The sequence below is a fragment of the Lycium ferocissimum genome, chromosome 5 (assembly GCF_029784015.1).
Source record: "Lycium ferocissimum isolate CSIRO_LF1 chromosome 5, AGI_CSIRO_Lferr_CH_V1, whole genome shotgun sequence".
In the NCBI taxonomy this organism is placed as follows: domain Eukaryota; kingdom Viridiplantae; phylum Streptophyta; class Magnoliopsida; order Solanales; family Solanaceae; genus Lycium; species Lycium ferocissimum.
In genome coordinates, this window is record NC_081346.1 from 29,510,946 (window position 1) to 29,583,034 (window position 72,089).

At 35.9% G+C, this 72,089-nt stretch overlaps 3 protein-coding genes across 3 annotated transcripts; 2 read left to right on the forward strand and 1 right to left on the reverse strand.

Annotated features, from left to right (window-relative positions):
- The first annotated feature begins 4,680 nt into the window (after positions 1-4,680).
- On the forward strand, positions 4,681-7,443 carry LOC132056663 (small ribosomal subunit protein uS15). Its single transcript, XM_059448949.1, has 5 exons — positions 4,681-4,836; positions 4,914-4,986; positions 5,072-5,210; positions 5,426-5,612; positions 7,202-7,443. The coding sequence occupies exons 1-5, from the start codon at positions 4,814-4,816 to the stop codon at positions 7,233-7,235; spliced, it is 456 nt and encodes a 151-aa protein (XP_059304932.1). The 5' UTR covers positions 4,681-4,813; the 3' UTR covers positions 7,236-7,443.
- An 8,271-nt stretch (positions 7,444-15,714) lies between these two features.
- LOC132056665 (chloride conductance regulatory protein ICln) lies at positions 15,715-23,424 on the forward strand. The gene is made up of 7 exons (XM_059448952.1): positions 15,715-16,016; positions 16,105-16,228; positions 21,125-21,239; positions 21,336-21,395; positions 21,496-21,555; positions 21,640-21,734; positions 22,978-23,424. Exons 1-7 carry the CDS (start codon positions 15,853-15,855, stop codon positions 23,047-23,049), a joined length of 690 nt encoding a protein of 229 aa, XP_059304935.1. The 5' UTR covers positions 15,715-15,852; the 3' UTR covers positions 23,050-23,424.
- Positions 23,425-24,032: 608 nt separating this feature from the next.
- On the reverse strand, positions 24,033-26,051 carry LOC132056664 (UDP-glucuronate 4-epimerase 2-like). The gene has a single exon (XM_059448950.1). The coding sequence runs from the start codon at positions 25,550-25,552 to the stop codon at positions 24,305-24,307; it is 1,248 nt and encodes a 415-aa protein (XP_059304933.1). The 5' UTR covers positions 25,553-26,051; the 3' UTR covers positions 24,033-24,304.
- Between the last annotated feature and the right edge of the window lie 46,038 nt (positions 26,052-72,089).

A 72,089-nucleotide genomic window follows, 5' to 3' on the forward strand; every position in this document is an offset into this window, starting at 1 on the left:
TCATGAATGACTGATCCCGCATATATATCATATGTTGATATGATATCATAGAGGACTGATTCATTCCTTTAAAAAAGAACTCAGTCATCAATAATACCCACTTGGTATATATTATATCGATACGGTATCATAGAGATTAGTTCATTCTTAAAGTTTCTTATGATACCCACATAATATATATCATATATTGACAAGGTATCATAAAAAGGACTGATCATTCCTTAAAAAAATAAAAATCTCAGTCCTTTATGATGGTTTATGTCATATACCGACAAGGTATCTTAAAGGACAAAGTTCATTCATTCAAAATTATAAAATAAAAGAAAAAAAAATCAACAAAAAGAGTTTAAGCTTAATTTTAATAATTTAGTTTTTAATCATTTTTAGCAAGTTGTTTTTGTAAAATAAATTATAAAAATTTAGATATAAGTTTTATTTTTATTTACAAAAGAACAATTTATAAGAATACATTTTCTATTAATTTATATTTTAATAAATAAGTAGTGACTTTAGTATTTTTTTAAATTATTTCTTGTTATAGTCTACGTGCTTATTGATCTAAAAATGGTTAGCTAATACTTGGATCTTTGTATTTTATTTATCTCTGACAAGCAAAAAAAAAAGAGAAAAGACAAAAAGATAGCAGGAAAAAAACAAAAACCAAGCAGTACAAAGTAGTGGGAATCACGAAAGGTGCAATTTTTAGAAGTGACATACGGTTAATTATTTATACGTGTGTGGATAGTTTAGTTATCAAATTTTACGGGGACAGGATAGCATAAATATTTTGTCTTTTATGGGTATTTTGTGTTGTTTTTTCAAAATTAAAGACCAGCCTGTTTGCGGGAAAAGTGCACTTTTTTTAGATTTCTACGTTATAGGTCACTAATTAATAATTATTTCATTAAATAACATTACTTTTGATTTGTTTCAAAAATAACAAAATTATTAACAATTATAGCACAATATTGTGCGCGTGTAGTAATGAGCAAAGAGGTTTAGAAACTAAATAATGTCTTAGTTTAAGAGATCAATGATAATGACGCTAATTTAAGGGATCACTTTTAATCCTTCCTTATTCTGTACTCTCTCTCCTAATTATACTATCTCAATCTTTCTTAATCAACTATAAAATAGAATTATTTTCCTTAATAAGTTAATATACCTAATTTATCCCTAATATTTTATGTTTATACCTGATTTATATATAATGTATAATCATCACATATATTCGTAATTTATTTCTAAGAAAATATAATAGATAGATGGAATACAAATTAAATATACATATAAGTTTTATACTAAAAATATTTCACAAATATACTGGATAAATGCATAATTTTTTTCCATATATATGGTATGTTTCTAGTATAAATAATTTATATCTTCAGCATACTATGAATATACCTAGGTTTTTGTAATATTTTGTATATTAAATGATCACAATCATGCAAACTCTAATTTTTTATTTATATTATATTTATAACATTAAAAAATAAATCATAATATGCTCTTTGTGGTTTCTTTAGGGAGGAGAGAGGAGAAGAAAAATATCATAGCATTTACTTCGTAATTTACTTTGAGAAGAGAGAGCACAGAGGGTTGAGTTATTAGGACCCGTTTGACCATGATAATTTTTCACTTTTTTCCGGAAACTTTTTCACTTTATTTGAAAATCAGTGTTTGAAATTTGAAAAACATCAAAAACCTTGTTTTCACTTTTTTCACTTTCAATACATTTAAACAACTAAATATTTTTTGCAAAAACTATAAATAAACACAACTCCATCTTCAATTCCAACTTCAAAATTCCAAATAAAGTGAATAATTTTTTGTTTTGATGGCCAAACGCCTACTTAATATGCTAGAATTGATATTCTATTTTTTATGCTAAAAACATGAAAGATAAAATTAATGTAGCACACTTACATCTCAATTTTTTTTGCAAATTTTACATAAATGACTAACATTTAGGGGTTTTAAATTGGGCATAGCTATATTTTAGCTAATTACATTTCGTAGCTACAGTCGCGCGCTACAGTAGATTGTATTCAAAAATCGGATTGTATTCAAAATTTCATTGAGTCAGATTTCGCTATATTCAATTCAGATTTCGCTGTATTCAAGTCAGATGTATTCAACTAAGTTGTATTCAAGTCAAATATATTCAACTCAACTGTATGCATTTGTAGCTACTTTTTCACTATATTCACTTTATTATATTTCAAATCGGTTGTATACAAAAAAATATCCTTCTAAATACAAGAAATAAAATACACCCTAAACACAATTTTGCACTAAAATTTAACGGATACACTCAAATACTAAATATAATAAAATACACCCCAAACACTGGATTGTATGGTAAAAAATTAATGAATACACTAGATTGTATGCTAAAAAATTATTGAATGCACTCATAAAGAAACACTATTTTCTAGATCCAGCACCGGAAAATGTTTCCAGATCCGGCAAAAATTAAAGAATTTACCGCTACATGTAAGTTCTGAAGCCCTAAAGTTAAAGACCAACCTATTTGAACGGAAATTATTAAAGACCAAATCATTTTGAGGGCAAATCATGCAATTTCTTCAAAACTTGCTTTTTTCCGGTCATATCTGTAGCAAAACGGAGAAGAAGACTGACACCGGTCAGATCTAGACGGAGAAGACGACAAATACTCAGAGACGCCGGAGAAAATGGCTGGACAGTGGCGGTGGTGTGGAGTTGTACGATTCGCCGAGAAGAATAGGCACTCCGGTTCACACCGGAGGAAGCTCGCAGCGAGCAGTGGGGGAAAAGGGGAGAGAGAGAGATGGGAGGGTTGGGTTGGAAGTGAATAATGTGGTGATGGGTATTCTATCTTAAATATACAGGGAAAAGGACGTACAATGACCAACAAGCCAAACTAATCCCACATTTGGCCCATATTTGGGCCTAATATAGTGAGCTGGCCGGCGGGCCCAAATTATTCCCAAGCGCTGGCCAGCCCAGCAGCCCAAATGCCTTTTAAAAAAAAAAGTCGCCACTACAGATCAACTTTTTTTTGTGGTAATTCAAAAAGTCTCTACTAAAGGTTAAAATTCATATTGAACCTTCAACAAATGTTTCAAAACATGTATAATATGTGTATACTTATACAGTGATTGAACTTTTAAAAAATATTCCAAAACATGTATAATATGTGTATATTTATACGTTGATTGAGCCTTCAAGAAATATCTCAAAACACTTTTGTGGTGACTTTTAAAGTCGCCACTAAAGATTCGCTGCAAACTTCCGTTTATTTTTCTATCTTCTAATAAGGATTAAAAAAGAAGAACTAAATAAATAAACTAAAGTAACCATCATCGAAAACTTAACAAACTAAAATATATCAACTACAAACTAATAAAATTAGTAAGTATGCATTAATTATACATTTATTAAACATAAATTACACGTTAATTATATATTTATTTTACATAAATTATACGTTAATTATACATTTATTATACAATAATGATACAGTTTCTATACGTATGATACATTTTCTATACATATACAGTAGTGATACATATTCTATACAACAATGATACCATTTCTATACATATATGTATGATACATTTTCTATACGTATGAAACATTTTCTATACAAGAATGATACAGCTTATATACATATGTTGGAATTATATATACACTTTCTATACAAGAATGATACAGTTTATATATTGTACATGTATGATACATTGTCTAGACGTATGATACACTTTCTATACAAGAATGATACAGTTTATACATAAATTATACAACAATGATATATTTTCTATACTTATGTATGGAATATGTATAATATGTGAATCATTAGTGTATAATCAATGTATAACTAATGTATAATATATGTATGATTAGTGAGTATACGTAGATGATACATTTATTATACACAAATTACACAATAATGATACAAACCTATATTTATAGTTATACATTTTCGATATATATGTGAATCATTAGTGTATAATCAATGTATAATGTACATACTAAAGTATATAAATGTATGATTAGTGAGTATACGTTGATGATACATATTACGTATGGAATATGTGTAATATGTGAATCATTAGTGTACCATCAATGTATAATGTACATACTAATGTATAATATATGTATGATTAGTGAGTATACATTGATAATATATTTATTATGCACAAATTACACAATAATTATAAAAACCTATGATATATTTTCTATACATATATGGTAGGGATACATATTCTATATAATAATGATACATTTTCTATAGATAGTTGATCTTCAGTGGCTTTTATCAAAAAAAAAAAAAAAAAAAAGATCTTTAGTGGCGGCTTTAGTCCTTTTTTTGCAGCGGATTTTTAGTCGCCACTAAAGGTCGCGCTGGCTACACTTTGGGTTTGGAGAAAATGGGCCATCCGGTGGGAATAGTTTGGGCCGGACGGCCCTTTATGTCCTTTTCCCAAATATATATATAGCTATTAATTGTATTTAACATATTACTTTTAACTATAAAATGTAATTAATTTAAACTATAGCTACTAAATCTAAATATGTACCACCATGTAGTTATCCCATTTTTTCGGATTAAACTAAACAGAAACCTAGGCCCACTTTTATTGCAAACTATGCTAACTGAGCCCAGTAAAATGGAAAAACTGGGCTTCCGAAGCCCAAAGTAGCAGCAGTGTAACACTAAACCCTACTTTTGGCATACATTAAAGAAGAGAAGAGAAAACATCCTTGACAACCAAAATTAAGCCTCCATTGCAGACCACCAGTAGCTAACCGTGACTCCGCCATCATGGGTCGCATGCACAGTCGTGGGTTCGTCTTTTCTTCTTCTTTAACCTCGCACTCACTTCATCTCCTTTTTTCTTACATCTTCTTGTTTGTGGTTTCAGTAAGGGTATTTCAGCTTCTGCTCTTCCTTACAAGAGGACTCCTCCCAGTTGGCTCAAGATCTCCGCTCCTGATGTAAATCCACCCACCTTTTCATCACTTAATAAGTTTGTTATGTTTAGAAATTATAAATAAGTGTGGTTGTTTATGTGCTATTCAGGTTGAGGATAACATTTGCAAGTTTGCAAAGAAAGGGTTGACCCCTTCACAGATTGGTGTCATTCTTCGTGACTCACACGGTATTGCGCAAGTCAAGAGTGTCACTGGTAGCAAGATCTTGCGTATCCTCAAAGCTCACGGTATTCTTATATCTCCTTTTTTCTATGAGAACAATTAGTTAAATGAGTATAATTATTTAGTCTGATAAATGATTTTTGGGGAATAGTTATTTAAATGAATGGTTTGATATCCCAGACACTACTTAAAGTAGGATGCCCTTCTTGAATGCGGTTTGATATATGAGTGTTTTGGTTACATAAGTGAATGTGGTTTAATAAATGAGTATTTTGGATAGGGCTTGCACCTGAGATTCCAGAGGATCTGTACCACCTGATTAAGAAGGCTGTTGCAATTAGGAAGCATTTGGAGAGGAACAGGAAGGACAAGGATTCTAAATTCCGCTTGATTTTGGTGGAGAGCAGGATCCATCGCCTTGCTCGCTATTACAAGAAAACTAAAAAGCTCCCACCTGTCTGGAAATAGTAAGCTTCCTTGCCTCTCCCTGACTTGTTTACATTGTTGAATATGTTAGTATGGTATTTAATTGCATTTGGTGCTCTGCAAATAGTACTCGTTATTTGATTCCATCAATATTGCTGGATAGATTGGTTATATGTTAGTACTACTTTTAGTCTTTGTATGTTTACAAATTCTCTTTACTGAACTATTCTGAAATCTAGGCTTTCTGTCTAACTATTCTTTCAACAAGGTAGAGACCTTTAGTCCCGTTAACTTTATTCTTTTGGTGCTATAGTTATCAGTAGGCATTGGTGAGAGTTTCAAATTAGGGTAAAAACTGTACTGTACTGTACTCGCTCTTTACATGGGTTTGACATGTTGTGTGAAGTGGTTCTTTTATTTGACCCAATTGAACTGATGACCCCAAAAGATGCACTGTAGTTAGTAGCTGTTAATGTTAAGAGTGAGCCACATTGGTTGAGAAAGTGAGTAGTTGCCTACGGATATGGTCTTATGCAATCATTACCTCATGATTTAGGCCTAAGCTCCATTTTCTTTACATCGTATCAAAGTCAGACTTGCCCTATTCTTCATTTACCAAGTGTTTAGCCTCCATGTTATATTCTCCACGCTACATAACAGGCCTAAGTGCGTGCTGCTTAAGGGGGTATTGAGTTGTTGGCTCCATCATGAGTTTGCCTATGGAATTAAGCTGAGTCTAAGATTCATTTTCCGTATAATAAAAAGTTAGCTGAAAACTTTCTAATTATTATGACTGTTGGCTGCGATAGCTTTTAAACTGTTTTTCTTTTTGATGCCTACCCACATTGAGCAAAATGGATTGTGAGGATTCATGTGCTAACCCAACCAGCTTGGAATTGAGACATGGTTATTGTTGTTTGCTTCTAGACTCTTCTTGGTTATATACTCCATTCTAAATTGATATGTCCTGTTCTTGTATAGCAAGCTTTAAAGTTGTTATAAAACCAACTGTTCCTTAACACCTTCTTTTATTCCTTTCTAGTTTAAATTTAGTATCATTTTTTTCCCAATCTAAATTGTTTTAGTGTTTGTTATTAAAAAAAATGCACCAGGATAACTACTATGATGTTTAAGGAAAATTTAAATTATGAACTAGTTTTCTGTCTTCAGAGTTGATATAGTTTTTCCTTAAATACAGCAAAGTTTTACTTCTTACTGTAATACTCTTGTTTACTCAGTGGAATACTTGTGCACAGAGAGTATACAATCCTTTGACATTGATTCTTCAATTCTTATTTGCTTCTCTAAAAGTTCTTGGTGATTTCCTTACATGGTTCTGTCCCTGGGGTTTTTGTCTAGTGGTTAAAGTTCGTAATGTGTGAATTTAGCCACACGTCACGAGCTCTAACCTAGCCATAGACAAAAGCCTAATATTTAAGTGGAGAAAGATAAGAGTGACGGGCCCATTATTAATTGAGTTTCAAACATTGCGCCCCCAGGGATTTCTTGGTTATAAAAATATTCTTACCTGGTTCTAAGACCAACATATGGTGTATTGTTCTTTTTTGGTTGTCTTTACGACTTTCTTGGTTTAATGGCGCTGATTGTTTTTATTTCCACTTATGTGCAGCGAATCTACCACTGCCAGCACACTTGTGGCTTAGAGACGTAAAGCTGGAGTAGCTTTGGCTGATGGCAATATGTAGTTTTCTCGTGTCATGAATTACTTGCTAAATCCAATTTTGTTTGATTTAATCATGCTACTTAATGGAAGATAGTTTTCTGGATAATATTTGCTCCAATCTTTACCAAGTGTTAAGGTTAGATGCTTTATTTAGAAATTCAAATGAATGACTTGTTTTTCAAGTTCAACTGGTGTGGCTGCCTGTAATTTGGCTTCAAAGTTATGGTTATATGCATGGCAGTGATGACCCTTTTTAAACCTAAAAACCTGTGATTCTGGAACAAAGAGTAACAGAATAATGATGTAGAAATTCACTTAAGTTGGGTGGTCTCGTACTCAGTTATGGAAATTTTGTATAATTGAATTGCAGTCAATAAACTATTTACTACCATTATATCTCCAAAAAGAGAATGTTGGAGCATTGATCGGAGTTCAAGAAATCCAATAAAGCTTCTTCTTTCCTGGTTCATTCTCCCTTCGTTTGTTGTATTTCTTCTTCCTTTTAAAGTCCAAAACCATATATGCAGGGGGATATTATTTTTTCCTCCTGAGAAAACGTGAAATCAAAATAGAGGTAATAACTAATTTAAGTCCTCAGAAAATGTCACCGGCAACGCCATTCTTATAGGGACAAGGGCTTTGCTGAACCTCTCGAGGCTTATTTAGCCATTAAGGAGTGTTTCGGTTGGTGGGATAAGGATAATAATTCCGGGATATTTCATGGGATTATTTATCCGGCGTTTGATAATGGGTATTATTTAGTCTCAAAATTATTTTACTCCACTATTTAATTTTAAGTATAAGTGGTGGGATGAGTTATCCCACGTAGAAAGTGGAATATCCCAACCTAAGTATTTGTTCTAGTTGGGATTAGAAAAAAAAAAAAAAAAAAAAAAGAAGAAGAAGAGCGGAAGTGGTGGAGTTTGAATCTGAAGGGGTGGCTCTTCAATGAGTGAAAAAGAGATGGTTCATCTATGTGTTCAACATTGTTCGTGCGGGTTAGAAATATAATGTGGCAATATAGTTAGAGTGGACCGCTCTATAATTGTTATTCCTTATAACAACATTTTATTACAACGGCTTGATATTTCGAGAATTGATTTTTAGCGTTATATTTCTTTTTATAGCAAAGATTTTTACCTATAATTTCTACTCGACATTAATTATAACGATACACTCTTTATAAAATTGTCTATCTACAACAGTCATACTTAAATATTGAATCCGGAGCCTAGAGGGCAAGATTTGGCAGCCATTAAACCAATGGAGAAGGGCCAAATATACCCCTGTACTATTGGAAAAGGGCCAAATATACCCTTCGTTATACTTTGGGATCAAATTTACCCTTGCCGTTATATTTTGGGTCTAAATATATAGTTATACTTTGACACATATATACCCCTCATTTTAACGGAGGGACACGTGTCATCATCCTATTGGCCTATATTTAAGTTTCCCTTAATTAATTAAAATCCAACTCATGATTAGGTATCCAATTAAAAGAACCATATTCAAGTTCAAAAGCATCAAACACCTTCAATTTCCCGAATGCCTGATCTCCACTGGCACTTGCTGGTGACGCCGTAAGCTGGTTATGGCTAAAACTCAACTACTTGACAGACGCAGATATGCCTGGTAGAAATTTCTGTTGTTGAGAAGTGGAACTGGCGAGTAAATTTCCACTTAAGTCAACATAAGTTGCTGTAGTAAGCAGTAAAAACTTTGGATCCAAAGTACCATCAAGCATATTTCGATGCAGGTCAAGAACTTCAAGGTTAGCCATTAGCTCAAAACTTTTTGGGATTTTCTTTGTAAATCCATTGAGAGAAAGATTGAGGCAAACAAGCTGGAAAGATTGTAAAGCAAATCGGACACGGCAAGTCCAATTAGGAGACTTAGAAGAACAATGAAAGCAATTCATATAAAGATCCATTTAGCATAAACTCAACAACAATCAATTTATTCTGATTAGAGTGGTCCACTGCATAACCCAGCAAGTTGAATAGCCGAGGGTGGTGTCTCGAATTTTCCGAATATGAATATGGGTCTTTTAATTGGATATCTAATCATGAGTTGGATTTTATTTAATGAGGGGAGACTTAAATATAGGCCAATAGGATGATGACATATATGTCCCTCCGTTAAAATGAGGCGCATACATGTGCCAAAGTTTAACTATAGACGTATATTTGGACCTAAAATATAATAGCAGGGATATATTTGACCCTTTTTTGATAAAACAGGGGTAAATTTAGCCCTTCTTCGTTACACAAAAAAGGCAACATATAAATATGTTGTACCGAAACAAGTTTGTTTGTGGGATGATTTGCGAAGTGTTAACTCATTCATTTGAAGGACAGACACTCACGCTGGTTTGCTTAGTTTATTAAATTAAAAAAATTAATTACGGCTCGCATACGACATTGCGAACCATTATTTATTATTATTATTTTAAAATTTCACAGTTTGCATACCACATTGCGGGCCCCCATTTAATTTTTTAATTTTGTGAATTGATCATGTGAATCCCTATTTATTTAATAGGAGTATTCTTTTTAGTATATATATGGGTCTTGTTAACATATTACATGAAGGTAGTAGGTTAGTAACGTATTCATTTTTTATTTCTTCAAAATACCCTTACTAGTACCAAAATAATTAAGATTGAGGACCTTTTTGTCATTTCATAGAAAAAAATCCCAATTCTTTTCCGTCTCTCACCCAAAACTCCCGCCATCAAATTTGTGTGTTGAAATGCGACCCATCAGGCAGCCAGGTTTTTTAATCTGGTATGTTTCCTCTTCTTTCGAATTTGAGTACTGCAATAATGGAGGTATGATTTAGCTATGGTTTATCTCATTGTCCCTATTTATTATATCCTCTTCTCCAACTCCTCTCAGTTTTATTATCCTACGAACCCTTTTCGCCGATTCATTTGAAACCTTCTTCTCCATTTGATTTCTAGCGAGCGACCACCTCCTTGCCCTTTTTCGTCTGTCATTTTCTTTTCTTTTTTTTTTCGTTTTTATTTTAGGTACAACTTCACCTTTAGACCTGTAGTGCTACACATTTGCAATTCTAACGTACTTCGGCGAAACCCTACAAGAACCATACTGTTGGCTTCAATTTCTGATTAGTAGGGAAATCCCATGGATAAACTGGTGGGTTAGCAGAAAAAGAAGCATTTTTTGGAGAAAAAGGTAAGAGGAACTGTTTTTGGGAAAATATGTAACAAGAGATCCGGTGTTCTTCCTTGAAAGAGACAATTAATAGTATTTTGGGTGAATTTCTGTGATTGAACGTTTGTGCTTTGATGTGAAAGAGGAGAAGAAAAGGAATGGCAATGGAGGATTTGCTTCAAATGGGTGTAAGAATAGCGAATGGAAAGAGACAGAGGAGATTTGAACAATTTCCTATCAAATGTGAAATGTGCCGAGAAGAAATCGGAAATTTTCAAAAAGACAAAAATACCTTTATATTTAATTTGCTGACCTTGAATATTAAGTGGTCGTTTGGTACGTAGACATAATTATCCCGTGATTATAATCTTAGAACTAATTTATCTCATCTAGGAGATGAAATAAAATAATCCTAGGATTAATGGGATAAGATGAGACAAAAATGGGCGAAATCCATATCAAACTCGGATTTATCTTACTTAACTTATTTAACCTTGGGTTAATTTACTTCGCCTAAAGGGAAGAAAATTTTTCGAACCCTTGGTTTTAGTCTGAGGTTTAAGTCTAACGAGAATAATATTCTAGGACTAGCAATTCATTTATTTTCAAACCGACCCATTTACTATCTATTATTTGATTGACCAATCCTTTGTATTGGAATGGGTGAAGGGTCAAATGATTTGGTAATTCCTCATGAGAGGATGAATCGAGAGAAATTTGATCCCATCTTTATGTTTGGGATACACTTTATACTTTATTTGGCACAATGTATAAATTTATTCCCGAATAAATTTATACCTTCTACCAAACATGGTACAAAATTAATCCATGATTAGTCTTTCGGATATAAAATTAATACCGTCCACCAAACAACCCCCAGTAGGTTATATAATTTATTTACTCCTACAATTTTTTAAAATAAATGTCAATATTGAATTAAACTTAAACACACGTCAACATAGAACCCTTCGTATCAGTTACGGTCTCAAAATAAAAGTATTTCAAAGTTTTGCAGATTTATAGTGGGACTTTTTTCTTCATTTTTGCTGCTTGATGTTTATTATTCTTATATTCTTCTCTTCTCGCAAGTTAACAAGCGAACCCCCATTATTATTTTTTTATTTTTTTCTACCCGACGGTTCGCAATATGATATGCGAATCATCATTTACAATTTTTTTGCCCACTCGTCGTTTGCTTTAAATATATACTCATTCTGTCTCAATTTATGTGATACACTTTTTTCTTTAATCCGTAAAAAAAAAATGATATATTTTCTTATTTGGAAACAATTCAACTTTAAACTTTATATTTTAGGCTTACGAAATGATTTATAACCACACAAATATCTTTGATTTGTTTTAGACCACAAGATTCAAAAGTCTTTCTTTTTTCTTAAATTTTGTGTCCAGTCAAACTACATCACATAAATTGGGACGGAGGGAGTAGCAAATTCCTTCTTTTGCAACAAAGATCAAATTAATTAGTTCTGATCAAAGGGCAAATTCCTTCTTTCTGAGCAATTCACTTTGCTGTCTTTGTGTTCATTTAAAAGAATGACGGAAACTTATGTTAGAGTTAATTTATTCTTGGGTGGTGAAGTTGTGTATGAAGCAGTTTCGGTTAGATATCGTTGTCCTGAAGCAGTGCAAAGGTTCCCAATCTCCTTCAAATATGATCATCTCCAACGCGTGTTTAGGAGTATATGTGATCCCGAACTTTCGGTGGTTATCCTTTGGATGAAATCTAACGTCATTCCGCCAATGGATTTCCAATTTACAGTGAGATTCAAATTTGGAATGATGAGTCGTTATCGTTATTTCTTCGAATTCCTGATAATTTTAGCACTCACATCAGCATAACGGCGCTGGACATGTATGCAACAGTTGAATGCTCTTTCCAGGGTGAAGAGCATACGAAAAATGAGTTCCATCTTCGGAATACTACGTATCATCGCAATTTTAATAGTGGTTTTCCAGGGGGTATACTTCAATAACAAACAATGATAGGAGTTGGTAGTCAGCCAAACGATTCGAGTAATTTTGGTACACAATATGACGGTGTGGCTTCAATGCACTATCGAACTTGGGAGACAAGGATTTTAATGTTTCTGTTTTCCGTGATCCCGCAGAAGTGGACTGAGGCTAGCAGGTGCGGCCTCGCTTCTTCGGGAAACTAGTCTGCATATGCAGAAATTACCTGACTTCTTAAAATTCCGCTGAAGTGGAGAATACTCGCAACTACGGGCTCGCAGAGCAAAGCTACTAGCTCGAAACTCGTTCCCTACCCATTATCTTCGTTCTCAAGATAACCTATATTTGACTCTCTGTCTAAGGTATCTTCTATTGAGTTTTGTGCGGATTGCTTTTTATTTATGCGATTCTTCTTCCACCACATGTTTATCTTTTATCAAAAAATAAAATAAATCAATATTTATTTAATAATATTTTATATTTTTCTCCTTTTTCTTCTCGAAATATTTGTCTTCCCAGTGATGCTTCTCCTATGAGTTAAAGATTTTGGTAAATAATATATATTAATCAAGCATGCTAGTAGTTATGATATTAAGTTTTGGTCAAGAGGCGATGTAAGCTAGGGGTGTCAATGGTATGGTTCGGCTGATTATTTTATAAACTTTTCGGTCACTTTATTTTGTATAACAAAAATTAGACCTTTCAAAACCGTCTCATCATATCGGTTTCGAAAACGTCATATAAGAGTTACAAGTAGAAGTTAGAACGCGATATTATGCATACTTTCGTTGAACTTTGACAAAAACTCTCTAGATACTTTTATTTTTTAAAAGGTGATGAATCTATGAAACATGAAAGACGATAAGAATAGAGATCTATCTCACTATTTTACATTAGTGTAAGACAAAGTTAAACATAAAAATAAAAAAAAAATAAAAAAAAAGGAAATCTGGATCAGACTAGTGGAAAGAAATTAATTAAAATGAGGCTCAAAAACTACTAAGATTAAATATTCATTAAGAGAAACTTAAATCATACGAGAGGAAGGATACTTAATACTTTGTAACCTGGCTCTCAAGATCGTTGGAACACCTTGTAGCTTACTACTCAAGCTGCTAAAACTAATTTAGTTTCGACAGGAGCATCATAATAGGTTTCTTAGTTGGGACTTCTTGTTAATTACATCTTGGGTTAAAGTCGTTTTCATCACCCTATTCGCAGAGCGAAGAATTTAACGTTTCATTATCTTTTAACTTAATATATAAAATATTTTTACCAATATAAATTTATTCAGTACTGTTTGGTATTTTTTCCAGTTTATTTTTATAAAATTTAAAATCCATGTAATTATTCGATGCGTTTATAAATATATGTAAGAATTTACGATTTTATTAAAAAAAGCTAAATAATTCGTTTTTAAATCCATTGACACCCCCCTAAGCTGTCGTAGACCCACTGGAAATGAAGGGCTTAAGGGGTCGTTTGGTCAAAGACAAGTTATACATGGATTAATAACGCAGGGATTAGTAATGTAGGGATTAGTAATACATGGATTAGTAATACAAGGATTATTTTTGTTGGGTGTTTGGTTCATTGCACTAAAATTGGACACAAAAGATACCATTTGAATATTTATTTATTTTTAAAACTTAAAAAATAATTGGTCACAATTATACCCTTTGGTGCTTGGCCTTTATAGGTTTCTTGGAACAAAATAAGGCCAAATTTGTCATTTTAGTTTTTTATCCATGGATAAGTTATTCCATGGTGGTGGTGGGATAAGATAGTACACCCTTTGGTGTATTAAATAATCCATGTATTAGTTATGCATGCCTCAAAATATCAACCAAACATGATATAAAATAGGCAAAAGTCATAGATAGCCCCCTAAACTTTATCACATTTTCCTCTGAGGTACCTAAACCGAGGGTTGTACCTATTGGGTACCTAAACCAATCCAAATTCGATCCCATTGGGTACCTTTTGCCTATGTGGGGCCTACGTGGCGCAGCAATTGAGTCCACTTCTTGTTGGGCGCGTGGACAACCCTTTTTTCCTTAATTTTTTTTTTGGTTAAAATTTTACCTCTTTTAAATAAAATTTAATAGATAAATAAATAAAAAATTAACCCACCTGCTAACCCACCCCCCATATGACCCCACCCCACCCCTCCCCTTTCGCCCGTCTGTCACAACCCCTCCCTTTCTCCACTGTACGTTCTCTTCAATTCTTCTTCTTCTTCCTTTTTTTTTTTTTTTCTCTTCTTCCTCTTCATTATAACAATTCATTTCTTTTAATTATTTATATAAAATTAATTTGTGAATTGGATGTTATTTCTTACCACCATTTTTTTTGTCTCTTTTAGATCTGAAAAGTAACATTACCATCTTATTCACCGAAAAAAATGGGGATTCACTATTACTATGGCTCTTTTTTTTCATCTCACCTTTCATTAAAGATTGGTGGGTCTTGTAAAGACATTGATAGACCTAAATAAGAGAAGAAAAAGAGAATAAATTATTGGTGGGGTGGGGGGACGGCTGTTGGTGGTGGTGGTGCGGCGGCCAGTGGTGGGGGAGCGGCGGCTGGTTATAGTTGGGGGGAGGGGGAGCGAGGCTGGTTGCAGTTCGGGGAAGGGGAGGGGGGGCGAAAGATGAAAATTAGGGGGGTGGTTGTATAATTTATTTTTTAATGATTATGATGGACCCCCTCCCCTCCCCCACCGTCACGTGTCATGTTTTCATTTGATAAAGTTGTCACGTCATGGAGAGTGTATTACACTCTCCTAATTTTACTGATTATTGTGAAAAAGGTACCCAATAGAATCGAATTTGGACTGGTTTAGGTACTCAATAGGTACAACCCTCGGTTTAGATACCTCAGAGGAAAATGTGACAAAGTTTAGGGGGCTATTTATGACTTTTGCCCAGTGGCGGACCTAGTAAGAGCCTAGGGGGTATCCGAACCCCCTTCGGCGAAAAATTACACTGTATATACAAGGTGAAAATTATTTTTTATGTATATATAGTAGACGTTGAACCCTTTAACTTCTTCATTTATGGCTTCTTTATATTTTTGAACTCCCTTGGCATAAATCCTGGCTCCGCCACTGCTTTTGCCTATAAAATAATACCACATCTAATACCATTAGGGGTCGTTTGGTACGACGGATAAGCAAAAATATTCCTGGAATAAAAATTTAATACTATCTCATCCCACGTTTAGTTGAATAACTTATCCCGGGATAACTTGCTCCCAACCAAACGAGCTCTTACTATTTTAGCCGAGACCTCCTCCCTAAAGAGTCTAGAAACTTCTTAACGGTGCAAAATGTTGTGGCAAATAATTTTGGCGCCCAAGCAAAACTAAAACCCTAGAGTAGGTACCAGAGTCTTTACTCTTTAATAGTCTCCAATTCCTTTTTACAACATCAATTAACCGGAAAACATGTCAGGCTTGAGGTTAGTCACTGAAAGAACAGGTGATGGCACCGGGCAGCCATTCCTGGACACCAACAACGGCGAGGAACTCATGCAGGTTCAACCTGGAACCACCATAGTCCTCGGCAGCCGCCCACCTGAGTCCCCTGGCACTCTCTATATCACTACAAAGTAACATCTCCGTCTTCAATTTACTTTTGTTTCTGTTCTTATCTCTTCGTTTTAGTTTTTGTTTTGTAATTGGTGAATATATTAACAGGCAAGTGGTGTGGCTAAGTGATACCGATAGGAGTAAAGGTTATGCAGTTGATTTCTTGTCGGTTTCACTTCATGCTGTCTCTAGAGACCCCGAGGCGTATCCGCATCCTTGTTTATATGCTCAGGTTACATCTCCTTGTTTGAAATGTAAATATGTTTTTCCGCTTATTTGAGGTTTTAGGGTCTTACTTTATATCAGCAAGAGAGTAATAAAACTGAAGATTAATTTGTGTTAACACTACTGATCTGTTAAACCTGCATCTATTTGTGATGCAATTTGAAGGACTACTGGTCATGAAATGGGACTGATACTAGTCAAAATTTATTTGAAATATGCTGCAGTGATTATTTAGGTGTATTTCTCTCTATCTTTTTATCCCCTTTTACATATCTGTCTGAAAAGCTTTGTCGTTCTTGCTATCATGGCTATCATTTCCATAGGACTTGCAAAAGAAGTTCTGCCTGAAATTTAATGAGACATAGAACGATGCAATATGTGGCACTCATTTGTTGTAGTGGTACAGAAAGGATGGTTTATGGTTCATTTTTCCTAGCTTTTACTAGACCTTTCTAAGGTCTGCTGTTTTCTTTTCTCTTTTCTTATGTTATGAGATTTTGTTTCATTATCTAGTGGCACTTTCGTTGTTATTGGATATGAGGACCTAGGAGATGTTACAGAGGGTTATTATGTATTATGGACTGTATTTACTTGCAGTATATATACAAGTTACATCATGAATTACTTGGTGGTGGAGGTTTTTGGTGGGGGGGGGGGGGGGGGGGGGGAATACATCATGAATAACTCATTTTCTTGAATAAGTGATTTATCTCATGATTTTACAATCTATGAGTATGACTGAAATTCCTAAAAGCTTACGTTTCCGAGTTGAGCCGCAGAGGCATGTGTGATTTCCCGAATTATGAAAGAGGACCTCGTCAGTGGTGTTGGTAATATAGTGGAAAAGTTCCAAAAGAGAGAAATATTCAAGGATGGAAAGGAGTTAAAGCCTTTTAGAGTGTTAGATTGTCACAAATTGGTTGAGGGAATGTGAAATGATCTCCTTATATGGTTTTGGGTAATCCTCGCCTCATGAGCTAGTTTTTGAGGTTGAGTTAGCCCAATGTCCATTTCTTATTATGGTATTAGAGCCAAGCCCATTCTTGTTATTGAACTTCCTAATGTTGGATCCCCATCTTATGTTTTCCACGCTTTAGTTGGTAGGCCTCGGCGTGGGAAGTGGTGTTTGTGTGTTAGATTTGTCCTCATTGGCTTAGGGAGTGAGAAAAGATCGCCTTATATGGTCTTGGATAACCCTCACTTCATGAGCTTGCTTTTGAAGTCGAGTTAGGCCCAAGTCCATTTCTTATCATAGAGGAATGTATGTTTCCGATCCCGTACTTCGTTGGGATTTTGAGGTTCAGACTAATGGACAGGTTAGTTTGTGAGTTGTTTCGCCATTCAAATGGTTGCAATGAAACTGAGTTGCTTGTAATGAAGTGTTATTTATATATGTTTTGAAACTTTCAGAATGCTAACCTGGACCATATTTTTGAGTCATGGTTATAGTTTCAAGTGCGGGAAGCATATATGACGCTAATTTGACTACAAGTACTGGGTTATTGGTGCTATCAGGTAGTTCTATAATTGGCAAACCATAACCTTAATATGGTTGACCAATTGGTGCTGAGTCTTTGATATACAAGTGGTTACCTTATCGAAAAAAAGAAGGATGGTTGACCATTTATTGGTTCCCTTTTGTATGCCACTACTAAGACATTAACTACTGAGATGTTTGCCATATCCGGCGGTGTATGTCATTTACATCGACCAAACAATCAGCTTTCCATTTTTTTTTTTCTTTCGGTGAGGAGTTGAAGAAAGGTGGCCTGAAATTATCATCGACCAAAGTAGAAAACTTTAGAGGACAACTAATACAATGGTGATGGAGGAAGGATGATATATGAAGCTCTGTTTGTGTATCTTGTAGAAAAGATGGTGGAAGGTCGTTCAAGATGAGAGTGCAACAGTGAGCCTCTGATGGTTCTTGATGAGTGAAGGACAACAAAGGGTAGAGGAGAGTTGGTGTTGCAGTGGAGCTAAAGGTCGCAGACGAGGGTCCCTTTTTTGGCGACGACTGTTCGCTTCCTTTATTGCCTTCTATGGGGGGTTTGTAGGTGATTTTTTTGGGGGGACCAAAATAAGAGTCTTGAAATTCAAATGGCTAAATGAGCCATTCTGGTCCGACAATGGTGGTTGCCGGAATATTCACCAAAATGGTGAAGCGAAGACTTGTATTTTCTTCCATGGAAGTTGGAGAGAATCTATGGAAAGAAATGTTATTTTAAGAAAAAAGCAAGAATCTTTTGTGAGGGAGAAGGAAAGGAGGTCAAAACTCTTATTAGTCAAAGGAAAATCTAGAATCAGTTGGGCTTGAAGATGTAAAATCTAGAATCAGTTGGGCTTGAAGATGTAAAATCTAGAATCAGTTGGGCTTGAAGATGTTGACTGAGTCCGAAATTCAGGCCATTTTGTATCCTCCCTTTTATTTCTTTTGGGCCTTTTCATTTTCCTAAATGCATTAGATGAATATTTTAGTTTTTATTTTTATTTTTATTTTTTAACATTACATCCGATAATGATTTCAAAATGGCGACATAGTAATGGTAGAAATTACTTGCAAAGAAAAATAATTTGATAGTAAATGCAATTAATTTGTTTAAAACATTTAATATCCAAGCAAGATATTTTGATGAGTAAGGTAATAATAAGTATTATAATATTTCCAGTTGGTTGATTTTTTTTTCCCCTTTCGACGAAAACAAGTATAATATTGATTCAGTGTTATCTAGCAAATATGTAGTACTATTATAAATATCAGAAACAATATTACCAAATAAGACAAACTAATAAAGATTGATGTATATTCTAATTCAAAATCTACGTAATGTTAATTACTTCAAAACAAGGATAAGATGATAATGAAATGAACTTGGCAGTAATAGTAATTTGAACAAATCAAGTAGATTCAAACTATGAATATACTATTAATTAATATATATTAAATTCATTTTAATGAATACGACAAACAACAACATACCTAGTGTAGTCCCGCAAGTGGGGTCTGGGGAGGGTGGGGTGTACGTAGACCTTACCCCTACCTTTTTGGGGTAGTGTCGTAGTGGTTGTTTCCAATAGAGTCTCGGCTCAAAAAAACAGAAAGGTTTTGAGCAAAAATGCGCGAGCAAAAAGCTACGATGAAAACACTGAAGAAAGAGTAGTACTGGCAATAAAATAGTACAGATAACCAAAGTTAAATTCTTTAGCGAATAAGAAGCCCAAAGAAATGATTCGGAGGGAGAGACAAAATTGGATGTCAAGAATTAGTTATTGATTACCTTAAAATGTGTAATTGGTGACATAGATTCTTGTCCACTAACAGTAGAGTTTGACTACTAGTGTTATGGTGTCTTTGCTGTGTTCTATCTTCCAAGCCTAGCTAATTTTTGGTATCTAAGCGTTTGGCAATTGGAGGTTCTTGGGTTTTTATGATTTTAGTTGGATACCCGGTACACTTTTTTGCATGAGGTTGTAGATCCTTAACTGGATATTCAGTTGGTTTAGAATTATGGTTTCTAATAATTCAATTAAAGTCTCAGTCAATGCTAATGTACAATATCTTTTGGTTTTATTAAAATAAACTATGGATTGGTTAATAAATGTCTTCAGTCTTGGGTCAATTGTCAGTCTTAGATGAACTTGCAAGGGGAGTAGCAAGATGCCGATGATTAACCTGGCCTTCAGTATTTCTGAGGCTAAATCTATTAGAGTGTGCATAAATGAATTCCACATAGGTAACTCCATAGCAAAAACTAAGGGACTCAACTGCAAGTGATGTTTTTTCTTTTTAAATACCTTTTTTGTGTTAGTTGTCCTAACCTTAGATGCCTATGGTTTGGCAATTAGATAAACGACTGGAAAACTCATTTTAACAGTTGTCAACGTAAAAAAAAAAAAAAAAGGGACGCACAACAAGGATATATTTTTCTCTCTGGTTAGATTTCTAGGCTTCCACCTCGACCTCATTTTAAGATGATGCTTGAGATATTGGGTTGTGAATGCAAGGGACCACAGTGATTTGAGATATCGACAATAAGTCTGCTGCTGTTTTTTTGGCTTGGCATTTTGATTAACCAATTATGGATTCTGTGAATTGGGAAAGGAAAGCTAGTTTTCAGGAAAGCTGCATAGTTTTCAGGAAAGCTGCAATCACATTTGATTTACATTTATGGTAAACCATCATCTGTCATTTGGATTTCACAAACCTTGTCGCAGCTAATGTGAAAATCTTTTAGTTCTAGTTTTGTATTTTTTGGGGAGGAGTATGTAAAAGTGTGATTAAACTGGTTTTTGGTTTCGGATTTTCTGAAAATTAACTGCTTCAGTTAGTCATCTCACTTGATCCTATTGACGGGTGTAGAATAGTACACAACTCCACTACATTCAATAGGGCAATTTGAGCATACTGTTTAAGTTTTAGTTTCTTTTTGTTTTTATTCATTTGTAGTATTTCCTGTTTGCTTGAGCTTGGAGGAGATCATCCAGCTGTTTTCTTTTTCCTTTTTGATTCATCAGCATGCTATCTCACACGGTTAATATATAGTTAGATATTTTCGACATTGTAAAATGCTTTTTCTTTTATTTATTAGATTATGATTGTCTAGTGTATGCAATATGTTCACTGAAGGTGGAAAAAACATGTACTGTTGAACCAGATGGATGGTTGCATGCTTATGCACGTATCTGTTCTGTTACAATATGTCTTATATTTTATAATTAACGAGTCTTTGGTAAAGCAATTATTTTCTTTCAGGCTTGTCTAAAGTTTCGAGTGATCATCTGTGTCTTTTTTTCCCGAAGGGTTCTGAGTGCTGGATAAACATTTGTTTCCATTTTACAAATGTGAAACATACTTTGCTTTTTCGTATGGGAATAAACGTTATCTTTTGCTTCGTTCTTGAAGATTGACAACGGAGTGGAGGATGACGAGTCAGAAGGCTCCACTGATGAGGGTGATGTGTCATCAGATTTGTCAAGGATCACTGAGTTGAGACTTGTTCCATCAGATCCTAATCAAGGTACTTCATTCTTGTTCATTGTTTTTTCTAGGATAAATACCTTATGCTACTTCAGCTCCTAAAGATAAGTTTGTGTTGTATGTTCTATTTTGACAGTGGATACTCTCTTCCAGATCTTTTGTGAGTGTGCTGAGCTTAATCCTGAACCAATTGAAGGTAGTTATTTATTTCTTGGATGCATAACATGTTTTCTTCTCACCTTTTTCTGCACATGTCTTGTTTCTCCTTTGACAAAGTCTCGTGTTGTTTTCCATAGAGGAGGAAGAAGAGCATAATTGGATCTTCAGCGCAGATCAGCTGGAAAATCAGGAAGCTGGTATGATATTGTTAGGCATTGACTGTTTTTACAAACCAATTCTGTTTTGTGAACTAACTTCTACTGTTGCTGGTCTAACTTTAGGAGAAGAAGAATCTGAGTGGATGATTTCTCAAAATTCTACACATACAATTGGTCGTTCGAATGGGGATCACGACTTAGCTCATAATGTGCTTCAGGTAGGCCTGTGGTTGTAGATTTGATTTGACACTTGAAATTCAGAATTGTGATTAGTCTTGTCCTTTGTCTTTCATTTGTCTTGCTTGGTAGGTGTTGTGGTTGGGTAGCAATTGGAGGTGAACTAGAACAAATTGAATACTTAATTTTTAGAGTAACAAGCGTATAATAAGTCGTTACCTATTCGGGAATCGAAGAGATTAGTGTGTATTATAGATTCACACAACACGACGTAAGGCTTCAGAGCCTGAATACATGCTTAGTCTGTACGTGTATTTCTATAAGAATAATCTGCATTGTCATTACCTGAATTTCTCGATGCATGCATGTTATGTAAAATAGAGGCCGAACCTAAACCCAGGAATCAACAGTGGCTGCTCCTTTGGTGACTAACCCCAACTCAAGGTTGTTGGAGGTGGAGGGTACTTTTCACTAGGTTATCCCTCACTTGTATCTGTCAATTGATCCTTTTAGATGTTCTACAAGCACTGTCAAGCATTTAGAGCCCCTCTTTGGCGACTCTTGTCTTAAGTTACTTTTCATGTTTTTAGACTGATGTAAACTATTATTCCCTCCGTCCCATAATAAGTGTCACCTTAGCCAAAAACACACATATTAAGAAACCAATGATGAAGTGTAAAGTTTATCAAATTACCCTTGTGTAATAAAAAATTACTTTTTCCTCTTGATGATTAGAGCATAGTCCATCTTTTGACAGTGGGAATCCAACTTATTTAGAGTACTACTACTTCTTTTGCCTCTTACTAATCCTATCTTCCATAGGCCAATTTCATTTCCACGTGAAACCCAGAATTTGACATTGGGCATCCAACTTTTGGCCTTGAATAAAGAAACTTGTCATTTTTTGTCCAAGGGCAAAGATGGAAAAACTAGTCAATATATGCATTGGTATCCTAAGGTGACACTTATTATGGGACAATTTTTTTTGGCTAAGGTGACACTTATTATTAATAATTGCATGTGCAATCTCACTACGGCACTGGCATGTGAAAGGCCCCTCATATAACACACCTCGTTTATGAGATCTGTGCGGTTCTTCTTTTTTGTTGGTTTTTTTTTTTTTGGTGGGGATGACGGTTGAAGTGTGTACACGTCTGTAAAAGTAGGTTGAGATATGAGCATCTCGCTTTTTCTGCTTTAAGTATTTCACATGGAACTTCTACCAAGTATTGGCTATTTGTTGCTGGAAATTGAGATGTTATTTTTTTTTTTTTTTTGCTGCAGCTGCAAATTAATGATCAAAGGTTTGAAGACGCGGAGGAAATGGATAGTGACAGCAAAAATGGTCATCATTAGGCGGTCATCTTTCTTGGTTGGAGTACCTTCTTGGGTATAACTATATCTGACATGGAACGTTTGACATGGAACGTTTGCTGTATATTGAAGTGTGTCAACCTCGCCTGCTTCTCACATTTCAGATCCTGTGGAGTTTGAATTATTAGATCGTTTTGCAAAATGATTAGATGATATTCAGGAATTAGTAGTTATGTCATGTCACAACTAGCGATCCATGAGTAATGCGAGATGACATAGCTCAGTTATAGGCAGCTTCTCTTGGTTTTTTCCTTTATGCTCTTGGTTCTTTTTATAACCTGAGTTATGATGACCTTAAACTTCCGATATTTGCTTGTACTTTTGAATCAAGTTAGTGTCAGTATGTCGCCCAAAGAAGCCGTGTAAATGCTATTTTGCATCCGAAAAAAGAAGCAAACTTAGCTCTTCCGACAGTAAAAGCCTGGGCTATTTTTAATAAATTAAACTGCTTAATTTGCCAAATGCATAATATTTGTTCGAACAGTAATATGTGGCTTATTTTTGACCACGAAACAGCTTATGTTTTAGGGATTGCCCTTTTCGGAAGAATTAGAACTGCTACTACAAAATTGGTATTTTTGTGGGGTTTGAGTGCTGTGTAGTCCTACAGAGTGAGCCATTGTCAGGTTTTCCTTGGTATGAAAGTGCCGCTTGCCTGGTTTGATGAAATTTCGCTGCAAAAAGAATGTAGTCAAGGCGTCTATCAGCTGGAACAAGTAAACTACAGACGTCTCTTGCGTTTTGACGGACTCACTAACAGAGAGCTGTCCGAATTCAAATCCTTACCCGCCTATCTTTCTAAGTGATTTTTTTTTTCCCCAAGAAAGAACACAGACAAAGCAAAGAATGCATTATAACTAATACAAGCAAATCATGGAAGTACCATATGGCTGCAGATCGACTTGCACGCGATGAAGTACTAAGTAGCATTGCCACAATCATGAAAAAGTGGAAGCACATTCTAATGGGGACAGGAAAGAAGGAACCACAGTTCATTAACACTAAGTAAGATGAGTAGCATAATAAATCCCCCTAACTGGAAGTAATTAATACATCTGATCAAAGAAAAAAGGAAAAAAAAAAAAAAAAAGAAGAAGAAGAAGAAACTTCGTCCATTAAAAAATCAAAATGCCTATACAAGCGTTTGATGTATTCCTCGTGGAAAACCACACACACTCCTGTTTCCTGTTCTGGGTAAACATCTACTTGATCAGCTAGCTAGACTCCATCAATAAGGTCACCAAGAATTCTTCTTTTCACTTATTGAATAGTAATCAAGATACCAATTAACAAATTTCTGTAACCCCATCTGCAAATCCGTTGTGGGTTTATATCCAAATTCCTTCTGAGCATAACTGATATTAGCATGAGTAAACATAACATCCCCATTTCTTGGCAATGGCAAGACATTTCTTTTAGCCTTTACTTTAAGCAATTTCTCCAATATGCTAACTAGCTTAGTAACAGGAACAGGTGAAGTATTCCCCAAATTAAAAACTCTTAATTGTGCATTCTTTTTCTTCTTTCCACCACTTCCTGTGCTCTTTTCTGCTGTATCCAAAGCCCCTAAACAACCCTTCACTATATCATCAATGTAGGTAAAATCCCTTGCTACACTTCTATTATTGGAACCTTGAAACACTGAAATCGGCTTTCCTTTCAGTATGTCCTTCGTAAAAAAGAAATATGCCATATCAGGCCGTCCCCAGGGTCCATAAACAGTGAAGAACCTCAACCCTGTAATTGAAAGCCCATAGATATGGTTATATGTATGTGCAATCTCTTCACCAGCCTTCTTAGTAGCAGCATATAGACTTGCTGGTTGATCCGTTCGATCTTTTTCCGAGAAGGGTACTTTGGTATTAAGCCCATAAACAGAACTAGATGATGCCCACACAATTGCAGGCTGTGGATTAGCTGATTTGCAGGCCTCGAAAAGACTAACGAGGCCTGCAATATTACTATGGACATAAGAACCAGGGTTCTTCATTGCGTAACGAACACCTGCCTGTGCAGCTAAATGCACTACGTGTGTAAATTTCACAACATCAAAAAGCTTTTTTAGCAAATGATTGTCATTTATATCACCTTCAATGACAAAAACTCCGTTATTTTCCAACAGTTTCTGACGGGCTCTTTTTAATGAAATGTCGTAATAGCTGTTGAAGTTGTCGAGGCCAACGACTCCGTCACCACGGCGTTTGAGGGCAGCGGAGACGTGGGACCCAACGAAACCGGCTGCACCGGTGACGAGGATGGAGAAATGACCGGAACGGGTACGGGGACGGGCAGATAATTTGACACGTTTTTCCCATTTGGGGCTACTACGACTATTAGTACTACTACCCCGTTTGATCACCTTGAGATGAGCATTATTAGATGGAGGAGAGTTTTGGAAACATATGAAAAGAAGGGTACCTGCAAAAAGGGTTGTCCAGAAAACAAGTTTCGTTATTGAATATGTCCATCTACGGTGCTTGTCCATGTTGGTTTTGTTTTTTTCTTGATTATCTGATGGCTAAATTGGGAGTAAAAATCTACAATCTACAATAACAAGAAATGGTTTTTGATGGCAATAAACATTCATTGTCCTGAGAACATGGAGAAAATCTTGAATCTGTAAAATGGGAATATCAAATGGTGGCGCTAGCTATGCAAAACAAGGAGAATCAAGAAACTAGGTCTGTGCAATTGTGCGTTCTATAATATGGGGAATGGGATATATAGGTGTGTCTTGAAAAGCGGGTCAGGAATATGAAAGAGGATAACAGAAAGAGAGAGACAAGGGGGGGTAGAATATGGAATAAAGAGAGAGGAATGAGTGTGCAAAGAGTCAAAAGAAGAAGAAAGGGTTTCTGTAAATGTGGGAAAAAAGAAAAGAATGAGAGACCGTACATGGATATGGTAGAGGGAGGAGTATCGTCAGAGTTTTTTATCAGCAAATTGGCTCCAACGGTGTAGCCTTGTCCCTTTCATTAGTTCTTGCACTATTTGCTTCTGCTGTTTTTTAATCCTTACAAATTTCATGAAAGATATAGTTGAGTTTTTTCCTTCCACTAACTCCTTTATCATTGTCTCTTGATTTTATGAGTATCATTGGTTTATAGTGACTTATTTACTTTCATGTTTTTATTTTTATAATTCTTTGATTTGTTTGCCCGCATCCGACCTTTCCTATGCTTTTTTTTTTTTAAGTCTTAGGAAACAGCCTCCTACCTAAAGTAGGGGTAAGTTTCTCTATCCTTTCTCTGCATTTCACGTCATGGGATTACTCGACAGTATGTTGTTGTTGTAACTCCTTTGATCATTGGCCCACTAATTTTGAAAAGTTTACAAATTGCTTTTTTATTTTGAAAGGCCGTTTGAGATGATTTGATAATGTTCTATGTTGACCTCTAAATAGCATATGTTTTTAAGTGCAAAATTTTATTATAATGAAAGTGTTAAAAGGTTATGAGGTAAAATTAAATATTTAAATAAATCAAGAAAGTTATCTGAAATGATTTATGATCTTTTGAAATTCATGCAAACCTAGTAAACAATAGATTACAATCTTTTATGCTGATGCACAATGTTGGACTTGGGAATAAGGTGTTTTTTTAAAGAAATAATTGAATGTGTATGTGAGTGCTGCTACAAGTTGAAGAGAATTTCAATCATAAACTAGTTGTGAACAATATTCTCAATGGAAAGGACAAAGACCGTTGCAATATGATAAGTTGATAAGGACGAGTGCTTCCAACGGTCACCTGAATAAGGGAAACTTCAAATGACGAACAAGTCTTCTTTTGGATGAATACTGGATTTGTTACTAATACTTATCCAAACAAAATATAAAGACATCTAACAATTAGAGTTAATGACCTGGAACTCCGCTGAATCACGACAAAGCCAAGTATACCATTATTCATTTATAGAAACTAAACACCGCTAAAAAATAAAAAGAAATTAAAATTGAGATATTGATATCTATATATACAATCCTCAACTGTTAGATGTTAACCAAATCAAAGTGGGCTCAATAGCGCATTCCGCATCAAAGAAACCAACAGCGAGTGGATGGTCACCAATCTTCAAGATCTTGAGACTTCTCATCCGTTCTCCTGAGTCCTGATTGTTCCATCAGTAAATCCGAACTTCTTCCTCGCCCTCAAGGCGGTCCTCATGGACCTTGCCCATTCATCACAGTTTTTCCTTTCAACTGCATATGTGTTATCAAAATCTCAAGATTGTTATTAGAGGTTATATAGTACGTAGAAATTAATAGTCTTTCGTTTGTTTGTTTCGTCACCACTACCGCTCCCGGCGGCAGCAGCTATGTCTTTACATTGTCTCCTGTCATTGGCATGTCACTCCAAGTTCCTTATGGCTTGACTCGGCCTTGGTCTGATACCATGCTGAAATGCAAGCAAACGGTGACCAAGTATGAAAGAATAGTCGTGCTCTCTTCTATTGATTTAGAAGAATATATGTAAAATACATCTATATATTATATTAAAAGCATGAACTCCTTAACTTATTAAAAGTTAAATTACCTAAATACCCTTATTAATTTAAAAACCCTACTATTAATTAAAGAGAAAAAAAAAGAAACAACGCTTAGCACCAACACAACAAATAAAAAGACGCCACTCTTAACAATAGCCTTGTACGGTTGGAGAAAAAAACGAAAAGATGTTACTCTTAGCAAATAGCAATAGCATTGCACGGTTGGAGAAAGGAGGACGCACAATCACACATAGGTCTCCTAATGAGCAGCCATCATTCCATGAATTTTGGTTTCATTATACTATTTCGCTTTCATGGTAACAAGTTATTAGCAGAGTCAAACAAACATTAAGGTATATTTTTTTATTTCTAAAACCATAACCAAACCAATTGGTTTTTAAATGTTAAAACCATTCTTTGTTGGTTTTTAAAAAAAATAACCAAACCAAGTAAAATAATAACCAATTTGGTGTCGTTTGCTTGTGATTACAAGTCTACATTCTTCTCTTCAAATCTTTTTTCATTTAGATTTTTTAGAGGAAATACTGGTCTCTTAAGAATGTAAAAGATTTTACTTTTCTATGCATCGACTTATTAGATACTTTGTTGATTTCTACATATTCTTTTAAGACATTCTTAAAAATAATAATCAAAATTAAATTAATAATTAAAAGGTATAAAATATCTTTAATTATTTCTGAAAATTTATTATACATATAAATAATTATAAATTTTATGTATATAATTATCGGTTTGGTTCGGTTATTTATTCGGTTATTTTTTACTATAACCATAACCAAACCAAAAAGGAAAACAAACCAAACCAAATGTCGTTTTTTTATTGTGGTTAAATTTTTGGTTTTTTGGTTTTAATAAATACATTAAGGTATATTTTTTATTTGTTTATTGATGTTTTCTTTGTTGGTAAAAAATTCGATGGAATTTGATCGTGTGATTACAAGTCTATTGGCTCTTCAAATAATTGTTCATTTAGATTTTTTAGCCTGGTCTCTTCTAAGAAGTTCCTATCTTACTGATACTTTGTTACTTCGTCATTCAAAAATAATAATCATGTACTCTCTCGATCTCAATTTATGTGGCACTATTTGATTAGGAATAGAGTTTAAGAAAGAAAGGAAAACATTTGAAATTTGTAGTCCATAATAAATCTTAGATATTTGTGTAGCTGTAAATTATTTGATAAAGTCAAATTGTTTCTAAATATCATTTTAGATTTAATTAACAAGGAATGTGTGCTACAAAAAACTATATAATCATTTTTAGAGTTAAACTATATAAACTTTGACTAACAAACATGTATTTTTCTATGAGGACAGAGGGAGTTCTATTTTGTTAAGTCTTCTCCATTCTCTAAAAAGTCTTGTAGAATACTACTAGATATGATTAAGAAGTTGTTAGAACTGAGTGCTCATCCATGGACCACAAGTTCTGTGGTTGTGATGTAACTCATTTTCTCTCTAATTTTGCCAAAACTAGACAAGACAACTACTGTATAATTAGTACTAGCAAGTAGCAACCAAAACTTAAAGACTTAGTCATTGTGCAAATTGACTTAATCATTGAGAGGAATTATCCACAACCACAAAGTAGATTTTTTGTGTTGTAATTTAAGGCCTCTAAATATTTGACCAAAGTATATTTCGATCCATTCTATACTCTATAAAGATTGTATCCGTGCTTTTTAAGTCCTCTTTACAACTCTTATTCAATGCAATTTGAACCCAATTCACAAGTTAGAAAATAGCAGAAGAGACAACTAAAACCATCACTATCTTGGAAATTTGTTAGAAAAAGATGCAGAAAATTTCTAAAGTATGCGTTACGCATAGTTCAATCTCACTAACAAGTCACTTCTCTACTCTCTCGTGGGACAATTGAATGATCAGTGTTTTGATATTTTGATAGAATCTTCCTAGTATAATATATACGCGCCAATTGATGTTAAGTTGGTGCCTAGCCTCAACTTGGCCTGAACCTGTTTTTAAAACATCCAGCAAATTGGACATGTATTATGTTGAAAATTTGTATTATTATTCTATACCTAAAGAAAATAATGTTTTAAAAATAATCTAAATGTAACCTATTTTCAATATAAGGAGACAAAAATACATATTTTTATAAATTGTAGGTTAATGTGTTTAGCCATATATTATAAGGATCAAAATCAACATTTACGCATCAAGGTGGACTAAAAATTTGTTATTTACCAGAACTTAAAAGATATCCAATGCTATTTTTTTGTTTGTTTTTGGCGCATAGAGTAGAGAAGGCTTGGCTCGGCAGTGAGAGCAACAAAGATTCAAACTTATATATACTACGGTTCGAATTGTAACTTGAACTTCTTTCTTCAAAACATTCTTAGTTTTACTTTGCTAATGAAAATAAAAGAGACTTCCGTTCGAGTTTGATAATGTGAAGTAAAAAACTAGGAGGAAAATGATGGTTGGGTTATATAGGACTCTGACCTGCAATCACCACGTCATTCATCTTTTTATCTACCATATAAACAAATATTAGAACATTAATTAAAAAAACAGGACAATTAATTTAATTTCTAAAACTATTATCTAATCTACAGACTACGTACACTAGATGCTTAAGAGAAAGGGCAAGAAGTTAAATGGAATTGGTCTTTTGGGCTAGCTAATCAAAAGTCTACCTAAATACACCATTTTATTCAAGTAATTGCACGGTTTGTCCTTCAAATGGACTGTCTTTAATTTTGCCCTTCAAATGGGCTGGTCTTTAATTTTTTCCCTTCGAACTTATGCTTATAGGAGCATGAGTTCTTTAAAGACATTGACATAACCTGTGGATATTATGATGTGTAACTTATGCCCCAATAGGCATAAGTTCGATTTTGAAGGACAAAAATTAAAGACTAGCACAAAATAGGGACAAAAGAGCAAATGACCTCATTTTATTTGAAGGTTGCAAAAGATAAGAAGACCAAGTAAATAACAAGTTGCAGAGGCTGCAGGCTTTGTGAAGTTTGGCCCAAAGAGATCGTGAGCCTTCGTATGAGCAGAATGCAGACTATCCAGAGTTCAGTTACAGCTTTGTCCCTATTTCAATGTCAATCATTAACCTGATTTATATTAATTGAGAAATGTGTTTTTTTGAGGGCATGGGATCCATGATTATGATTTAAATTTAGTGGATTAACTTTTAAATTTGTTAGCATTAAACTCGTGTAATCAGGGGCAGATCCATTAAGGGTCGTGAGAGTACCACGCCACCCGCAAGCTTCGGCCGAAACCCTATGTATATATACAAAAACTATATACAAATATTTGAAGTGGCACCCTCACTACAAAATGACCCGCTGGTGCCAGTGGTGAAGGGCTTTGTTTTCTTCTGTCTGGTCGCAGGATCGAATCCTAGCGGCTGGACGCTGCACTTTATTTTTATTTTTTTACGGGTAACAATGCAACTGGTAGTACAAAACAATTCCCAATTTTCCATTAACTTTATATTCTCTTTTCTTATTTCTATAATTGTTGTTGACTTAATTTAATTTTTTAATCTTTGACTTTTTTATTTCTTAAAGTTGAAAACATAAGTTTCCCTCTCTTCCTTCTCATCAAAAAAAAAAAAAAAAAAAAACCTCTCTCTCTTCTCAATTCTCATCAAAGAAACAAACCCTTTCTTCTCAATTCTCATCAAATAAACAAACCCTCTTCATGAAGTACAGATTAGAGATTTGAGTTACCAACTCGATACTTTCATATTTCATATGCGAAGTGGTAATCCCAAGTTCTCCAACTTGCAAGGAATTCGTGATTTGGCAAAAGTATTGGTTGAGGCAAATCGTGTGGATACTTATTCACTTGTTGATTTACTTGTGAAATTAACTCTGATCTTACCTGTTGCTACCGCAACTGTGGAGAGAGCATTCTCATCCATGAAGCGGATCCAAAATGAAGTGCGGAATAGCATTAGTGATCAATATTTGAATGATTGTTTAGTTTGTTACATAGAGCGTGATGTATTTACAAATGTAAGTAATGATGTCATCATTGATCATTTTCAGAAGATGAAACCTTGTCGAGGACAATTGTAAATGAATGATGGATATTTATGATATTAGTAATATTATTGGAAGTTTTATGTTTTTCTCTTCTGTATATTGCTCTAAATAAATGTTTCATCGGAAAAGACGAATAACCCGAATCAAAGCCCGAAAAGACGAATAATCCGACCCGAAGCCCAAATTGATTGAATGACACATGGCACCCGGAAACTTCAAATCCTGGATCCGCCTCTGCGTGTAATGTTATAAATTATAGGTTCGGGTACAATATTTGTTTAGATTTTAGAGGGCTTTTACATAGATATATTTATACTCTGAATCGAAAGTTATGGATTCAAACTCTTAGCCGAAAGTCTACATCTGCCCCCGTTTATAAACAGTTCTCAACATCCTAATTTCCTTTGTTTTTCAATATCTCAGTATTCGTATTGCCTTTTGAGAGATTTTATTGTGTTTGAAATATAAAATTTTACCAAGTCAATTTCAAATAAGAATAACTAGCTATTAAATAAGGATTTACAAATTTCAGTTTTACGTGCAAACATAGTTTTTAATCTTACAAGTTATTCATCCAGAGAAATCATGGGATGCTGCTACATAAAATTCTACATGTTTATAAAAAGTTCTACATGTTTTATCTTCTTTTTTATTGTCACTGGGTGGAAAGGCATATGACAATATGTACACATCATAAACTGGTGTAATTGACATTTTCTAACACACTTTGCGGGGAGAATATATAACAATATTTAAATTAAACGTAAATTTCCCTTAAGTAGAATCGAACATGAAACCTACTGGTCTCAGCACCTGCATGCCAAATATACTTTTGTGGAGAAATTCCTGACCACTAAACTCATTATTTGGGGTTGGAAAGCTCATCTTAATTCTATCTTGTTCAATCTTTTTAAAACTAAATTAAGAATTGAGAAGAAAAAATCGAGCATAAAAACTGATTTTTTTCTATACTAAAAAACTGATCGTGAGATTCAAAATTGTAAAAATGCGACTTGAATTTTAATTTTGAATCAATGTATTGTTCATTTAGCACTTGTTGAAAGACAAAAAGTCATTTAAGTATATTTTTAGTTAATTTATCAAAACGCAGCTCTATAATTTATAGTTTAATTTACTCTGTTTTAACTAAAAGTTCAAACCAAAATTAAAATATTTGCAAAAATCAAGAATCAAAATGGAAATAATACCCAATGAAGAAATTAGCTTTTCATAAGTATAGAATAATAAAATATGTATAGGAATAAAAAGGACGAATGAATCAATTCTTGTCTAAACTTTGACAACACAGCATGGCTGAAAAACAAAAAAGCTGTGATCCTTAATAATTAGCATGCCTTTATTTGCATGAGATGCAGTTGATAGGCAATGTAAGGACAAAATCTTTTGACAATTTACTTGGAAAATGGGGTGTCAATTAGGGTCATATCGGATTGACCTATAAAAAATAAAAAAAATAAAAAAAATGTAGTGCCCTATTAGAGGGGAAAAATATCTCAAGTTAACGAAATTCCAAAATCTGAGGTTGATTTTTTTTTGTAGTCTTCGCAATCATGACACTTCATTTGATTGCCGAAACTTTGGTTAAATTTCTCCCTCACCCAAACTGTAGCAACATAGAAAAGAACAGAATAGTTTAGTGATATTAGTGAACATACCGCACATATAATGTATAGGGGTGTATATGGATTGGGTTGGTTCGTATTTTTTAAATATCAAACTAAGTCAATTGCGTCGGGTTTTTAAATTTATAAACCAAACCAAATCAAATCAATAAAATTCGAGTTTTTCAACTTCGGATTTTCTCGGGTTATTCGATTTTTTCGGGTTGTTCGGGTTTTTTCCCGAAAAACTCTTCATACAAAACATATGATTTTTACTTCAAATATTTCTTTAATCCTAGTAAGATACAACTATATAACTAAGGTGTTTCTTAAGAAAATAACAAAAAATGTGAGATGGATGATGACATCGTATTAAAATATTCAACAAAAAAGATAATAAAATCGGTTAAAATAAGTATTCCTAATTAATAAGCCTTAAAGAAAATGACTTTAATCTAAATACTAAGTTATGCTAAAATGAGTACGGCTAATATGTATTAATTACATGACAAAGAAAAAAATTAAGCTATATATTTTTACGCTCTAAACCAATTATGCAAAACTAAAAAATAGATATCTAACATTACCGTCATTCCTTGTGTTAGAATTGAATTTTTTTCGTTAGCATTAGTGTTGAGTTGGTTTTGATTTGGACTTTATTTGAGTTACTAACATCCATGGGATATAAAACTTATTGGCATTCACAATTCTAAGTTCAAGCTTAAAATAATATAATAAGAGACAAAAAACTATGAAAAAATTTAAGAAATATTTACAAATTACATCACAAATAATTTTTTTATGTATAAAATATTTTAAAAATCGAATATACGTAATGTCAGGTCGGTTTGGTTCGGTTTGATTTTTTTTAGCTAAAATCAAACCAAACCAATTATGGTCGGATTTTTTTTTTTTAACACCAAACCAAGTCAAACCAAATCATTAGTTGAGTTTTTTTCTCGGTTTGAGTCGGTTTATCGGTTTGGTGCGGTTTATCGGTTTGCTTTGTACATCCCTAATAATGTACATTCAATTGCTACAACCTTTCTCCATTTCCGGGCATATTCAAGATTTTGATTAGGGCTGCTTATCGGGCGGATTATAACACTTAACGGTTTGGCTTATCGGTTATCGGCTTTTAAATATATAAATCCGCTAGCCAACCGATAAGATATCGGTTGGTTCGGTATCGGGCTAGCAATTATTGGGTGGTTATCGGGCGGTGTATAGGTTAAATTATGTAACAACTATCACTTTACAATTCATAAGTTCCAGTGACTCTTAAAGCTAAACAAGTCGATTCAAAATAGAAACAGATCAGGCCAAATCAAAGTTCTTGTTCTTGGTAATACAAAAGCATTATGAGGAGTTAGCTACACATAAAAAAATTATAAATTTTATTTACCAAAAAAAAATATAGTATATATAAATTTTAGTGTATAAACTCTCCGAGGATTAACGTCGTAAACTTCATCGAAGCGAAATCATTTGTAACTTCAAATCAGGCATGAAAGCAAGAGAACCAATTCATTTGATATGTTTAAGCACAAACTTTCTATAGTACCAAAACATAACAAAGACGAATGAAGAAAGAAGAAAGAGGAAAGACATCCTGGATAATTGTTTCTGATTTGTTTGCCTTTAGCAACACTCTCGTAGTTGCTGCTCTTTAGGGAAATTAGGTTCCTAAGGCGTAAGAATGGGGTTGGGCTTTAGCTTTAGACTTGTGCTTTAGGTTTACAATATATATTTTATGTGTTTAGGAGTAAAAATATAAATATGATAAATTCTTAATGGGTTAACGGTTCTTTGTTATAGAAAATTGAAAATCCTTTCACGGATAGCGTTAATAATAAAATTTTAACCCGTTCCCCAACAGCTAATCCGATAACCCAACACCAATAAGCCAACAAGCCAATTTTGCAATTGGGTTATCGATAACGGTTCGGTTTTGATCGGCCCTAATTTTAATGTGATGAATTCAGCTTTGACTTTTATTAGTACTAAAATTTGCTATATTTAAAAATATAAGTTTGAAATATTATTTTTTTAATGATTTTTCTCATACATATATATACCTCTTATCCCCTATGTAAAAGATGAAGACAGAATCACCTCCTCCGCTCTTTATTGGAGGGTGAAACAGGATGAATGATTAAGGATTCTTTCGGTTTAATCACCCTGATTAATGTCTCTTTAGTCACTCACAGAAATAGTAAAAGCTCTTTTTCAAATTACACGTCCAATCTGGCCTTACAAATCACTGCCTTATTTAAAGGTTGTCATTGGGATAAACTTTAAAGTTTAATTTAATAATCTTTTCTTTTCCCAAAATGTTCGATCTAAATATATATTACGATTGTTGGATCCTTCTAAGGTAAGACCAAATATATATAGTTCGATAAAACGTGTGAGTAACATATTAGAGGGATAAAACTCGTGAACAATGTATATTAAATGGATCGATATTGCAATTTCTTTCTCCAAGTATTAATGCTACGTGAAAGTATATGATATGAACTCAGTGATTTGAAACTATGATAATTTGAAGTTGAAGTTTTTGTTTGGACATGCAATTTGAATTTTTTAAATTGTATTTTTTTCGTATACATAAAAACCCACAAGTTGTGAAAACCATCAAAATTTTTTCAATTCTTATAAATCTTACCAAATGAGCAAATCATAATTCATAACAAAATTAATACGCTATTAGAAGGCCTTTCTAAAAAATACAACATCAACTGATCGAACTTTAGTTCAATAAAAAGGAAAATTGAACATGAGTTGTATAAGTATATGCCGTTGGTAAATGGTTGGTAAAATTAAATTTGTTATAAATATACTACTAACTTGCAGATCTTTTACTATTTGATATAAATGGTTGGTAAACATGGTTGTTAAATATATCTACCAACTTATGAATTTTTTTTTTAACAAAATATAAATTTATGAGTCAAGTTTTACATTTAAAATAATTTGAAACCATGATTTGGAAATCATACCTTTTGGAGAATATGGGATTTGAAATTATGATATAAAATTGAAGATGAAATTTTGTGCAAATTACATAAATAAACGCTGATTTGAAAATAAAATTTCATAATTTCATATCGCATGACCAAACACCTACTAAGACATGTTTTTGCCAGAATATTAATTGCTGGTTCAAATATAACACTTCCCCAATTATTTGAGTAGTAAAATTCAGTAACATCCTCTACTATTGCTCAAAATTTAGAAGACCTTCCTCCTAATTCATTAGGCTGACCTCCTAGTTTTACCAATTAACTTCCATTCTGCGATAAATTTAATCATCTAACTACTATTTTCAGAAGAAAGAAAAAATCATAGAACTAGAGAAAAAAAGTTCACATCCAGTTGCTTCGTTGCTTCCCCTACTGGCTAATTGATCTCGCTCTCATATCCCTTGTCTATCCTCAATTTATTCCTTTTTCTCTTCGTTTTTTCCCTCCCTTTAATTTATTATATCTTTTTAAAGGAGAGTATGTTGATTAAAATACACTAAAATTATGTTGATTAAAATGCACTAAAATTCACTTTGGCAAATTTTATTGTTAAAGATGGGAGGCTTTAGATATATGTTTTAAAAAAGAAAAGATGGAAAGGTTCATTGAGTTTTAGCAGGCGTTTAGTCATAGAAATCAAATATTTTTACTAGTTTCGAATTTTTTGAAGTTTTAGTTGACGACGGCTTGTGTTTGGTTATTGTTAAAATATCTCACATCGGTGGTTTAATGGATGGTAACTCTTTTGTATGGTTGATTTCATGCATAAATTTCCCCTCTATTTAGGGTTGAGTTAAGCCCCATGATCCATTTCTTTAGATGACATCGGAGATTATTGTTTCCCGATAGTGGGCCCCATATTAAAATTGTCCACGCACTGTGTGTCAAAGGTTAAGCGTCAGAATGTTAAATTATCCCGCGTGGTAGTTTAAGAGATGGTGAATCCCTTATATATGTCTTGACAATACTCTCTCTTCCATTTCTTTACGGTTATATTTTTTGCAAATGAGAGGAGAGCATTCTATTTGAAATTATGAAAACAGAGTTGAAAAATAATTTATAAACTGTTTTTCACATTCGGAACTCATCTTCGAGTTGATTTGAAATTTTCATAGCCAAACATTGATTTTCAAATAACGTGAAAAATATTCCGGTTAAATAATTTTTATGGCGAAACGGGTCTTAAGTAAACTCTGAAGATTAATGTGAAGTTTTTCATGTATCCTGGCCATTCCGCAATAGAATTTCTCTTCAAAGTCTTGGGTAGGGAAAGTTCCAAAAAGGCTTTTGGGCCAAGTTTTCTACCATCAAGTAGGCCCACTATTTGGCGCTGCAAAGTGGCGCGTCAGACCAAACGCCACCGTGGAGTAGAAAGTGTACCCAAAAATGTTGTACACTGTATCCGTGGTTTGCGCGACATTGTCTACAATTTGGACACTCCAATAAAAGACCCGCGCTTACGTCACACGTCAGTTCACGCGTGGGTAAGTTTGATTCGTGTCTGGAAAAAAGGCACAAAAAGATACCGTGTGCTGCGTCTTTCTGACTAACGAAATATCACAAAAAACCGAGTTGATTTAAAAGAAAATTTTGGGCCCATTTCTCTTTTCAAAGAAGGGATAAATTAGGAAAATCTCCACTGCAATAAATTTGGAAATCAAATTCTTTTAACTATTTTAATACAAGTTTTTGGCAAGGAGTAAAATAAATTTAAGTTGGCAATGAGACTATTAAAATTTAAACACTGGTACGTATTTGAACTGTGGTTGGACAGTATTTATCGGTTTACAGGTGTGTGAAATCCTTTTCCTTGCAGCAGAGTGTGGCTTTATGGCCCACAATATATACGACTACAATTTTCTGGGTGGTGGGTCCTTTTTCATCGTTCATACATAAAAGACATGAACATAATTTAATAGGGTGACGAGTGACCGCGCCATTCGCTCCGTGATTAACCAAAGCCCTACATTGTACTTTAGAGGGACAATCGATCCTATGCTACAAAGTCTACACATTTCACTTCATGTGGTCCTGCCCAGCCCCCGACTGTAAGCTATCCATCTCTTGCAGTTGGACCATTCATCACTGCCACTAATTCATTACAAGTCAAAAGTGCTTCAGTTTTCTAAAGTTTCGTATTTTTTTTTTCTTCAAAAAAAGAAAATTATTACATAAGTGATTGGGAAGTGAAATAAGAATATAGTATGATTTGGGCCTCTAAATATCATGTGAAAAACTCACATAAATGTCACTAGATTGTAAGCCTAGCGCAATTGTTTGTCTGTTCTTTTACCAAGGGAAAGAGATAATGAGAATCAAACTCATTGTGTAAAATACTTATTGTTATGACTAGACAGACTATTAGCTTTGACGGTGTTCCCATTATTTAGTTTTTTGTGTGTTCTCAATACAACTTCGTCACTATATATAAACAATAATTTAAATGCGATCCGATGTATTTCTCTGTAAAAGAAAACAATCTATGCTTCGGTTTTATTTCTAATGATCGTGCCAAGTTGGTAAGTTTAATTAGTCCTCGTGTTCTATAATTTTTGTCAAAACATCGGTCTTGAGTATTTCCATTTTCATTACTACTATAAAGTGCACTACTGCTTTCTGACTTTCCATGAATACAAGTGTGAACTGAGTAAAAATTAAAGCATACATGAAGTGGTACAATTGAGTTTGTAAAAAAGATTGACTATTGAAGTAGAGACCAATTATTATGGTATGAAAAGAGTGACCTCCTTCAACTATATTATAATGTGCGTGTTCTGCGCATGTTTAATTGTTTATAGTGTAAATAGCTCTTTGTCTAATATCACCAAAGGATGTGGTGTAGGATGAAAATTTCTTTCATTTGGAAAAATATTATATCTCAAAAGAATAATAATATTTTCATTATCCTCCTTAATGTCCCTCATTTAATTTGGTCAAATGTACTTGTTGCCGAACGTATCTTACGATTCAATTTGTTGTCTTTATGGCTAATTAGCTTTATGGCTGTTAATTCCTATTAAATATTTGGAACGTTGGCAGATAACAAATACTATTAGAAATCTCTCTTTCTTTGGAGTATATCTATGATCTTACGTCATCATATCGGATATAGAAAATACCAAGAATCAAATCCATCTTCTCATTTCTTTTGCTGGGTTATCTACCTCTGTGAAATCTTTATTAGATTCTGGCTCCTAGTTTTATATTAGAAGAGCTTGTTGAATCCTGAGGGATACACCTTAACCCCGTGAAGTATCCTTAAGGACAGTGTCTTAATTGATATGCCTCAAGCTTTCAAGAGTTTCTCTATAAGGGTTCGTGATCAAGTATTTCCGACAAGGTTCGCGATCAAGTATTTTCCGTAAGATTTCCAACACTCCTCTCTTAACCAGAGGTCTCGGGTTCGAGTCCTGAGTATAAAAAAATCCTTGGTAAGAAGCGCTTCTCTTTAATGGGCCCAACCCGACACGAATCCATATGTAGTTTGATTCCAATGCGGGTACTGGACAATGGGTGAAAAACAAAAAACAAAAGGTTTTTGTATAATTGTATTGGGATTTGACTACCAAATTTTACAAATGCTCTCTGTTGGCTAATCATTTTTCTTTTCTATTTTTTGGTTAAAATCATTTTTCATATTTGTTGGTTCATGAAAATTGTTTAGTATTTTGGCAACAAAAAACTAGAAAAAATTGTTTTATTTCTTCTCAATTATGTTTTGACCCAAAATCTAATTAATATGGTACGCACTACGCAGTTTACAGCTATGCATCGTAAATATTTTCTCAAGATTTTACTACTATATATAAGGGAGAACCAAGGGCTTTTGTAGTCCTCACAAAAATTTTCCAATTAATATTAAACTTTTTAATTAATTACTTCTAAGTCCTAAATGTTATTTTTTAAAGTCAATTTTACTTTTTTTGTTTTTTTAATTATTTTATTACATAGGGGTAGGGGAAGGAGAAAATGCGGGAGGGGATTACAACGTGGGGATTCGAACCCTCACCAACAAGGTGAAAGTTCAGGTAACTAACCAACTAAGCTACTAGATCCCTACAACAACTTTACTTTTTGTTCTTATGATCTACTTTTTAAAAGCAGTCGAACACCTACCTTAATTCTTCTATTGATCTTATCTATTAACCTTAAAAAACAATCATTTCTTCTCTAGATATTCTTGCTTCTTGTCGCTCTCTACTTTTTCCTTTTTCATTTGTTGCATATTATCCTCCAACTTTTTTTTTCCTTCCTGTTATTGGTTTGTTAGTTGTAGATTCTTACATGTTGGCATTTCTTTTACTTTATACTTGCATCATTGAATTTGAGAATTTCTGAAAATTTGTGTAGTTACATGTAGGCATTTCTGTTACATTATATTTATACTTTACCGAGCTCATGTGTTTAAAAAAATTTGTAATAAAATGATTTTCAGGTATAATTTTAGAAATTATTTAGTCTAAAACTAAGGTTAAAAATCACATTTAACCAGCATAAACCCTTAACACAAAATAATGAGTGCATAATTTAATAAGTATCAAAACAAATTTATTTTTATCTATAAATAAAATCACACGCTTACAAATTCACAAAAATATGAAAATATTTTTTGATTTATGATTTTTGCAAGTTGTAATTATCCTACTTTATCATCTTAGCTTAGGATACCGAATCACTTGTGTCCCTTTGAGATTTGCTAATTTTTCTACTTAACTTTGTTCCTCATAAACAAAGTTTTGTTAAAAATCATCTAATTGTGTGATGAAGAAACTTTAATAATTATAAAACTTATTAATAAAATATTATTAACCTGCAAATACATTAAATTAGTTATCCGGTAGAAAAATGTACTCACTTCGTCTCAATTTATGTGATATAGTTTGATTAGGCACGGAGTTTAAGAAATAAAAAAAGGACTTTTGAAACTTATAACCTAAAACAAGTCATAGATAATTGTGTGGCTGTAAATCATTTCATTAAGGGTAAAAGGGAAAGTTTTAAATTAGATTATTTCTAAATATAGAAATATATCATTCTTTTTTGTACAGACAAAAAAGAAATGTGTATCACATAAATTGGGACAGAAGGAACAACAAGTTATACTTATTTAATAAAAGATTATATTTTTATATTTTGAGTTCAAAATTAACTTAAGACGGGGCCTTCCATAACTAGTATACTACATACAGAGCAACCTTTGCAGGGGCAATAAACCTGCTAAAGGAAAACACCTATTTTACGATTTATTATTGGTACCAAAGAAACATAAATTTGGGATGGCAGTTGATTGAAGTGTGGTGAGAGTGGGGAATGCGTTTAAAAAGAAGAAAGAAAACAATACGTAGTACAACCAAAGAAGTCCTCCAGTTTCTACTATTTGACTTTATGTTCCCTCTTGTCCCTGTGAAGTCTGAATTTAAGTAGTTCTGGTACCCGGTACAGAATGGACTATGGTTAGTCTAGCCATCGAGTCGAGTGTTCGTATCGGACTAATCTCAATTTATATAGTAATAGCTTATTACGAAATTTTAACACCTTTTAGTAACGTCAACGACTAACTCAAAATATGAGGATTGTTCAAAGATCATATAAGACGACTTATACATCCCACCACAATTTGATTTAGAACTCTAATACTTTTGCACGTTCATGACTGGACATTTGAAGTGTGAATAATATAACTGTTGGGATCGAAATAACAGGACGTCATGCGGAAGCTAATAATTGCAAACTTTAAACGACGATAAATCAGAAGACATTGAAAATATACTAAAAAGGCATAATATTTTAGTGGTGTTTGGTCATTTGACCTACATATCAAAAACTAATATAAAGAAAGACATAAAATCGTGGAGAGAATAATCTCCCCATAAACAAGACTTTCTAAACGACTACATTGTGGATGCTATTGTATTCTGTTGTATGAGAGGGTTTCTTCAATTTATAGAGGTCCAAACCTTTTCCTCCAAGAAAAAGACTAGCCAAATATGGAAGAGAATTATATTTTTCCTTCAGGAAAAGTAAAACAATTATGGTTATACTTTGACTTTCCTTCAAGAGAAAAGTAAAACTCAAATATTGTAAGAAAATCAGGGCAAAACCCTAACAAATCTCCCCTTTTGGCCTGGATTTTCTTGACAAATCTTGATCCATCTTCTTCACATAATCTTCATCAGTGCTGCTTGTCATGGTTAAAAATATTATGGCTAAAAATTGGTTTAAAAATATTTTGCTTTATTTTTAAAAATGCAGCAACAGGGATGTTGAAATTATGGTTGAAATTCATCTCCACATGTAGTATTCCTGGATAAAATATTCATTATCTTGAAACTGATTGCTCTTGATTTGAAACCGCCTTGAACATGTCCTGAACATCGCCGAATCATTGACTCTGATACCACTTGTTGGGATTGAAATAACAAGGCAGCATACGAAAGCTAATAATTGCAAACTTTAAACGACGATAAATCAGAAGACAATGAAAATATACTAAAAAGGCATAACATTTTAGTAGTGTTTGGTCAATTGACCTACATATCGAAAACTAATATAAAAAAAGACATAAAACCGTGGAGAGAATAATCTCCCCATAAACAAGACTTTCTAAATGACTAAATTGTGGATGCTATTGTATTCTGTTGTATGAGAGGAATTCTTCAATTTACAGAGGTCCAAACCTTTTCCTCCAAGAAAAGGACTAGCCAAATATGGAAGAGAACTATATTTTCCCTTCAGAAAAAGTAAAGCAATTATGGTTATACTTTGACTTTCCTTAAAGAGAAAAGTAAAACTCAAATATGGTAAGAAAATCAGGGCAAAACCCTAACAATAACAAGATGAACCAACATCGAAAAAAGATGGGTCTGACTCTAATACCATGATAAGAGATACATCTTGAGTCTAACTCAAGCCTAAAAATTAGCTCATGAAGTGAGAATTGCAAAATTGTATAATAGACTTACTCAGGGGTGGAGCTAACCTTTCGGATGTGGGTTCGGCCGAACCCAGTAGTTTTGGTCCGAACCATATATCTGTATAATTCCTTTTTATCAAATATGTACAAATTATTAATTTAGAACCCGATAACTTTAAAGAATTAGAATTCCGAACCCATAAGTTTCAAATCCAGGCTCCCCCTCTGCTTCCTCATCCCACCACAACCGATGAGACTCTAGTGATATGATTTTAACGCTTTCTATTTATGTTCGTAACTTATTGATCTGATTAATCTCAATTTATGTCGTAAAAAGCCTATTATAAAATTTTAACGTTTTCTGCGTCAAAAACTAACTCAAAATGTGAGAATTGCTCAACGACCATATATGGCGACTTATTCACCACACCACAACTGGATTTAGGACTTTAATACTTTCACTCGCTCATGATTGGACATTTGAAGTGTGAACATTATAACATGATGAATCAACATTGAGAAAAGACAAATCTGACTATGATACCATGATAAGAGAATGCATATTGAGTCTAACTCAATCTAAAGGTTAGCTCATGAAGTGAGGATTTAAAATCATAAAATTACCTACTCATCCCACCACAATCGACAAGACTCTATGAATAAAATAAAATTTAAGGGGACACAACGATCAGAGGCGAATCTAGGATTTAAACTCTAGAGGTTCAACCTTTTAAATTTTTTAGCACTGAATCATTATATTTTTAAAGTTATGGGTTCATATCTACTATTTATTGTAATTTTAGTAAATTTTTATACATATATTTATACCCCGCATTGAAAGTTTGGGATTCAATTAACCCTTAGTTATAGTGCTCCATCCGCCTCTGAGTCAGCAATTAAACAACAAAACTATGTAAACGTTCAATTTATATATGAAAAGATATCTAGTTCATCAATCTAACTGATTCAAACATTAGAAAACAATAACAACAGATTCAAATGATTCACTGTCGCAAAATAGATGAAAAGCATTAAGTACAAAAAGATTAGATTCCCTCCTCTTTTTTTTTTTTTTTTTTGGCGGGGGGTGGGAATTCATAGCTTGGTTAAATAAAGTCGGTTCTATTTCATGAGTTTCTCCCATCAGATTAAGTATTGCAGATGATATGGACACTTCATTAATTTTATACACTCTTCATTGATTTTCTCAACTAACCCAAAAAAAAAATATATATATAGATATAGATATATTCCTAGACCCTCACCATCCAACCCCAGGCCAGTATAAAGTGAAACAGTATCCTGCCACAATTTGCCCCTAAGAATTAAAATTTAAAATGTAAACAATACCTTGAATTCCACTCACAGTTTATATTCCTAAGCATTAAACTGAAATGCAAATATTACCAAAAATTGCATTTCATATTAAATTATTATATACTGAATCTTTTAAGTAAAGATTCTCTTTTTATCTCCTTATATGTCGAAGCAAAAATATGGATTTATCTACAGGTCCTAATAAGTTGAAATCTTCCAATTCTTTCTCCAAAATTTCCCACTTTCCATTTTTGTCCAATTGAAATTCCAATTTTAATTTATATCATAATAATTCTAAAACTCAAAAATTATTGGTTTTGGTCTTAATATGTGTCAAAGTTATTATTCTAAACTTTTCTAAGCAGACATAAGTTCTTCGTCAGTTGAGTACACCTGAAAAACATGTGGTATAACAAAAAGAGATTTTTAATTATGGAACAAAATTAGGTAATAAAAAACTATTAATAATATTACAAGCACAATGAAATGCACATGCAATCACATAAGATTAGAAAGTTCAGAATTATCACTGCACATTAGGGCTGCTTATCGGGCGTATTGGGTGGTTAATTATGTTTAACGGTTCGGCTTATCGGTTATCGGTTATCGGCTTTTAAATGTACTGATCCGCTAGCCAACCGATAAGATATCGGTTGGTTCGGTATCGGATTAGCAATTATCGGACGGTTAGCGAACGGTGTAAAGACAATGAAATATTGATGCAAATTTGAAAAATATCGGAAATTAAAATATTGATCAAATTTATACGAGCTCCAGTGCCCCCAGCCTTAGCAATCATGATTCTTCCTGTATAAGGAGGACCAATCAAAAGAGTGACTTAAATGACAAAGTTCAATTAGAACAATTTAACACCAGCCTTAGCAATCATGGTTCTTCATGTATAAGGAGGACCAAACAAAAGAATGACTTAAATGACAAAGTTCAATTAGAACAATTTAACACTCTTTTTTTAAGCTGAAATTAATTTCAGGTATATTGCAGGAGACCGAATAATGTTTATCTAGTGGCAGTTATTTCCTAAGCAAGTGAATAAAATAGTGAATGGGGCTTTAGCATTAGGGTTTACGGTAGATATTTATATATCTAGGACTAAAAAATAAATATAATAATTCTTAACGGGTTAACGGTTTACCCGATAAGGAAATTGAGTAATCCGCCCCCGCATCGGTAAACCAGTAACTATAAAATTTTAACTCGTTTACCAACTGTTAATCCGGTAACCCAATACTAAAAAGCCAATAAGCCAATTATGCAGTTGGGTTATCGATTACGATTCGGTTTTGAACACCCCTACTGCACATGTAGGGGGTGGAATAGTAGCTAGAAAGTCACTTGAATTAGTTAATTTTGTTTACCCCGGATTTGGGTAATCAATTGAATTTATAAGTGAGGTATAGGATATGTGGAACTTTATTCTATTTTGGGTTGATGTGGAACATATATGGACTTGTATGCAATGATGTGTATATGTGAGTGTATGCGTTAATGCCTTGAATAAATATGTAGATATTGATGATTAAGCTAATTGTATTGAATGAACAAGCAAAGCCAAAACACCACTGATTTGGACCGAGAGAGAGAGAGAGAGAGAGAGAGAGAGAGAGAGAGAGCTTTAATATATATTTTCTATTACAATGTTCTATATCTCCAAAGCTGACCCCTAAAAGTAGGGAAATGCCCTCTATTTATAGTTTTGCCTCATGGGCCTTACACACAATACAAGGCCTTTTTAGAATAAAGAAATCCTAAAAGGATAAGGTAGGGCCGTACGGTCTGACACTCGTACGATTGACAGTACAAAATGGCAGAACGGTCTTGGCGCGTGGCAATTTTGCAACTGGTTAACCGGACCAACGGCCACGTTCAGCTCGGACCTGAAGAAACCGGACTAACGGCCATGAGAACTTAACTTGGAGAAACCGGACTAACGACAACGCTGAGTTTGGTCCGGAGACACCGGATCAAAGATTTACTTCTTTTTTCTCGGATCTGCCACATCCGGTGCAATTCCCCGTTTGAAGAAAAGTCCGATCATACTCGTGCTCATTTGGTCATACCCTCGGTCCCCGGTCTCACCGGTCTTACATATATCCGATTTTTACTGTATACAGATAGTCTCCACACTTTTCGGACCGTAGTTTTACCGGAGTCACGGGAAGTGGATAAGTCATAAACCCGGTGGTTTCATAAGCTCATTCTTATCTTTTAATTTTGGCGGGAACAGTTATGTCACGTCCCTCTAACATCGGTCACGTGTCTCGTCCCGAATGGCCGATCTCGGGAACAGCCGTAACGCACGTCGCCTCGTATCACGTCTCATTAATTGTGGGACACGTGGCGCCACCCGATTGGCCGCCTTCTGTAACCGCTACAGTTCCCATGCCTATATAAAGCCCTCAACCTTTTCATTTTTCTACTTTCACTTCTTCACTTCTTTACTTCATTTACTCCTGATCGTTTTTCATCTCTCCTTTTCTTGCTTGTTTTGATCATAAGAAAGCCAACTTTGCCAGCTTCCCTATTTTCCATTCTTTGATTGAAAGTACTCCTTTGTTTCCTCTTTCACTCGTCATTTCGAATTCTTCAACTGCCTTTTCAATCTTTTCTTACATTTCCTCCATTGTTTTCTTTTCTGCATTTTGACTCCCATCTCGTTCAAATCTTCTCTTTCACGTTCTCCAAATGTCTGCCAACACCGAAACTACTTCCCAGGATGTTCCCTCGGTTTCTTCTCAGGGAGCCGAACCAACCTCACAACCCAAGGGAAAACCCTTCGTTGAACCTACTGCTTTGGACATAGTGCCGTCCAAACCCAACTACAACAAAGAATTTGAAGTCGAGAAGCCCTCTCCGGTCGCGGATAGGGGTTTCGATGTAAGGCGATACCCTTCGTCTATTACCGAGGATAAACTTGACCAGGTCCGGGTCAACTGCAGATGGGATAACCTCCGGTGCAAGTGTTCGCCCCGGGCCCGACGAATCTATCACTAATCATAGAGAAGACTTATTGTATGTTTACACCTATCCATTTACGCTCAAGCTCGTCCCTGCAATTGACCTGGTTATTTTAGAGGTGTGCCGGACGTACAATGTGACCCTGGCCCAAATTGTTCCGATTATCTGGAGGACCGTGGCCTGCCTCTGGCTATTGGCCAACAACGTCAACAGGGAATTCTAGATGACGTATTTCATCCGGTTATATTCCCCGAGGCTATTTCGAGGGGGCGTTATAAAGCTCGCCAAGCGAGGTCGAAACCCGATTTTTCCTGAAATGGACGAAGACAGAGATCGAGGGTGGTTGGAATGCTATGTCCGGGTAAAGACCGCGGGCATTGTTCCAATTGAGCACATGCCTTTCCCGGAGAGGTGGAATGATAGGCGTAAGTTTTTCAGTCCTTCCTTCAATAATCATTCTTCCTCCATGCTTTGTCAATACTTACTCCCTTGTATTCACGTGGTTTCTCCCATTTTTTTTCCTTTTGTATCAGCTGTGGCATGGATACCTCCGGCCGTCCGAAACAAGACGAATGGGTTAGAGCAATTATCGGTCAATACACTCACGAACGAAGGACATGGGGGGACCTGTCTCGTGGCCGATGGGTTGCCCAAAATCACGGTAACGCTCTCCTTGATTTGGTATATATTATATCTTCTCCCTTTTTTTCTTTTTCTTTTTATAACCCCTTCAGTATTCAGCTTTACCCAGGGGCTCGGTGGAGCCGAGACCGGAACCAACAGCCCAGCCTGCTGCACCGATTCCTAAATTCGATTTAGCAGGGACATCTCGGCTTGTTGCTGCTGCCAATAAGAGGCGGAGAAATCCCTCAGACAAAGAGCAGAAACCGAAGAAAAGGGCAAGGAGCGTTGTTCGGACTCTGAGGGATGAATCAGAGCCCGACTTTCTCATTCGAAGGGTCGGTGTGGCCCCCTCCGTTGCCTCTGTTCCGGAGGAGGAAGCCACCATTCCTCCCTTTCCTACAGCTGAGGAAGGACCTTCCACTCCGGCATTGCACACAGGTGGGGAAGAAGTTCTTTATCCAACTCATCAGGTCGATTGAATTCGTTGACATTTCGGTGACGCTTCATCCGAAGAGACTCCCTGCAAAGGACTAGAAGTTCCGGGCTAGCTTCAACTGCTGAAGCCGAACAAAGAGCAGAGTCGATCCCTGATACCGAGGCTCCAATGGATACTAGCCCACTGCCCGGTGGTGACCCAGCGGTTACATCCGAGGCACCCGCCTCTACCGAGACCGCTGGGGTTGCTCCAACTTCTCCTGCGCCGAGGTCGGATAACCTCGATGACATGTTCTTGGGCACACCACCTGCAACCGGGGAATGTCGGTTTCGGATATCTCCCTATCCCTCGGGTCACAAGGGCAGCTAGCCGGGCCATCGAAACTGGTTCAAGGGATAGCCTAGTACGTGTCTTCCCGGCGCCGAGCGTGGAACCGAGAAGGACAAGGTCGGCCATGATTACCGTCCCCGAGGATTGCAGTTTCTTGTCCCGTCCTGTGGGAGTAGCAAGCTATCTGAGGCCCCTCATTTCGGACTCGGATAAGAGAAAGATGGCCGGAGTCCCCTGGCAGTGCCTCATTAACGAGGGCATGCACGCGGGTAACCGGGTAAGCTTATCATCCAATCTTTCTATAATTTAATATGAACCTTAGCTCCAGCTGTATCCAAGTTTAACTTTATTTGTTTTTTTTCTACAGAGTGTTGTGCTCGTGAAGGAGGCCTTTATCCCTGCTCAGCAAGAGGTTGACGACCTAAAGGGCCAGCTGGATGCCCAGGGTCGTGAAACGGAGAAGTTCCAGCACCTTTTGCAAGAAAAAGAAGATCAATTGAACCGGGCCGCTGCCCTTTCCAACCTTCAACCCGAGCTCAAAGCGGTGAAGGCTGAAAATCTTCGTTTGAAGGATGAGTTAGCTGGAATGGTTTAAAAGAATCGGCTTCTGGAAGCGGATAAGGTCGGCCTTAGCCAAGACAATGCCCGCTTTTCTTCGAGGCTCGATGAACTCGAGCCCACTATCTCTCAACTCCGAATTGAGCTTGATTCGGTCAAGGCCGATGCCGTGAAGATGGCCGAAAGGCATAGGCTGCTTGAATCCAAAAATGATACGGACAAGGAGAAGTTGAGGGTAATGGAACAGAAAGCCGAGGATCAAGCTCGAATTTGTGACGAGCTCAAAAGCAGATTCGAGGAGGCAGCCGAGGCCAATGACATTCTTAAGGCCGAGCTTGAGTCGGCTACTCAAGTTCAAAGAATTCTCAACTAAGAGAGATCGGAATTAGTGGCTAAATTGGCCAAAGCTGAGGCCGACTTAGAAGAGTCTCTTAAGGACGTGGAGGCTGTCGAGGCCCGTACCACGATTGCGGTTAAATATGAACGGTGAAAGTCCCGGAGGGCTACCCTTGAGCACGATCAACAAGGATTAGGGGACCTCCCGGCTCTGATACTCGAAGCCAGAACAATCGAGGAGGAGGCTAAGAAAGCCCTTAACCCCGAGTCTGAAGATTTCGAGAGAACGGTTTTCGAGAACTCCGGCTCCAGTGGTACCGGGTAGACCATAGCCTGCACTAGCCTTTATTTTATCCGTCTTTTAACTTGTTTTTGCTTTTGATTTTGTGGAAAATGTAAAAAACCCTCGTATATGAAATGAGCATTTTCTGCTTGACTCTTCATTATTTTTATCCAAATACTTGCTACGACTTTTGCCTTAATTGCTTATTCCTTTAAAAGGTTCGGAGCCATTTTTTCCAAACTGTGCCTAAGGATTGGCTTTCCTCTTCGTTCTGTACATTTTTATCCGAGGATACGATTGAATGATTTGCCCTTTGGGACTTATTTTTGCTTTGTGAATTCAGACATTTTCGAATCACGTTAAGCATTTTAGGGCTGATATTTTCCGATCGCTTACTTATCATAGATTAGGTTCGGACACCTGAATCCCTGCCTTGTCAAATTTTGATATGGCAGTCCTCATTCGAGGGTGTTAAAAGATTTTGGCTTGGTTCAACGCGACTTTGTTGCCTTTGTCGAATTTCGATGATAGTCCCCGGTGTAGGGTATTTCGATAAAATGATGCCGAATTTCGGCGGTAACCCCCGATGTAGGGTGTTTAACAAGAAGATACATCCGAAATGAATTTTAATAATCTTCTTTATATTGCAAGTATTTGTACGTACAAGATATGAAGACTTCGTCCGTTTCCTTCTATTTTTGCCGTAGCAAATGCTAAGTGGACATGATTTATTCTGATCGTTTGGTCCTTACATCGAAACCTAATACAGAAGGTCCAAATTTGGACAAAAGTGAGAAATATAAAATTTCGAGGACTTCTCCGGGGTAGCACCTAGCAGCGTTCATCTGCTTTGTTGAGCTGCTCGTTTTCTATTTCCGGGGCAAGCCTCGATGTGGGTATGATAGTCCCCTAGTGATTATCCGAGCTGCATGATCGGGTAAGCACTATCAAGTCCCCACTCGAGTGGTATACCCCGAGTTCCCGGATACTTAGCCTCGCTTCTATCAAGTAACACGTTGTACTCGTTACCTCATTAAAAACCTTATCGGAAAACCCACTTCGGGACAAAACCGTACTAAGGAAAAGAGTGCAACACGTGTTTTCAGACCTAACTTCATCCGGTACTCGACTTCCTGCAAAAAGGAAAGATTAACAAAAAATAATCACAAGGGTAGGCATCCATACCTTAGCAGTAGTATCTCTTCAAATGAGCCACATTCCAGTTATTGCGCAACCGTTGTCCGTCCATGGATTCCAGCTGGTATGACCCTTTACCCATTATTCCTGTTATCTTGTACGGCCCTTCCCAGTTCGGACCCAACTTTCCGTCGTTGGGATTCTTAGTGTTCAAAGTAACTTTCCGAAGCACCAAGTCCCCAACTTGAAAATGTCAAAAATTGGCCCTCCGGTTGTAGTACCTTTCCATTCTCTGTTTCTGGGCTGCAATACGGACCAACGCATTTTCGCGAAGTTCGTCCGTGAGGTCGAGTTTCATGTCCATGGCCTCTTCGTTTGAGCCACCGGTGGCGTATCTGAATCGAAGGCTCGGTTCACCAACTTCTACTGGGATGAGGGCTTCGGCCTCATAGACCAACGAGAAAGGTGTTTCACCCGTGCTTGATTTTGATGTGGTTCTCGTAAGCTCGCAATACCTCGGTAGAACTTCCTCCGGTGATGCTTCGATGTTTCAAGTCTTTTCCTTAGATTTTGAATTATTGTTTTGTTCGTGGATTTCGCCTGTCCATTTGCACTTGGGTGATACGGAGTTGATACAATTTTCTTGATTTCAACCCTTCGAGGAAATTATTGATCTTGCTGCCAATGAACTGAGGACCGTTATCACAAGTTATTTCGGCCGGGATGCCGAAACGACTGGTCCCATATGAAGTCGATAACCTCCTTTTCTCTGATCTTTTCAAAAGCCTGCGCTTCAACCCATTTGGAGAAATAGTCAGTCATAAACAAAATAAAATAGGCCTTACCTGGTGCCCATGGCAAAGGACCAACAATGTCCATTCCCCACTTCATGAAAGGCTAAGGTGATATCATCGGGTGTAGCAACTCTCCGGGTTGATGGATCATCGGGACATGCCTTTGACACCCATCATATTTTCGAACAAAATTCTTCGAGTCCTCCGCCATCCGGTTCCAGTAATAACCGGCTCTGATAATTTTTCGAACTAAGGCGTCTGCACCAGAGTGATTACCGCAGGTACCCTCGTGGACTTCTCTCATCATATAATCGGTTTCTCCGGGACCCAAACACTTGGCTAGGGGTCCGAAGAAAAATCGTCGATATAATTGACCGTCTATTAAACAGAACCGTGCTGCTTTTGTCCTCAGTGACTATGATTCTTTTGGGTCACTTGGGAATTTTCCGTCTTGCAAGTAGTCGATGTATTTGTTGCGCCAATCCCAAGTTAGACTCATCGTGTTTATTTCAGCATGCCCGTTTTCTATCGCCGAATTCATCAACTGCACTATGATGCCGGGGTTGATTTTCTCCCCTTCGACTGAAGAGCCCAGATCGGCTATTGCGTCGGCTTCGTTGTTCTGCTCCCTCGGTACATGCTGCACCGTCCACTCTTTAAACCGGTGTAGTATCACTTGGGTTTTCTGTAGATACCTTTGCATTCATTCGTCCTTAACCTCGAAGACGCCATTCACTTGGTTAACGACCAAGAAAGAGTTGCATTTTGCTTCGATTATTTCGGCTCCCATACTCCGAGCTAATTCCAAACCTGCAATCATAGCCTCATACTCGGCTTCATTGTTAGTCAACTTAATAGTTCTAATCGATTGTCTAACGGCATCCCCGGCGGGGGTTTTAAGGACGATGCCTAGCCCGGAACCCTTTAGGTTCGAGGCCCCGTCCGTGTGTAAAGACCAAATACCCGAAGCCTTTTCCGAGGTTAGCAGAAGCTCTTTCTCAACCTCGGGGATCATAGCGGTGGTAAAATCTGCAACAAAATCGACCAAGATTTGAGACTTAATGGTCGTCCTAGGTTTATATTCGATATCATATCCGCTAATCTCCACGGTCCATTTGGTCAGTCTACCCTACAATTCCGGTTTATGCATGACATTTTTAGAGGATAAATAGTCATTACGCATATCGGATGGCATCGAAAGTAAGGTTTAAGCTTTCTTGAAGCACTTACCAATGCCAAAGCCAACTTTTCGAGGTGGGGATAACGGGTCTCCGCATCCCCTAAAGTCATACTCACATAATATATAGGAAATTGCGTACCTGATTCTTCTCGGACCAAAACACCATTTACCGCCACTTCGGATACGGCAAGGTAGAGAAACAACTGCTCGTCTGCCTTCGGTGTGTGCAGCAGAGGCGGGCTGGACAAGTATCTTTTTAATTCCTGCAAGGCTCTTTGGCATTCCGGTGTCCAAACGAAGTCATTCTTCTTCCTTAATAAGGAGAAGAAATGATGACTTTTATCCGAAGACCTCGAAATAAAATGGCTCGGCGCTGCTATCCTTCCGGTGAGCCTTTGCACTCCTTTGACGTTATTCACCACCTCAATATCCTCGAGGGCTTTGATCTTGTCCGGGTTAATTTCAATCCCTCGGTTTGACACCATGAAAGCCAAGAATTTGCCAGATTGGACACCGAAGGCGCATTTCTCTGGGTTAAGCTTCATGTTGTATTTACGGAGTATATCAAAGGTTTCCTGCAAATGTTTAAAATGGTCCTCTGTTTTCAGGGACTTGACTACCATGTCATCAATATAAACTTCCATTGTTTTCCCTATCTGTTCTTCGAACATCCCATTAACTAGGCATTGGTAAGTTGCACCGGTATTTTTTAACCCGAAGGGCATGACATTATAATAGTAAGTCCCGTACCTGGTAATAAAAGATGTTTTCTCTTGATCCTCCATGTGCATCCGGATTTGGTTGTAACTGGAGTAAGCATCGAAAAAACTTAACATCTCATGCCCGGCCGTCACATCGATCATTCTATCGATGTGAGGCATTGGAAATGAATCCTTCGGGCATGCTTTGTTTAAATCCTTATAATCAACGCACATTCTAAATTTATTACCTTTTTTCAGCACCACCAGTACGTTAGCTAGCCAGTCTGGGTATTTTACCTCCTGGATAGAGCCTATTTTTAAAAGCTTTGTTACCTCATCCTTTACGAAGGCGTGTTTTGGCTCTGCCATGGGCTTCCTTTTCTGCTTCACTGGGGGAAATCTCCCATCAAGGTTGAGCTTGTGAGTCGTCACTTCCGGTGGCACACCTGTCATATCTATGTGGGACTATGCGAAACAATCGGCATTAGCTTGAAGAAATTTAATTAACTTGTTCCTGAGCTCTAAGGTTAACCCCGTGCCCAGGTATACCTTTCTATCCGGTAGATATTCGAACAAGATGACTTGCTCTAACTCCTCCACGATAGATTTGGTTGCATCCGAGTCATCCGGCAAGACGAACGATCTGGGTACGCCGAAATCATCCTCTTCATCCCAAGGTCGACCCTGCTCCGCTGTCGAACCCGGTACCCTTTAGTTGCTATTGGGTGTCCTTGCCTCTAACTGATTCATCATCTTTTAGATCCGATTTTTACGGGAAAGAGTGGCATTTCCTCGACCGCGAACATCTCTCTTGCAGCGGGCTGCTTACCTCGGATGGTTTTTATCCCCTCCGGGGTCAGGAATTTCAGCAGTTGATGTAGTGTCGATGGCACCGCCATCATGCTATGAATCCACGGTCTACCAAGCAAAGCATTATACTTCATATCTCCTTCGATGACATAGAACACCGTCTATTGAATGGTGCCGTCAATGTTGACCAGCAAAGAAATCTCCCCCTTCGTGGTTTCGCTTGCCATATTGAACCCACTGAGTACTCGGCCTACCGGTACAATCTGGTCGAGTAGCCTTAGCTGTTCAACCACTCTCTACCGGATGATGTTAGCCGAGCTACCTGGTCAATCAAAATACATTTAACTTGTGATCTAAAAATAAGAATAGAAATTACCAGTGCATCATTGTGTGGTTGAATTATGCCCTATGCATCCTCATTCTTTGAAGGAGATGGAATCCTCGGGTACGTAATCCCGGCTGCGCTTCTCACGTACAAGGGAAACCTTTGTTCGTTTCGTCACCGGCCCTCGAGGAGCATCCGTTCCCCCGATTATCATATTGATTATATGCTGAGGTTCCACCGGTTCAACCCGTTTGTGAGATTCCCTTTCCTTGTAGTGGCTTTTAGCTTGTTCACTCAGGAATTCTTGAAGGTGGCCATTGTTCAATAAGCGAGCCACCTCCTCCCTTAATTGGCGACAGTTGACTCGGGTCTGATCTCAGTGGTCTGGGCCATCTTGCTTCTGCGATACGGCTAATGCCGAGACAAGATCTGAGGTATTGATGCTGAAGTTGTACTCCGATATCCTTGGTAAGTCTTTGTTGTTAGCCGAACTCCCGACATCGCTTCTAAATGATAGACCTCAACTATTCGACGGGCGCTCAGCTCGTTTATCACCCTGACTAGAGAATTGACTGGGGCCAACCCTTAATTTCTCCGACCTGAAACCCAATTTTTCTGAATGAGAGTATGGCCGGTATCTGTCCCGTGATGATCGGACCTCCGGATCGTAAGCTTTTCTCAACCTTTCAGAGCTTTTGCTCATATTTACGGGTCCCGGGGGGAGCTCGAGCTGGTCATCCTCTACCCGAATCTTTGATTCGTACCTGTTATGAACATCTTCCCAGGTCGCAGCCTCATATTCCAATAAGTTTTCTTTCAGCTTGAATGAGGCCGTCGAGCTTCGAGGATTAAGCCCTTTGGTAAAAGCCTGTGCAACCCATTTCTCCGGAACCGGAGGGAGCTCCATCCGTTCCCTTTGAAAATGGTTCACAAATTCTCGTAGTAATTCATCATCCCGTTGGGCTATGCGAAAGATGTCCACCTTTCGGGCCTGCACCTTTTTAGCCCCGACATGGGCCTTTATGAACGCATATGCGAGCATTTTAAAAGAAGTGATTGAATGCTCGGACAGATGGTCATACCAGGTCAGCGCCCCTTTCGATAGTGTTTCCCCAAATTTTTTCAGCAAAACGGACTCAATTTCATCCTCTTCGACATCATTGCCTTTTATGGCCCACGTGTACGAAGTCACATGCTCCTGCGGGTCCGTTGTACCGTCATATTTCTTGATATCTGGCATCTTGAACCTCTTCGGGATCAACTTCGGAGCCACACTTGGAGGGAAAGGCCTTTGGATGTATCTCTTCGAATCCGTCCCTTTTAGAATCAGGGGAGCCCCCGGGATCTGATCTACCCGAGAGTTATATGTTTCCACCCTCTTTTCAGTTGAGTCTACCCGTTTTGCCAAGTTTTCGAGCATTCTCAGAACTTTGGTGGATGAACCGGCTCCCGATCCATTACTCTTGACTATCCGTGTTTCGTCCCTTCTCGGTTCGACGATGCCTTTTGACCTTTCCGGGGCTGCTTTATCATTTTTGCTTTGCAGTTGAGCTATTGCGATTCCCTGTTCGGCGATAGCGGTTCGCTGTTCCTGCAACATTTCAAAAACTAGATGTAAGTTAATCTCATCAGGGGTATCCGGTGCTTTCCGGCCTTGTGCCCGGGATAAAGTAACTGAATTATGAGTATTTAAGGGATCAGTGGCCGGTTAGGTGGCATTCTCCTGGTTCACGGTGTTCTGCCAGTCGAGGCCTTCCCTCGAATCAATAGAGTTTGGGTCGATTGGATCAGCTGGTAGGTTCCGTAACCTACTGTTCTCATTTTCGGCCACAATCTCGTTGTTGTTAACATGACCATACTGTCCACTGCTCGCCATTTGTCCGTTTTTTGATAGAAATTAAGAGAAGATTCTGTAATCAAATGGGTATAAGGTAGAAGCCAAGATTAAAAAATCACTATTATCCTAGCCCCACGATGGGCGCCAAACTGTTTACCCCGGATTTAGGTAATCAATTGAATTTATAAGTGAGGTATAAGATATGTGGAACTTTAATCTATTTTGGGTTGATGTGGAATATATATGGACTTGTATGCAATGATGTGTATATGTGAGTGTATGCGTTAATGCCTTGAATAAATATGTAGATATTGATGATTAAGCTAATTGTATTGAATGAACAAGCAAAGCCAAAACATCTCTGATTCGGACCAAAAAAGAGAGAGAGAGCTTCAATATAAATTTTCTATTACAATGTTCTAGATCTCCAAAGCCAACCCCTAAAAGTAGGGAAATGTCTTTTATTTATAGTTTTGTCTCATGGGCCTTACACACAATACAAGGCTTTTTTTAGAATAAAAAAACCCTAAAAGGATAATGTAGGGCCGTACGGTCTGACACCCGTACGGTTGTCAGTACAAAATGGCAGAACGGTCTTGGCGGCCGTACGGTCTGACACCCGTACGGTTGTCAGTACAAAATGGCAGAACGGTCTTGGCGCGTGGCAACTGGTTAACCGGACCAACGGCCACGTTCAGCTCGGGACCAAGAAGCAGGACTAACGACCGCGAGAACTTGACTTGGAGAAACTGGACTAACGACAACGGCGAGTTTGCTCGGAGACAGGATCGACGATTTACTTCTCTTTTGTCGGATCAGCCACATCCAGTGTAATTCCCCGTCTGAAGAAAAGTCCGATCATACTCGTGCTCATTTGGTCATACCCTCGGCCCGCTGTCTCACCGGTCTTACATATATCCGGTTTTTACCGTATACAAATTTGATCATATTTTATTTAAATTTTCAAACGCATCAATTTAGAAGTGGCACCTTATGATAAGTTAAGATGCTTGTGCCCAGAAAAAAAAAAAGGGTTAAGTTGTTACAAAAGGATTGGGTAAATACAAAATTCCATCGAGAAAAGAACCAAAATAGTACATTATCATTGGGTTTGGACCTAAAATCATACATTTTCTTTTACATGGAGCATTAATAGTTCATTATATTTGCATAAGTGGTGCACTTTTAGTCAACCCCCAAATATTCTGTTAAAAATTTAACTGAAAAGGGCAAAAATATATCTGAACTATTAGAAAAGGTCTAAAAATACCCTTCATTCCTCTATTTTGCTAAAATACCCCTCAGTTCAACTTTTTGGCTCATTTATGCTCTTTGACTAATGGACAACACTAAACTGGAAAAAAATAAATTACACATGGCATTTATTACTTGTCCGATTTTCTAAATCTAAAAAATTAGATTTTTATAAAAGCTGGAACAACTAATTTTTTTTTTAAAATGTGGTAAGCCCGTTTTTAAACAAGATTAAATTTTTATTAACAAATGTGGAATTTTTAAAATATGGAAAACTGATTTTTTTTTTAAAAAAGAAAATTGATTTTTTTAATTAAAATTTGGATTTTTTAAATCAGAAAAACTGAATTTTTTAAGTAAAATGTGTAAAACTAATAATCCATAATTTTCTTCTAGATTTAAAAAAAATAGTTTTCTGGAATTTTTTTTAAACACGGTTTTTCCACACTTTTTGTACAAAAAAAATGTTTTTTTCATATTTTTTTAAAAATGCATTTTTTCAGATTTTGGAAAAAAATCCACTTTTTCCTTCTTCTTTTTCTAAAGTGTCCTAAAAATAAAATCATGAAAATCTAAATTTTTTAGGACCAAAAAAAAATAAATCAATTTTCCTGATTTAAAAAAAAAACATTTTACCAGATATTTTAATTAATAAAATCCAACTTTCCATTTTTAAAAAAAAAAATGGGTTTTAAGAAATTATTTTTCCTGATTCTAAACAAAACCAGATTCTTTTTTTTAAAAAAAAATCGATTTTCTAGTAATAAAATGTCATATGTAATTTAATTTTTTTTTTAATTTAGTGTTGACCGTTAGTCAATGGGCATAAATGAGCCAAAAATTTTAATTGAGGGGTATTTTTAGCAAAATAGGTGAATGAAAGGTATTTTTTGACCTTTTCTAATAGTTCTGGGGCATTTTTGCCCTTTTCCGTTAAATTTTTAACAAAATATTCGGGAGCTGACTAAAAGTGCACCACTTATGCAAACATAATAGACTATTAATGCTCCATGTAAAAGAACATTTATGATTTTAGGTCCAAACCCAAAGATAATGTACTATTTTGGTCCTTTTCTCAAATTCCATCCAAGGAAGTTTGTTGAAAAACCTCAAAATGTAGAAGATCAGTAAGAATTAACAAAGCCTATAATATAATGAAATCAAAAGGCCTATATTTGACAAAAACAAATAGCTGAAACATTACCTATATTGACAATATGTTGAATTTGAATACAAATCTGAATATTTAAGATGTGTTTAAGATTAAGATGTCTGGAACTGAAAACACATCTGAATTGTTAAGATGTTGTCTCTATATTTGAATCTTTTGAATGATTAAGACTGTTTATTTTCAATATCTTAATATGCATAATTTATCTTTTTAGACACAATCAATATAAAGTTAGGAATTAAACATATCAAGAAAATATTATACAAAATCTCATTTCAGAAAGATATAATTATTTTTTGGTAGAAAATAATGTTAGGAAGATATAAATGAATATTTAATATTGCAACGATTCTTTTACACGAAATACAAATTTGGCGAATAACGAAACTAGCAAAAAGATTATCATAACCTAAATTTGCAATTGTCTGTGAAAGTGATTACTGGAAAGAAATACTGACATTTTATATTATATACCTCAGCCAAAAAGAAACAAAGAAATAACTTAATAAGCAAAATAGATGAGGAAAACAGTTGAATAAAAATCTTTTCGAGGAATGTAGTTCTCTGTACTACTATTACTCGATAATCCATATCAACCAAACAATTTGATCAACCTTTTAAATATTTTAGAATTATACCAGTTCGGAAGAAAAAGATGAGATTTGGTTGTCGAGAGGGAAAGGAAGGCGTGATTTTTTTTTTTTTTGCAGGGAAGCAGACAAGGAGGCGTGAAATTTGGGGGATATTTGCCGTATATAATATAAGAGTCTGAATTGTGTTAAGACTTTATTACATCTGATTCATTCAGACCTATTGAGATCCATTAAGAGCTTTTAAAAGGGAATAAACAAATACAATTAATGGGCTGGATCTGAATAATTAAGATGTCGACCTAAAAAACAAACACACTTAATGATTGAGATCTGAATGATTAAGATTCAGATCTCCGTTAAGTGTAAACAAATGAGGCCTAAGTCTTAAACGTTGTTAGGAATTGAAAACTTGCTCGAATTGGATTCTTTCGATTTCCATACCGAAAATATATTTACGAAGTTGTTCCAATTTTTTTATTGATTGGCATTAACCCTTGCCCCAAAAATATTCTATTGAAAAAGGAATCTTAATGATTCACTGGTCGGGATGGCGGAACGAACCAGAGATTAATTCATGTATTCTGAGATCTGAGAAGTCACGAGTTAACCCTACAGCTTATATTATGTTCAAGTAGAGATAAGGGTGACCTAGCTCAGAAACCCTTTAACCTGCCTTAAAAAGACAAATTACTTCTGGATATTGGAATGCGATGAGTGGAAACCGATAATCTTTTTAAAATAAATTTTCTCTTTTATTTATTATCTTTAGGAAAAAAGGAAGTATTTGTTACTTTTAATTTTATTATTAAATAACTACTTTTAAAATTTATTAAAGTACCAGAAGTGAATTTTAGATTTCTTTACATTAAAAAAAAAAATTAGATTTCGAAAGCATAAAAAATATGAGTAATTTCATAAAGCAACTACTTAATTAATATTTTCTTAAGGGGAATGTAAATATATGCTAGACAAATAAAAGAAAATGAAAGAAACATGATATATTTCTAGCAATTTTCAAATAGATCAGGACCGCCAGATGATTGAAATGTAGTAGTGAACTTGCCTTGATCTTCTGTAAGATTTAGATCAAGGTAGTTCAGTTTTTCGAAGCTAATTTAATTCTTTCTCGTCTTAAAGGAACCCACTGCTAAGAGAGATCTACTAGAGCATTAACTATTAGTTCATGCTGAGACATAACTGAGTAAATAATTGAACATGGCACCAATATCAATACATTAATATTTTTTGGGACTTGAGTTTGCAAGCTCAAGTCAAGGAATCCTAATGCATCAAAGAAAGTATGCTTTGGAGTTAATATCTGAGCTTGGTTTATCAGCAACAAAGCCTATAATTAACCCTATTGACAACAATATCAAACTTACTCCCAAAGAATTGGATGATCACACTCTTGAAAAAGTGCAGATGATGAAGTCCTTAAGGACCACTGTCCCTATCAAAGACTTATAGGGAAACTACTATACCTCACAATTACAAGGCTAGGCATATCTTTTAGTGTACAAATACTTAGCCAGTTTGTACACCAGCCCAAAAAGTTTCATTGGATGTTGCACTGAGGATAATCAAGTACATAGAAAAGCGGCTAGGTCAGGGCATTTTGCTACCTACAAATCACAAGAGACAATCTCAGCATTCTGTGAGGTTGACTGGGCTGCCTGCCCTAAAAAAAAAGAGTCCACAATTTTCGAAAGTTCAGCTGAATCTGAATACAAAAGTGTTGCGTCAATAGTTGTAGAACTAACATGGTTGCTTGGAATGTTGAAAGAAATTGGAGTCAAGATTACTCCTCCTGTTACTATCTACATTGACAATAAATATGCTATCCAGAAGTAGTCAATGTAGTATTCCATGAAAGAACAAAGCACATATAGATTGTCATTTTGTCCGAGAAAAAAAAAATCAACAAGGCCTTGTGAAGACTGAGTACACCAACAATACAAACCAGCTTGTTGATATCCTCACTAAAGGATTGAATAGAATTCAACATCAATACCTATGTTCCAAGCTAGGACTACTCAATATTTTTGTACCTCCTAGCTTGAGGGGGAGTATTGAGTAATGAACAAATCAATTTTAAGGGTAAAAGGGTCATTCTGACCCTTCCGTAATTTAGTTAAAGCTTAAGGAGATAGCTACTCTTCCTATTTGGTGGTTAGGTTAGTTAAATCAGTACTGTTAGGATTAATATTCTGTATAAATACAGAGATGTACTTGTAATTACTAATTCATTGAATTACTTTTCCTATCTATCAAGATCTCTCTCTCTCCAAGCTAGGACTACTCAATATTTTTGTACCTCCTAGCTTGAGGGGGAGTATTGAGTAATGAACAAATCAATTTTAAGGGTAAAAGGGTCATTCTGACCCTTCGTAAGTTAGTTAAAGCTTAAGGAGTTAGCTACTCTTCCTATTTGGTGGTTAGGTTAGTTAAATCAGTACTGTTAGGATTAATATTCTGTATAAATACAGAGATGTACTTGTAATTACTAATTCATTGAATTGCTTTTCCTATCTATCAAGATCTCTCTCTCTCTCTCCTTGAATCATCTTCTTCTTCGTCCTATTTCTTAATCATACTTCAATGACAATCTCAAAGATCTTCAAGAACCTAGCAAGAGATGTCTAAAAATTACATGATTATAGAGGAAATAAAAGTTGATCACGAGTTTATAATATCCATCTGAATTAGAGTAAATCTAAAAAACTACGCATTATCTAGATGCAAATACAATATATAAGCAATAGTTATAAAGTTAAGAAGATAATTTAAAGTGAGTGTGACTTTTCTCAAAATTATTTGTTTATCGCGTTTCAAAAAGCCTAATGAAAAAGCATTAAAGTTGGTGAGTGATGGAGCATGGGCCTATTAGCCCAAGGTTTATTCCACTTTTGTTAATGATAGATCCTATATTGATTCCTCCGGACCCCGTTTTACCCCAAGAAAATTATTACATAGGAAGATTGCGGTAAATATTTTATCTTCATTGGCTTATGGACACATATCATATTTTTATTGGTTTCTTGTAAACACCAAATGCAAGTAATTGTTTATCGAAAGATGACTGATTCATAATGCTACATAGTCAAAACAATAAAATAAACTAACCGTCATGGGATTTTGATGACACTTATATTGCTTATGCTTCGTACGAGAAAGAGTAAATAACTACATTCCATGAGTAACAATTATTCGTCCAAGAAGCTCTTTGATAATGATCAAATTTGAAAGACAACCAAAATAATTTTCCTTTAAGGATCTTGAAAATAGCAAGTTTACAACGATAATCATCTTCAAATGTAAGATTTAGGAAATTTTTGGACACTGCGTTAAAACAAGTTTAAAAAAAAAAAAAAAGTGGAATTCACTTAATTGTGGATTACTTGTAAACCAATTCAGAAGGAACAGCTCCTGGTACAGTTCCTTATGCAGTGGCGAGACACCTTTATAAAGGATTTTGATTAATGAGTACTTTTACTGTACCAAAAAAGAGACACCTTTTGATAAATAATATCATCTAACATCGTTTTGCACAAAAAGAAAATCTCATAAATATATGTGTAGATAATTTTATAGAGTAGGATATAGATATGTGTACATAATAGGATGAACCGCGTAAAAATAATTCACGTAAATACATAGGCGGATTCAGGATTTGAAATTTGTGAATTCTCACCATCTCAAATTAAAAAATAAAAAGAGACAAAATAAAGGCCTACATGGTGAACAAGGACATTCAAACCCTTAACCAAGAGGGCAGTAGAGATTAACAAGTTCTTTTTCTGCAACTGGACCAACAACATACTTTGTTGATGGGTTCCCAACTTGTAATTCTTATATATTCACTTGATTTCTCAATCAATTCCAGGATCATCGTAAAAGTTACTAGGTTTCCGGTAACCCCCACCCAACACCCTAAATTTGCCTTGCGTAAATATCAATATGAAATAGAAAATGAAATCTCAAATATGATACAGTCCTAGACCCAAACTCAATAAGTCCAATTTTAAAAATATGCCAACAGTTTTTACACAAATTTTGCATAAGCATCTGCCAATGATCGATGAAGAGTATTCAGTTTAGCGAACTTAGCGTTTTTCATTACGAAGTATGGAGATATATGTTTAAAGTAAATTTTTTAATTGTAATTGTAACGACTCGTTTGGTCGTTATAGTCTTTTCGGCATTTTCGGCCTTTTCCAAACATTGATTAGCTCATTTTTTACCCAAGGGGACCGTTGGCACGCTTCCCAAGGTATCTAGACTGGATTCGGGCAACTTTTGTGAAATATAGGCTTAAAGTGAAAAATAGTTGACCCAAAGTTGACTTTTGGGTAAACGGACCTTTTTCGAAAATCCGTCGATTCCGAGAGGTCCGGATGGTCGTTTATGACTTGTGTGTATATCTGGTTCGGTTCCCAATGCACTCGAATGCATTTTGGGACTTGGGTTGGGAAATAGGAATGAGGTATCGGGGGTTGACTCGGTCAACGAGACCTCCGTTGGGAATTTCGAGGCCACGAGCGCGTTTGTAGCGTATTTTTGTGTGGGTCTGTGTATGTTATTTGTGAGCAGATGGCCTCGGGAATGGTTCGGGATTTCGATTGAGACTTAGAAAAATTGGGGGAATTCTGGTACCTGGTGCCCGAAATGGCGGCACAAAGTTGTCGTCCCGCCGGCACCGCGTTACGATGGCGTGTTGGCCGGGGCGGCGCCATGAGTATCTTGGCCCAAAGCCGGGGGGAAAGGGGCCGCTATCGCGGCGCCGCTGTTGCGATCCCGTTACCGCCATGGCGGTAACGGGCTTGTTATTTCATTAAGTGTGATTTAAATAAGCCTTTAGACCCTCATTTATTTCCACTTCGAAATTAGAGCTTTGGGGACTGTTCTTGGAGATATTTGGAGAAAATTCTTGGAGGTAAATCTTGCTAATCCCTTTATTATTCCATTGATCCTAATCATCATAGAATCCCTCTTTCCTTTAATAATCCCTTAGTAATGGAAGATGGAAGTGGGTTTTGATGAACTTATTTTCTAGGCTTATTAATGACGAAATTGATGGGGTTTATGTTAGACTTTGATGAATTTAAGCTTGTTAATCTTATATCTTCTATTTCTAGTGTTGAATTTCGGAATCAAAGGGTTAGGGTTTATACCCAAATTGGGGGTTTTGCTTCAAATTCGAATTTGGGTAAATCTATGAGTTAATTTAGCAATTAGTGGTTAGGTTATGATCACCTAGTGCTTAATTTGATATTTTGCTTCCGAATTTTCCGTTTTGCCCTTGTGGGCCCGTTTCCCCAAATTCTAGGGTTAGAATTGACCTAATTTGAATGGTAGCAATATTAGTATCATTCTTTATGATTTCTAATCTAGATTTCGATTATGCTTAGACTACTTTGGTAGGCAAGGCAAAGAAGTGAGTTGTTGGTGTTGCAGTTCTGCCATCCAGGTAGGTTATGGCTTAACCTTGGCGAGACTTCATATAGCGAAGCACATATTTAGATTATATTGTCGGAGACAGCATGTGAACCTTCGGGTATGAAGTTGAGTTGAATATTGCCTTAGGTTGGGCCCTGTTGTGTGTTGGGACTAGCCACCTCGTTATGTTGTGATTTGATTGTTCCATTGTGTTGGCTTGATGCCATGAGTTGTTGATAGATATTGGATCCCCTTTTATCATCTTGATTACGATATTGTTGGCGTACCCACTATTGGTACTTGTGATTTAGTTATATAGTTGGCGTACCCACTGTTGGTATTTGTGATTCGGACATATTGTTGGCGTACCCATTGTTGGTACTTGTGATATTGAACATGATTATTGATGTTGATATATGCATTGCATGTACTCTCGTTTTCATGATACTGATGATACTTGATGAAACACTTTGATGAGCTGGGCTCGATTTTACTTAAGTGACATGAGATGGCCGATATCCGATGTTAGTTCCGGAATCGTTGATTGAGTGAATAGATGGACTCCGCGGGTCCCCCAGAGTGGTGCCGATGAGAACCCGCCGTGGGCAAAGATCCGGGACGGGTGGCACTTAGACTTCGCGAGTCACACTGGGTTGTGCTACCGAGATGTCGATATTTCCGTCTAGAGTACATTTGCATGGCATTGCATTGCGTTCATACATTATTGCTTTGCATTGCATTATGGCTTGATTTTGTGATGTTTTGGTGTTGTACTTATGATGTTGAATTCGGACTTGGTACGTTCAGACTTGGCACATTTGGGATTAGATGCTTTACTTAAGCGATGACGTGTACTTGGATTCTATTACATTTGACTTATACTTGTTAGTTTATCTGCTTATCTGCTTTATTACCTGGATTGCGTTAGCTATGTTTAGTCAGCCGATGATGCATACCAGTCTTTGTTGTTTTGTATTGACCAGCACTTGCTGCATTTCTTTATGAATGCAGAGTATCAGGTTGGATCCTTAAAACCGTGACACATGGTGATAGTCAACGACATTATCTTCGAGTTTCAAGGTGAGGCCGTAGTTTCTTGCCTTGAAGACTTCTCTATCTTATGTCCTATTCTATTCGGGACATGAACAACTTTATGTATTATTATTCCGGACCTTTTTATTATTCCCCTTTTAGATGCTCTTGTATTACTCAAACTAGACCCTGGGGGTATTATTATTCCGCACTATTCTACTACTCATATATATCGTGAGACTTACGTATTTATTCTATTCCGTTGCTTGATTTCATTATTTATGTCTTTATTCATTGTTGGGTTGAGGGTTCATTTACCGACGTGGGAAGGTAAGTACCCGCACGGCTTAGGCAAAATAGGCCGTGACAGTAATTAATTTTAAATTCATAAGTTTAAAATATAACGGGGTTGGCTTCCAGAATATGAAGCTCTTTGGGCTTTCTTTTTGATCGTATCGGAAGACCTAATAAATTGAAATTTTCTATTGGTCCAGGTCATTTCGGGTCAAGCGGATCATTATGATGAAGAGGATGAGCTACAAGTCGGTGTTCTTGCAGAGTGGAACTAGTGCGTCCATATACCAATCCACATGTACCGAGGCTAACAACTTACACGCATTCATATTATACAAAAATCAAAAGAGCATATGATATAGAAAATGAGGCGATGCTACCCAAACACCACATAACATGCACCCTACCAAGACCTTGGGGCGTATCACTATTTTATTCCCATCATCTCTTCTCAACGTTTCCGTCAAGGTTTGATCAACAATTATCATGTTCTTGCATCTTCCTCGCCTTTGTATTTGCAGGCCGATCCTGGAGGACGACATTGTCAGGTGGAGAGTTTGGCTGGGGCGGCACATCTGTTAAAGATAACGTAGGTGTCCTACGATGAGCTCAACGAGGACAAAATTGGAGGAAGGACACCATCAGGAGTGGAAACTGCGGCTTAATTTGACTCAACACAGGTCCAGACATAGTAAGGATTGACAGACTGATAACTCTTTCTTGATTCTATATGTGGTGGTGCATGGTCGTTCTTAGTTGGGGCATCCACTTGTCTGGTTAATTTCATTCATCAACGAGACCTCATGGGAGTACGGTCGCAAGACTGAAACTTAAGGAATTGGCGGAAGGACACCACTAAGAGTGAAGCCTGTGATTTAATTTGACTCAACACGGAAAACTTATCACATTCAGACATATTAAGGATTTACATAGTGAGAGCTCATTCTTAATTCTAAGGATGATGGTGCATGGCACGAGATGAATTTTTCAAAGAACAAAGTCTTTAAAAAATTACAATTTGTCTTTTCAAAACTATCACCCCAATAAAAAATATTATTGTGGTACCCTATCCCTGATTAAAAAAAATTAAATATAGTGAATAACCTTCCATAGTCTTTCCCAACCCTATTACTAGGAAGTATGCTTAGTAATAAGAAGAAAGAAGAAAGTCAAACTCATCAAATTTACTAAATCTCCAATTTGCTCCTACTTCACTTGTAAATTCTTGCGAAAAGGACTCAATGAAATGCCCAACATTTTGGGACCGAAGACCAAAAGACTTTATTTTGCGTTTCACACAGCTAATACTAATCGTATGAGACCTTTTTTTCTTTGTATCTTAAGTTAGCTTACGCATATCCTAAGTTTTTAGGTTTAATAGGTAGTTGGACATGCGATTTCATCTCACGAGATGAAATTATGAAATGAAATCAGCGTTTGGACATGCGATTTCATCTCATGAGATAAAATCTCAAATCATCCAAAAAGGCATGATTTGGGATTTAAAATCATGATTTCTAAAAATATAAATGTAAAATTTGACCCATACGTTTATATTTTGTAAAAAAAGACCCATAAGTTGGCAGATATATTTACCATCCATTTGTACTAAATATTAATCTGCAAGTTGGTAAATTATATTTATCAATCATGTTTACCATGTGAGAGGATTATATTAAAGATTGTTCGTACAATGTGTGAATCTTATATTAAAGAATAACTATTTATTACCGTTGTTTTTTTTTTTGCACGAATGGATATTTGTATTGTAATTTGAATTGTAATAGCTAGTAAGTGTGTTATTAGGAATTGCTATTAAAATATCATGTTCTTCATGATTTGGGATTAACTAGTATGTATGTTTTGTCTGATTGGGTATACTTGATATAGTTTTTAGAATTTATGGGTATAAATAATGTTTCATGTTTTCCAAAACAAAAAGTGATACTATATGTTTTGAAAAACCATGGCCAAATACATTTTCAAAACTTGAAAAACTTCACCCAAATCAAGTTTTTCAAAATTTTTTTGGGGAAATTTATGGCCAAACGCTAGCTTAGTGTTTATATTTAAATCAATATATATTACATAAATACATTCATATAAATACTTATCACTTCATAGAATTAATATGTATTCTTATTTTATTTTTTAATAGAATTATGTAATTCAAATAAATATTTTATAGATATGTTGGGATGTGTATGCAACTTTTCATGGAAGAATTTCCATTTCAAACTTGAAAAAACCTCTTTTGCCTTCCCAGAACAAAACAAAGGGTCAGTACCTCCTGTGGTCCCCAAAAGCGATGATCGATTAAAAGACAAGTCCGGCACTTTTGTAACCCAGAAAAAAAAATTGGAACCAAACTAACCCATTAAAAAAAAAGGAACCAAACTAGGCTTCACGCGCGCGATTACGTGGCGTGAAGAACCAAAGTGTACATTTACAATTTGTCCCTTTCACGCACATAATTTGTGCGTGAAACCCTTACATAAAACTCGACCAAACCTTTATTCTTTCTCTTATCAAACTCAAAAATTAAGTTTTTTTGCGTACTTTGATCGAAGATTAGTCACGTTTCAAAACACCGGAATATAAATATTTTATATAGAACTTAATATTTTTTTTAGTGTACAATAATATCGGCTCATTACATCAAGCATACATATACATTTGGATTGTCGTTTTAGGGGTTGTAAAGTGCTCCGAAATACATTTGAAAACTTGTTATATTTAGGTTTAAGTGCCATATTTTATAGGATGTTTGTTATTGTATTGTGTAATTCGCACTTTTTGAATGTGCAAAAATAAATATAATATTTAAAAATAATTCATCCAATACGAGAGGTTCATAATAATTGAAAAATATTTCATTCCATTAGCAACGAAATACATCATTAAATTACAATAGACTTAAAAAAAAAAATCAAGTTCTAGACACTCTTCTACTTCCAGATGTCTTTGCCACCACGAGAGTTTTGCCCACATGAACGCTTATCATGCCCAAATTGCTTACATGTCGAGCACTTGCAAGAGTAAGTCTTTTTGCTAATATCCATTTGATTGTGATAACGGGTTAGCTTATTTTTTCCCAATTTACGGATATGGTTCTTGTTCACAATCATAGAAAACAGCGCGATTGGCCAATAAGCTTGATCACCAAGGGGACGGAATTGGCCGGAATATGCTTTAAGGTATTTTACGACCTTATATTCCTCATACATAATCGAGTTACATTTACGGCCATTCTCTCAAAGCACTTGTTGCATGAGAACATGGCATGTGGTACGTTTGCCACTTACCACAAGTGCATGATTGTGTACGCTCAGTAACGATTTGTTTGTTTCCTCCTTTGCGGTCGCAATAACCCGTTCTAACTTCATACACTCGTTGAACGATGTCATACTCAGTCATTTGGTGACCCTCTGCCTTTCTTCTATAGTGCTCCATTTGTTTGTAGGGCTTTGGCATCCATGTTCCCTCGTCGGCTAATATAGCTATGGCCTGCCTTGTCCTATCCGCAAATCGCTCCACTACCTGCCTGAAAGTTAGTCTTACCATTGCAGTGATAGGTAGTCCTCGAGCATATTTGAGGAGTCCATTGAAAGACTCCGAGCTGTCCGTTGTGAGCATGCCTCGTCTCCTTCCTCCCGTCGGCATAAAGAGTCCATTTTTTCAACTTCTAATTTCATCAACCAAACATATTCCTCTTCACTCACTTCCTTGCGACTCCATTTTTGCGGATCATTTTCTTTGTTGATCTTTGCCAACGTCCACATCAATTTAGTTACGGTGCCATTTCCAAACTTTGTTTGCAAATTAGCCTTTAAGTGCCTTAAGCAATATCGATGGTAAGCATGTGGAGGTACCCGCTTCCCGAATGCGCGTATTGTGCAATATGCCTTTATAATGATCCGATAGGAGACATATGCCCGACGATCCTTAATAATATGAGTTTGTAGATGAGTCAAGAACATCCATGTCTCGTTGCTCTCGTTGGCGGCAATTGCGAAAGCAAGAGGGAATATTGACCCATTAGCATCCATACCTACTGCAATTAGGAGCTTAATGTCATATCGTCCATACACATGGGTCCTATCTATCGGTATCACATTCTTGCAGTGAGCAAAACCATCAATACTTGGTTTGAATGCCCAAAAGACGAAGTCAAAATTACGCCCTCTAAAGCGACCCTTTATGCAACGGTGCTAGGATTAGCATGTTGTAGAGCGCCATATACCGACAACGCACGAAAGAGGATTCCCAAGTTCCAAAGATCGTTTCAAAAGCACGTCGACGCTCGAGAAATCCCTTTCTCTTGCTTATGGTTTTACCATATTTTGAGTGGACCATGCCAATACAAGTTTTGATAGGCATCCTGCATAAGTTTAAACAAACAACATTTAACAATGATATTTTAATTCTCTATAAGATATATAATGTAAACGGTCAGATAAATTACCTTGGAGTTTCCTCAATGTGCTTAAGTAACACATGAGCAATCATGTTTATATCTAGATTACAATGATCTGCTCGACTTTGTCCCATATCACAAGTGTGCTTCGGATGGAATTTTGTGATTTCCCACGGACCGTCTAAGCTTAGCAATTCCCGAAGCAACCACCGACTGACCTTGAGTATGTCGCCTACAAATCGACCTCCATACCGATCTGTTTGAGTCATCAACCTTAAACTCCCCTCATACCACTTTACACAATACATTCGACGACCCCGTTGCAACATCTTTTTTTATGTGAAGCTGCATTCCCTTTTGCAATGAAGCATTCATCGGTCATGGGATTTTTGGTTCAATCCACGTTTTTGGTGACTTTGATAATCATCTCTTGTGAAGACAAATGCATCCTCACGACCTTGAGAGCGTCGGGATATGGAATATAGTCGAATGCCATTGCATTGGTGTCGGGAATTGGGTTTTCGGCCATCGGAGGTAGTACGTGGTGTTGAGTTGATTACGGTTGGTTTTGGGGACTACAATGCGTATCTTCATTCCTTCTTTCTATCTTCATCATCGGTTACCTCTGTATTATTAGCTGGTTCATCACCATCACTCTTTGATGTATCCATATAACTTGGACAATCAGCACCATCTAAGAAAGGCCTCCTCCTACACGATAAAAAGCATATGTTAAATTCCAAATTCACAAATATATATATATATATATAATTTAGCATCTAGGTGATGAACTACACGCATATTGATTATGAGCATGGTGTGGAAAATGATCAACTCCACCAAGGCGAGAAGGCCTTTCATCCACGAGTTGGTACAACGGCGAGTTTTGATAATAATCGGCACCGAACTGAAAATTATTATAATAATCGGCTCATTTTGACCGAGAATTATTGTAATAATGCGCTCCATTTGGTGAGAGTTCGATAATAATGACTTGCTCCACTAAATTGAGATGAGCGATATTACTCGTATCAGGTCTATAACCCCTACAAAGATTTAAAAATGGTTATTTATCAATACA

What these genes read in the sequence shown, in the direction of transcription:
- LOC132056663 (XM_059448949.1), top strand. Translation starts at nt 4,814, where the DNA reads ATGGGTCGCATGCACAGTCGTGG. An exon ending in TCAAGATCTCCGCTCCTGAT is followed by an intron (nt 4,987 to 5,071) that starts GTAAATCCACCC and finishes TGTGCTATTCAG; the next exon opens with GTTGAGGATAACATTTGCAA. An exon ending in GCGTATCCTCAAAGCTCACG is followed by an intron (nt 5,211 to 5,425) that starts GTATTCTTATAT and finishes TATTTTGGATAG; the next exon opens with GGCTTGCACCTGAGATTCCA.
- LOC132056665 (XM_059448952.1), top strand. Translation starts at nt 15,853, where the DNA reads ATGTCAGGCTTGAGGTTAGTCACTGAAAGAACAGGTGATGGCACCGGG. An exon ending in ATCCTTGTTTATATGCTCAG is followed by an intron (nt 16,229 to 21,124) that starts GTTACATCTCCT and finishes TCGTTCTTGAAG; the next exon opens with ATTGACAACGGAGTGGAGGA. An exon ending in TAATCCTGAACCAATTGAAG is followed by an intron (nt 21,396 to 21,495) that starts GTAGTTATTTAT and finishes TGTTTTCCATAG; the next exon opens with AGGAGGAAGAAGAGCATAAT.
- LOC132056664 (XM_059448950.1), bottom strand. Translation starts at nt 25,552, where the DNA reads ATGGACAAGCACCGTAGATGGACATATTCAATAACGAAACTTGTTTTC.